Source organism: Lineus longissimus, chromosome 15, assembly GCF_910592395.1.
Source record: "Lineus longissimus chromosome 15, tnLinLong1.2, whole genome shotgun sequence".
In the NCBI taxonomy this organism is placed as follows: domain Eukaryota; kingdom Metazoa; phylum Nemertea; class Pilidiophora; order Heteronemertea; family Lineidae; genus Lineus; species Lineus longissimus.
In genome coordinates, this window is record NC_088322.1 from 4,302,817 (window position 1) to 4,374,905 (window position 72,089).

Sequence of the window (72,089 nt, forward strand, 5' to 3'; positions counted from 1 at the left end):
AGCGAAGGATATCAACAATTCGGTACAGGTGTGGAGGGGGAGACTCGAAAAATGCTCGGTGAGGTATTGGACATTATGGAATCGAACAAGACCGAAGAAAAGGCTAGAGGAAACGGAAAACTCGTCTCGGTATCGGGTGGTCCACAATCCTATGGGATGATACTCATGTTCAAGCTACTTTCTCTCTTAAACGGTATAACTTTGCTTTGGTGGATTCTCGTGACCGTAGACATTTATTTCCTAAGTACTGGTAGATGTATCATACCACCGTGTGAAAAACAACTGTAAAATTAACGTAACGTACGAAGAAATGAAATAAATAATTTATATAATATAAAAGCATTTTTTATTCCATTCGTTCGGTTTTCGAAAAAATAATACATACATACATACATGCATTTACAACTTCCTTTTCAGAACACATTTTCAAATCAGGAAGTTAACACAAGGAATATAAAAATCAGGAAGTTGGGAGTGCAATACGTTTGGACTTAGAAAATTTTCGCAGATTTTTTTGTGATTTTTTAGAAAAGTTTTTTTCGAGGCATTGTGTGTGCGTATTCGTATTGTCCTTCACTCTGATCACCATTCATAACGTCAACAGTCACATATTTCGCGTATTTTCGCACTTTCTTTACCCTTTTAGGTCCTAGTAAATTTTGCATAGTGTTTGGCGAAAGAGTTGTTTTATCCGGTGTAAACACACTATCGAAGTCGTCCATAGGCACTAGATTTCTTTTGGTGACCCTATTGAAAATGTTGTCTGCTCCTTTCGACACGAAATCTAAGTCTTCCCCTCTTGGGCTTTGACACATCGCTGTTGTCGCCGTTACAACTGCTGCTGGATTTGTTACCGAAACATTCGACAAAACTGCTGTCGGTGACCGCTGTAGAAGGAAGTTCGGTACTGTTCTCTTTCCCGGTGATAACACTGTCATTTCGGTCAGTCTTTTGCTCAGAGGTGACCTTGATTGAATTAACGCCAGTTCGTTCATCGACATCTTTCAAACCGGGGAATCCATTTTCGATTGTAGGCTGATATTGTTGCTGCTGCTGCTGCTGTACTAACACGTGTGTAGAATTCGTAGAGTTATTGGTATCATAAGGTGTTGAAATGTGTTGGTGCTGTGGAAAGCTGTTGTTGTACACGAGTGCTGTCCCGTTGGAGAATGTGTCCACTTTCGGCTGAGTTACCAGATTATATAGGGCTTGTTGTTGTTGGATTTGTTGTAACTGTTGATTGTACAACTGCAGATACAAATCTTGTTGATATTGCCCTAAATCGTATTTTTGTTGCTCGTGCTGTGGATAATACACGTACTGCTGTGGGTGTTGTGGTTGTTGTAAAAATTGTTGATGTTGTTGTTGAAAAACGACATCTTGGATCTTCGTTACAACAAATGTAGAAAAATTGACATCTTCCGTCTGTAGGAAAAGTGTCATTCCCAATTTTTGCAAAATATCCTTCGTATTTGCGTGGAACCAAATTTTCTCCTTACGTGAAATGGTTAGACACAGTGGAAATGCACTGTAAATGTCTCGCAGAAATGTCAAAAGCTTGTTGAGCACTTTCACTGTGGTCTGACTAGTAGCGATGACACAGAAGTTGGTAGCTTTCCGCTGGTTGAAATAAGACATTTCCGTTTCGCTGACAACATTTGCATTCCCGTCAAACTGACGAACCTCTTGTATAAGATCGTTAATAATCGTTTCTGTTTCCATTTGCGGGTAAAATACCGAAAATGTTAATGGATTCCGACATTGGAGAAGCACACTCTCTCGCATGAACAAGTTCTGTATAGCTTTTCGAACATTTTCTTCTTCGCCGTAAATTTTAAATTCGTGTGTTTTATCTTGACGTTCGGGATGCCAGATAAAAACGTCAAACATCGCTGCGCAGTACTTTTTTGCTTTTTCCCTTTTCCCAATTAGTTGCGACACGATGACAGCATCCCTTGCATGAAACGATGCAAATTTTCGTCCGCTAGTAGTTTCCTGCATATGAACTTTATACTCCATGATAGTGGTGCTGCTGATACGGGTACGGATATCCTCCTGGAAATGGTGCAGAAGCGATCACTTGTGGTGCATGTCCTGTAGGTGGTGCTTCTCCGCTGAAACCCCAAACAGTAGTGTTCGGGTCCGCCCAACGTGGTGGGATATTCGAGTGGAGATTTTTTGTTGGTCTTGTTGAGTTAGAAGAACCATGAACCATATGTTGATCGGCAGATGATTTTTGTTGTGATTGTCCACATGCGGTCTTCGAGTTGTTGGCAGATGTGCTTTTTCTCGCAGACGAACCACTTGTTCCAAATCCGGATTTTTTCTCCCTGTCAAATTCGCGATATGCCTCGTCAAGTGCCTTGGCCACAACCATGTCTTGTTCCCTTTCAGTGTTTACCAATTTTTTCTTGTACTCGGCTGTTTCGTCCGTAAGCAGTTGGTTGTTCCAGTGCAGCCTCTCCAGTTCATGAGACATCTTTGACAAATCCGCTTGCAACTCCTTTCGCTTCTGCTCACTTTCTACCAAAGCTCGTTTACCGCGTTTATCTTTTTCATTTTTCAATTGAATGCATTCGGTGTTGAGTTTTGCCAATTCTTGAGAGTATTGACTCAGTAGGTCTTTGACAACGCTGTACTTGGTCAATACTTCGTTTGAATTTTCGATCAAGTCTTTGATGTGACCGCTGTTTTCAGTGATATCATCAGACACGAGTCTCACGCATTTGTAGTACACATCATTTTCACCGTCCTTCTTGGCCAAATAATTGAGCGCTGTTTCCACGTCGGTGATATCTGCGACATTCAATCCGTCACGCATTTCTCGTGTTTTCCTTTCCTTGTCCAGGCGCTCGAGAAATTTAGCAGGTGGCACGTAGTCTTTCAAACTGTCGTATGAAGCGATGATGTCAATATCAGAATCGGCCATCGTGTATGTGGTGTATCTGTACTCGAGCAACACTGTGTAACAAATGTGGAATTATCGTCACACCTCCACGCCTTATATAGTTACCACACGAAACCTCAACAAATATAACGACACGAAACCGATAGCGGGTTTTCCGAGTTATTTTCGTATCCAAAAGCGGAAGTTGGAAATGTTGCGTTTTGTGCTCTGTGAACAGGAAGTTGGGACTTACTGTAAAACGGGAAATTTTCGCGGATGGTTTTTTTTGCGGATTGGCTAAAATTCCTTGAAAAAATTAAATTTTACGCTACTTATTTTTGCGGATCAGAGAACATCTTTCAATAAACTCTATTTAAAATTCCTATTTTGCGGTTATTATTTTTGCGGATTTTAGACACCTGCAAATATAGCAAAATTAAAAACACAGCGAAAATTTCCAGTTTTACAGTATAGAATTTTCCGAAAATTTTCACGAAAATTATTTTTACAGGAAATTGTGCGGTTTCGAACCAGATATGATATGTAGGAATATCAAAACGACATTATTGAGTAGAACGAGTATAATAATGATCCAATTGACACCATAAGACCATCTGCACGTTTCACTGTTGTTTACCAATCCAACCAAGTCAGTTGATGAATTTTTATGCTGTAAATGAGCTAATTTACTGTCTATACCAGCACCACCGATTGCTGCACCAGCTTGGCTTGCTACCACAATCCAAATCAGTACGGTAAACAGTGAAATGCTTCTACACCACATCACAGCCCTGGTTTTCAAGATATCCAAACACCATGAGGGACCGTGTTTTTTGTTTTTCCTATGTTGGTCAGTATTTCTCAATGCGGGAAACGTGCGAAAATTATATTTCCTATCCTGTTGATTGACCTTGTCGATATTCGCCGATAATTCTTGTAAATGGATGATAGAATTGGGTATGTCTGTTTTATCAGCCATATAACATTTTATAGGCTTATTCGCTTCTCCTGGGCATACCATAATGGAATTCGACACGATATTGTTCATTTTTTCTATCTCATAGATTTTTGCACCCATTCTAACTAATTGTTTTACAAGATTGATATCATTCGCATGTTTAATGATCTCACCGGCATCTTCGCAAATAAATTGTATATGTTCGTGGCACGTTAGCCATTCGGAGGCCATTCTTTTCACCAACGACTTGGCATTATTGTTAATATCGTCTATAAGGCGTTTGTGAAACGATTTGGCCATAATGCTCTCATCAACCTTTGGTGTAGACACGACTGTCTTTGTCATTTTTTTCGATTTTGACTCTTTCCCTGCTGTTTTCTTTTTCGTCTTTTGCTTTTTCCTCCTTTTTTTCTGTTTTGATGTCTGTTTGACCAGTTCAGATTCACTATCACTATCGCTGTTGGAAGAAGTTGTTGAACTAGAATTAGAACTGGAACTAGATGAACTCGATGAAGAACTGGAACCGGAACTGGAACTTGAATTAAAAAATTCGTTGAATTCATCACTTGTTTCGAAATAGCCTGTACAAAACTGGTCATGGGCATATGTTTTGTCATCCTTTCGCATAGTCCATTTTTTGTACTCTTTATGTAGCGCCTTCTTACATTTTATAAACATCCGTGTCTCGACGACCCAGTAAAACATGTACCACGCGTTCAATATCACGAGACTAATAATAGTGAAATTCGTGAGAGTCTGCAACTCTGGCTTCCCTGGGCATACCAACAGCGATTCTGCTTCCACTCTCGCATGAAAAACAGAAATTGTTATCAGAAATACGAATAAAATCACTATTATGACTGTAAAAAACCGTAGTGCAATAATTTTGTCCTTTACAGATTTCTGAACATAGTACAGAAGACACTTGTAGAACGAAGATTGTCGGAGAGCTTTAACCTCATCTTCCCCCACAACAGTCAATTGTTGCTGGTCATTTTCACCCAACAGAGGTTTTTTCACATCAGAGACTAAACTGATGTTGTCAAACTCATCATGTACATTTCCACGGCTGTCAGTGTTTATACTTCCACCTTCCATCATCATCCCATTCGAATAACCGAAGAAATAAAAATGGATGTTTATATAAACAGTATCATCGTAAGGGCGATCGGTGATGTCATTGCCACTGAAACGGGAAAACAACAGCGCGAATTAGTTTCCGAATGTGAAAATTTAGCTGACAAAGTAAAGTTACTCCAAAACCAACTTCATTCCGAAAGGGTTGCTGTACGAAAATTTGACGCATTAAAAGTCGATTATAAAATAATGAGTAACATGAAAGATGTGGATGATGACTTAGATCCAGACGATTCGGGCGACGACGGTGCGGGCGGAGATGGTGGAGATAGCGGTAGTGATTCTGACACTGCTGATGAAAGCGGAGGAAGGGTACCAAAGAGAAAACCGAAAAAGCGACGAAAAATAGACTCGTCAGACTTATCGTGGGAAGAATTGAAAGAAATTGCCCTTAAAAAGGCCACAACAGAGGAGGAGGGTAGATATGCTGATTATCAGAAAATGGTGCTCACAGCAACACACCCGTCCCTACAAACTGATAAAAATAGGACAGAGTTGGACGACGATTTCGTGACACTGCTCTTCGAAATGACCTACAACGTTAGTAATGCCTATGCGAAACAGCTTGCATTAACATTTAATAAAATCTACGGCAATCTGTACATAGAACAAGTTAAAAAAGTGAAAAAACAGAAACGTAGCAAAAAAGCTGGTGTAGGCAGCACCCCATTCGATTTATTCGAAGATGAAGACAGTGTAACGAGGGAAATGGCGATGAGTACGTGTAGCGTGTGGTTTTTGGAAATGATAGATGTCTACGAAAGTCAATTCGAGGAAGGTGCTAGTGTGAAGGCGATCGGTCCGCGCATACCACAAGATGCCAAATACATGCCAAAACCTGCAAATTTCGAAAATATATACTACGTACAGGATAAGGGCTACAAATTAAACCCTATAACGAAGAAAAGAAACCCATGGGGTGGTATAGAGAAATTTAGATCATTCACTTTCGATATAAGTAACCATTTGACAGTATTTGCGCACGAAATGTTTGGAATGACCGACTTCAATCCACAGAGTGTCGATAAAATGAAAGCTATGTTGAAGGAAGACAAGTTTGCCGACTTGGAGTTGTTTGTAGACTTTGCAATGTTGTCTCTCGAAGACAAACGTCTCTACTACACGTGGTTAGCCGAGCCCGCGTCGTTTGTTGTAGACCCACACCGGCGGAAAATCCTAACAGATGCCATGATCAAGGCTGCCACGTTGCTGTTACACACTTTTCCTAAAAAAGCCTTGTTCAAGACAAACGACAACGGTCAAATACAGTTATGCGTTCTAAAACCGGGTGAAACAATTGTGGAGGACGAATTAACTGGTGCAAGATATGCCGTTCATGCGGAGGAAAAGGTACCCATACCCCAAAAGGTTAACAGCATATTCACATCGCTTCAAATAAGCAATTTGAAGACATTCAAAAAGGAATACAATAAGAAACCCGTATACGTTGGCATGGACAGCAGCGAATTGGCGGGTATACTACTAGGCAGCGACACATCTTCCGAAGAGGAAAAAGCCTACGTGGTTCAATTCAACTCTGTTCTATCACTCATGCTGAATTTCGATATAAAATCGATAGAAGACGCGAAAAAAATATACAACCGAATCAAAGATGTCGATATGAAATACTACGAAGATGCAGGCAACCTGCAAAGTAGGCACGATTTGTATTTCGAACTCTATGCAGCAGCTTCTATGATGAAAATGGTAAAGCCGAGTCACATAGTTGACATTATACACCCAGACCCCTTCATCGAATACGGTATGAGACCTATAGCCGATCAGCACGAAGGTGAGGGATTCGAAATTGACGCCATGCGATGGGTGCCCGGATTTCGAAACGGTATTGTGTATAATAGCATCCCAGCCATTGTACCAGGGCTTCTTTTCTACGTTGGATTGCTACTGGGAACGCCTATAGATAAAAGTGCAAATGTAGGTGCTGCAAATATGAACGAGGAGGAGTTCTTTAGATCAAAAACGGTACCGCGAACAAATGCTCAACAAAAAGTGGACAAGGCAAGGGGCATGGGCACAGGATTTGTAAGTCTCGGCGACGACGATGATGAAGAGGGTGAGGGCGGGGACGGTGGTGATGGCTTAGGCCCCGTGAAAGTCGACCTGCTAGGGTTCTTCGACATATACGGCGCTTTTACAAACACTTTTGTACCGAAAATAAACGACAATTACTTACTCAAAACTATGGGCGGTGAATACGGAACGAAAGCTGGTGATGTGTTGACAGATTTAAACAAATTGGATCCCCATACACAAATAGAAGGTGCTAGGAAGATATTTTACGAACAGAACATGAAATCCATCAAGTCAACCATGTCCACCACACGAAACAGGGTTAAAACAGCGCTAATTAATAAAATTGGTGTGTACAGGTGGAAAATCACTAGAGATTCAATGGACTACTTCAAAAACATGCCACCACATTATTCACCGCCAAACGGGGAAGTGCTGGACACACATGACTTTCCAATGAGTAAATTATATTTGGCCAAAGGTGGTGCAGTTGGAACAACAGACAAGGGAAAGGGAAAGGGCAAAGGAAAAGGGGGTAGCGGTGGTGAAAAAACGCCATCAGATCAGATCACATTTGGTGATTTCGAAGCTATGCGAATACCTATCCGATACATGCACAGTAAAGTCGAATACGTTCAAGAGGAAGCAGACGAGGCCTACACAAATAGACAATTGAGGGCAGCCGAAAGACAATTCTATAGGGTACAGTTGGTAAAGGAAATTTCAAAAGCTACAACAGAAGCTCAAAAAGGCAAAGGTAGGAAAACGAGAGCAACTGCATCTAATGCTAGTGCTGGATCTGGATCTGGAACGGCAGGGTCACCTTACGAATTTACAAGTCCATTGGCACCGATATATTTGTAATTTCCTGAAAATCGGTTAAAATCTGATTCAGGAAGTTAGAAAATAGTTGATTTTTGTCAAATTTGTTGGGTGTTTACACATCTTTGATTTTGGCGCGTTTTCGATTGTTGCTCTTGTTGGGCGTTATAATAATGTACACTTAGGACATTTTAACAAATGTAACAAAATTGGACTGTTTATAAGTCGGAAATTTGCCGAAAGTGGACACTTCGGCGAACATCACCACGAGGATACTATACTTCAAACTTGAACCCACACAGCGATACTTAAAAAGTTCTTCCATAATGCCTACCGACTCAGATATCGAAAGGCAAACCAAATTGACTGAAAGTGAAATCGAAGCGGAGAAGAATGGCGAACGATGTGATGTGACCGACTCTGAGGACGATGCCTCAGTTGACGATGAATATGATTCGGATTTTGTTGTTGCTGACGGCGATTACCACGACGACGATAAAAAGCAAATGGCGAGGAAACGAAATCAAGAGAAGAAAAAACGTGTACAAAAACTGGCAGCTGAAAACAAGAAGGGGAAAAACAAAAAGCTGGCAAAGGACCGTATAGCACGTAGGGATCGGCGAAATAAACTGAAAGGTGAAGACAAGAAGAAGAAAAAGTCTAATAAATCGTCAAGCCAGAAATCCTCGAAAAGTAAAAAGTCCAAAAAGGGCAAACGCCGTCACGTCAGCACCTCACCTGAAAGCGACTACAGCGGGAGTGACAGCGGGAGTGAAAGCGAGAGCGAATATAGCAGCGAGAGCGATAGCGAGGACGAAGAAATCACAGCTGAGGAATCTATAAGTGGAAGCGACTTTCACGAATCAGATTTGGAAAGCCAAGACGATGATTTGTTCAACGATTCAGACAAGGAAAATAAAGTCAAAGTCAAAAAATCATTCAGCCCAAAGAAGGGTCAATCGACAGTAAAGGGAAAACCGTCAAAAACCAATCCAAAAAGTAACAAACCATCTGCGAAACAAGATTCGAAAAAGAAGGTCAAAAAATCATTCAGCCCAAAGAAGGGTCAATCGACAGTAAAGGGAAAACCGTCAAAAACCAATCCAAAAAGTAACAAACCATCTGCGAAACAAGATTCGAAAAAGAAGGTTAGTTCTGTAGCTAAGACTGCAAAAAAAGGAAAAAGAAAATCCACTCCCATTTACAGCGATTCAGAGGATGATGTTGAAGCTGGAATGGACAAGGAGAGTGAGAAAGACATAACAGTTCTATCGGATACTGACGGTGCCGCCGATGATAACGTGTATAAAACAGATAAGAAAAAATACAACATTAATGAAAGCGGACAAAGCAGTGATTCGACAGATGGTTCAGCCAGTGAGGACAGCGAAGGTGAACCGCCAGCAAAGAAAATGAAAATGAACAAATCATCACCCTCATTGCCTACACCCAAAGTCAAGAAAGATGGTGAAATTGCCGCAGCTTCCAAGAAGGTCAACAACACATCAAAAACACCAACTGCGAAATCTGCTGCTGCAAAACCAAAACCCACACCGGCTAACAAAAAGGCACCAGCAACGAAGACTGCACCAACGAAAGCCAAATCTACCGCCGCTACAGTTTCTGCGCCTAAGAAACCTATAGCGAAGACCAGTACCGCAAATAAAACAAATGCCACATCAACCGGCTCCTCAACACTGATAAAAGGATATATACAAAACCAAATTCTGCGTGCCCTTAAACACAACAGCCATGAAAAGACAGGACATTTTTTCGAGCTCAATGAGGGAGAAGACAGCGATGAAAATACAATCCTCGACAACTTCATTCCATACATGCACTCTAAGAACTATTTTATCATTAATAGTAAAATTGTTACTATTTAATGGATTAATATTGCACCCACATAGAAGTAGTAATTTTTACTACTTCAAAGTAGTTAAGATGTTTAACCAAATAAATGGTAACTTTTTCTACAATTAAATAGTAATTATTTTACTGTTTTTGATAGTTATTTTTGATAGTTAACTATTCCTGGTGGTTTTGGTTGAACACTCCTCTACTGCTGTAGAACCACATAAATAGTTAAATTTTTACTATTTCTGAGAGTTGTTGTTGCCATTACTATTCCTTGGTGGTAATATCCGTGGGCCGTATTTTGGGGCAGGAAAACATGATTCTGCTGCATTTTTGTATCCAACAGTCAAAACAAGCATGCCATTGGACGCCAGTCTAGTTACTTTAGTCACTTCCATCCTGCCCTCACCTAGATGGAGACGCCACAAGACATCCAGCTGAATCTATAGTCTGTCCACAACAGGAAGAAAAGAGTATTTTAATTTTAACAACAATTTAAAATTTATTCAATAAGAAACATCAACTGCAGTGTACTACCACATATCACATAGTTTGAATCATAGTGTATTACAACAGTAAGTACCAATGCTTCCACCCCCCCCCCCCCCCATATCACTGTAATAAAAGCAATGGAATGTATACATAAGTATAAATACACAAATTGCGCTCCCTCTCTGAATAGAAATTCATTGGCCCATGTCAGTTTCAAGTATTTGCTTGACAGCATAACAATTCAAATAACAAAAAAAGATTTATATCACAAAACACCTTGTACTAAACAACATACAATTTAATGTCCACCTATGGATATAAATTATAACAAGGTAATGTACATGTATATGAATGAATATCAATAACAGTGATAATATGTGCAATATTAATCTCTTCATTACACGGGTAATTTTGTCCTTTCCTCGCCTAGACCCCCCCCCCCCCCAGAATATAGTTTTTTTTTCTCCATATATCTTAAAAAAAGAATGTGTCCTATATCATATAAATCAGTGTATCAAGACTTCTTGATAAAATACATGCTTACCATTTTTTATACATGTACATTTTGAATTTATGTATACACCCACAAGAGATATTATTTTTTCTATATTGGACAAAATGGATGAAAAGTACCATTGCAATATGATCACAAAGTTGGGCAATATCACTTGATTAAAGATATTACACTGAAACCAGTACTAACATTCTCTCCAAACACAATATGACTAGAGTCGAATAAAACTTCACAATTTTAGCCCCCCTGTGATTTGGCAACAAATATTAAAAGTGGATATGAACACAGTGGAGATCGAGATTGGCATTTCAAATTTTCATGGTGATTAAGATTATTTTGACAGATTTTGGCACAAATTAGATACTAGTATTAGGAATACACTGCCATCAGTTTTCATATGATATTGACAAAATACGGTTATTAAAGATGGTTGCCCGTATCCCAGAAGGTAAGTCAAAGTGCGATAATTTTTGGTATGTCAAATTAAGTGGTCATAAGACATCCACACACAAAGTTTCAACTTTCTAGATTCAAGAGTAAGTAAATAGCCACCATTGTTGACAGACCGATAGACAATATTATGAGCCAAAAAACAACATCATTGACAATGGGAATAAAGTACTACCCGATTGTACCAACATTAAGACATCACTGCCATAAATCAAACAATGAACATTTTACATGTTTTTACAGGTCCTCTACCTTTTTGAAATCAACTCAATCTGCATGAAATCTCACAGTCAAAGGGAGTTAACTGTTCTTTCCGTAGAGCCAAAGTCAGAGCCATACTATAGATCTATACACTTGATTGGGAACATCGATCATTTACAAAAAAGTTAACATGCCAATTCATCTCATTGGAAAATACATTTTCGGAAGATTCTTCTGCTAACTTTTGGAAGACTTTTTCTTTCCAATGGTATGCTTTACTTTTCGATGAGACCATGAGAAAAGCAATAAAATAGAGTGGCAAAATTTATGTAAATCTTGTTCCCAATTAAAAGTATGGATCTATATTTACTGGTATACACTCCAAGGCAGTGCACATTGCACATAAGAAACATCTGATTTGAGATACTGCATATCTTAAGGAACCACTAACATTTTCTCAAAGAACTTACTTGTTGTGTTAGAAAACTGCCAAAGTACCAAAAAGTAGCATCCTGGGCCCAAAGCCAACAAATTTTTATAGCATGTTTCTTACCAGTAATAGGACCTTGCAAAATTCCAAATGTGCTTAAATAATGAGATTCCAATGATCACCTGTGATAGGGTTGTTGTAAATCTAAGATTTTTTCTCACAGTTCTTTATCTAGCAAAACTGCCACTGGCAGGATGAAATGGTCCATGAATCATGTGCTCACGTGTGTGTTCAAATAGATTCAGCTGACTTTGACCTCTGTGACCTTGAAAATAAGGTCAAATAAGAAACCCATTAGTTCTGAGATGCACCCTTGCTAATGTACCTACCATCAAAATTTCGTGAAAATCTGACCAATTAAACATTTTAACTTTGGACCTTTGCCCCCCCCCTGGTGGCAAAACAGTGAACTATAAAAGACCCCAGTTTGGTCCATGAGTAGGGGTCACCAACATTTGTACCAAGTTAGGAATCTGTAGCTAAAGCAGTTACAAAACATGCTGTCTTGCAAAATGGCAGTGCCATAGAAAAACGTTTATCCCATGCCCGATGTCAGTGAAATCCAGTGCACAAAGTCACGTTTTGTCGTATCAAAACATAATTATTCCACAAAACCAGCCGAAATTGGCGCAAATGTAGCCCACAACTGTTTTCGAAGCACGACTGATGGTTTATGATAGCCCCAACGCCAGTGATTGCATATTCAAAGACAATAAACGACCGGGGAAATCCGACTGAAACAGCGGTCAGTCCGGCCATGAGATAAAAATACCAGATACCACACGTGCGAATCCAGACTTGCATTGTTGAAACAGTGTTGCAGCCGAAATCAAACTTCTTGCCCAAATTTTCACTAAAAATGATCGAAAGAAATTTACATACACAAAACCACTCGAGTGGGATTTCTGAGGTATCAGACTACACCCCGAGTGATGGTCTTTGGCTGGAAACCCCCGAGAACGCATATTGACCTCTGTGACCTTGAAAAGTAGGTCAAATCAAAAACCAGTTGCTTATTTGATGCAACATCACATTTACTTGTCAACATTGAAATAATTCCTTAAACTCGTCACATCCTGCAGTCTCGGGGGTTTCCAGCCAAAGACCATCACTCGGGGTGTAGTCCGATACCTCGGAAATCCCACTCGAGTGGTTTTGTGTATTTACCTCTGTGACCTTGAAAAGTAGGTCAGATCAAAAACCAGTTGCTTATTTGATGCAACATCATATTTACTTGGCAACATTGAAATAATTCCTTAAACTCGTCACATTCTTACTGATGGCTGTTTGCCCCTTTCTGACAGGCACTTGGTAAACCAAATCCTGCAGAAACTCCCAAACAATGTGACAGCTTGCTGGATAAGCGATGTCCAGAACAAAGAAAAGCTTGAAGCAGCAGTCAACTGCTTTCAACAGAGATGTCTGCTCCACTGCATTGCGCTCAACAATAACAAATGATTGAGTTGGTTTATGGCGATCCCCAAGAGCTAGAATGAATGGTTGGACCTCTCCCTCTACAGTGTCGAGGAAGGCTGCTATGTTTGTTGTTGCCTGCAAGTACAATTCAAGATAAAAAATCAAGCATCATGTCTTGTTTTCCATTGCATTAATTCCGTATCATATTACAAACAAACAATAATGTAAAACATCAGATGAAACATTAAAAATCAGAATCAGAAATAAGAAATAATCACAAATAATCCTGTGAACTGATCAGAAGTTACAACCCCATTAAAGTGTAAGGAGATAATGATCAGTAGCAAATATAACTCCTGAGTGAATTACACACAACACCAGGTTCATTAATACTTCCGAGTCCAATTTTCTTTATATAGCATACATGTAGCAGGCACAAGGCATGTATGCCTACAACAGATATTTACCTGTTTGAACCTGATGAAAGCATTGGCTGCTTCCAAGTTTGATGGTCTATGTACCACATTTGATGACTTTATTGGCTTTGGTGGTAGTATGTGTGGCAACAGTTGGAGGGCCACCACACTTTCTTCATCTAAAAATAAAAGATGAGATAAATAATAAAATATGTTGTCCTTCATAATGGACCAGGGCTTGTCTGTTCAAAGCTTTGCTGGCTGCTAATGGTGGTAAGGTGGCCGCTAAGCATCAGTTTTCTTAGCGTGCTGCCATGCCAAGTTTGTGCCATTAAGCTGAGCGGTCGCTATGTCACTGCTATGTAAGTTGAATCACAAGGCCTCCGCCATGGGGTGCCACTAAGTCTTAGCAGCACCTCAAGGGTGACCCTAATATAGTGATAGCGGTCACTAAAACTAAGCGGTTACGAAACTAAACCAAGCATGGAACAACCGTGTCGTGGAGTGTGGTCGTTTTGTGTAAGGCATTATGTTTGTAATCCCAATGTCGTGGGTTCAATTCCCGTCACTGCCAGCATATGGCAGCAAGTGTCAAGAGAGGTTATATGCATAACCTGTTGTGGACTCCCTCCTATGGCCAGTAAATATTACAGTAATACAGCAATCACTCACTTCATTAGAATGAATGCCAAGAGAGAGAGAGATGAACATTCTGTTGGTACTATGATAGCATTTACTTTGAAATTATAAAAATTGTTTTGTAGTGATGTGAATGAACAACAATTACCTTCATTCAGGACGTCTTTGACACCTAACTTCTCACGCCAATTGCCACGCTTACCAGCTGAGGCATATGTAATGATCCGTTTGCCAAAAAAGCCATCCCAGAGTTTGGTGAGTTGGCTACCATTTTCGAATAAACAATCATAATCCTGTTCAATCTGAAAAAGATGAAATAAATCAACAACTGACATGAAAATGATTTTCGAATGAGTTTTACAAGTCTAATGAATACCTAATAATGCCTTTCATGTTGACAAGGGCAGGATCACACCAGGAATGAAGCTATTCTGAAAAGTGACATCATACTTTTATAGGGCTGTTTGTGCCATTCATTTGCCTCTGATGCCGATTCAGCACTAAATATTATCTTTGCAGAAGTGTCGATCATTTCGATGTACTGCGAGATGCGAGAGGCCCATTTTGGCAACTTTGAGTTACTCAATCTTGCCTGCTAAGTTGGTTATCAAAAACACCCTGTGGAATCAACTGCAACCTCTCCGAGCACCTCCTGCCTCACCGAGAAAATGGCCAACAAAGCAAATCTAGTCTCGGACTGTGGGGTGAGAAAGGCCTTATTATGTTCACCAGATTTCAGTGTTTCCACTCAATAGACTATAGATAGACCGCAACTTTTCAGTAATGTGAGATTGTAGAACTAGAATATCATTGACATTGAAGGACGTATGTTCAATGTATAATTATGGATTTATTTGACCGATTGATATGGGAATGCACTTGACACTTCTCTCGCCATGTTCTCTCGACCAAGATACAGCGTGTGAGGTCATGATGTATATCCCTCCTTATGTTTGAAATGAAAGTCCTCAAGTATAATGTTCAGTCCTATGCAACACCAGTCTTTTAGAATCAAAATATCACTCAGTATGCAAATTACTATTGAGAATTCACAAAATAACTTGAATGAAATTACAATTGTCCAGAATATAACCAGGAATAAAGAACAGGCAACAATTGTCCTCAAATACAGACCTCAAAACCTGGAGGTTGCTTTTAAAACGCAATTAACCATAAACGAGTCTCAAAACACAGCTACATGTAGACCATCTGAACCATGAGAACACACAAACTATAACAGAGTCAGGGTAGACAACCTGAACTCTGAGCTCAGTACAGGGTATTATTCTGACCCTAGATCTATAGTACTGGCTTACACGTGTATATATATCGCAAGTATTAAAATAAACGTTTATCTAGCATTGAGTATCGATACGTTTCGTTTGAACGAGTGTCAGTTGATTACACAAAATCGTTGAGATACGCCGGCGTTTTCCTGTCTCAATTTGAGCGTCAGGGCGGTTCATCCCTTGCGGCTGCCGGTATGATTGGATTTCCTAGACGTTGTTCCACGATTTTTCGTCTCTATCTCCGGTTGTTGACTAAGCCCAGTGGCTGTTGTATCTCTGTCAATAACATGTCAGGGTGTCACTGGCATGACCATGATGACTGGTCATGACACGTACAGCAATGTAGCCAGCTTGAGATTGTTAACTCCTGGAAAACTTGTCAATCTATCTTTGTCGGTTCCCAATGTCATGAATGTCAATGATGATGATAGGCTGAGCTACTACGAGGCCTAAAAAAGGCCGAAGCGAAACACTCTCGTCAAGTCTCGAAGTCAAAACACCACCACAGCCACAGTGTCAGTGCTGACAGGGCGACAATACGGTAGTGTCAGAATACGCCAAGTATTTGACGAATATATATCGCCCTTATTCGGTTGTATGTCTATCAAATCATGCAGTTATTAGCCACTGATTAGCTACGCCACAAAACAATTGCACAAAATGTAAAATCTACGCCGGAAATGCCGGATGTTGTCAGTTCTGAGTGGATGCTGCGCCACCATGACTTGAAAAATTGAACTGAATTGTTCTTGATGACGACATTCTTTGGCGGGATATTTGAATTTGTATACTATTTTTCTAAGTCCCCATTCCTAACTTTGTCTCTCCGATTTGCCTTGTTAGTGGCGAAAAATAATCCCAAATATCATCTAAAACATTTTCCGATATGTTTTGCCGCTATAATTCCATAACCAGACCAGATGATTTCGGATTATTGAAGGCCGAAAAAATTTCCTATAGCGCGTCCGTCGCAATGGCGGCGGCGGGTGCGCAACTTGAACACGGCTGACAGAAATCATGATTTTTTTCAGTATTGATCGATAAATATATATTTATATTTCTTTCTTCAGGTGCTACAGATATTCTTACCTTCAAATATTGGAATGAGCTCCTCCATCCCCCATGCTCTTAAATGATTTTCCATCTAAATGCTGTTGCGCGTCTTGGAAAAAATCGAAGCGGGAAAAAATGGCGGCGATTCTAAATTACCGTCTGCGCACGGGAAGCTCTTTGATTGGTCGAGACGTTTACTACCAAAGTAGTAAATGTAGGAATAGACACTTTTGATTGGTCAATTCAATTAACTGCACGGAAATAGTAAACAGCACATACTAAAACAACTGCGAAAGTAGTAATCAGAACCTCTAATAATCATTTAAGTAGTAATATGACGTTAACTTCTCAAAATAGTAAATGAATTAACTACTTTTAGCCCGAATTTTTTAGAGTGTGGAAGCGTGTGAAAAATTTATGGTTAAAAAATTTCAAGTTGCCGAGGGAAAATTAAAAGCTATCCCTGCAAAGCGGTATGCCCCAGGAACAGGTCCCGTTGCCGGAGCTCCTATAATGGCAGTTTTTTTCATTGAACAGAACATATACGAAATGAGAGATGCGATTCTCGCCAAAGTGAAATCTCTCGGCGCAAGGTGTACAATACTGTACAAGAGACATTTAACCCCGCAACAAATATACACCATCGCTTACGATATCGGCGCAGGCAATTCACAGACTATGACTCGCGATGAATCTCGTGAAATTACAAACTACAATGATTTCCGCAATTTCGTGTTCTCTGACTCTCGGGTCATCGAATATGAAAATGAGGAGAAAGCACTTGCAGCGAAAGACACGCAGAAGGCTACAGTTCGCAAATCTGTGAGCGCAGACGCCGATAGCGATGTTGAAATGGTGACCGATAACCCTAAGACTGTTGAAATCGGAAATAGTAAAGTAATTGAACATGCAGAGGGAAAAACACAAATGGATACCGACGAGAAAAAAGATGGGGAAAATGAAGAAAATACCGAAGACAGTGATGGCGATGAGAAAGCGACTGAAAAGGATCTCAAAAAAGAAGCTGAAGAAGATTTGACAATAAGTTCATCTTCGGATGCCAGTCAGAGTGACAGTACTAAAACCTCAAAGAAAACTAAACCTGCAGCTACAACTGCTTTGAAGAAACGCAATGAAAGTAGTAGCAGTAGTAGCAGTAGCGAGAGCGAAGAAGTCGTGTAAAATTGTAACTTCCTGAATATTGTAGCTTCCTCATTTGTAATAAAATATGAAAAATTGTTAATTTTGCTGTTTGGCTTTTTTGACAACAGATGTTTGCATATTAGGAGGATGTGGTACCTCAGTAATCCCATTTTGAATCTGTTCCTGAAACCATACATGATGGAGTACGCCGAATGTGAGCAAAGGCTATGTGAATGTTTCCAAATGATGGAACCGGGTGGAACGTAGAGGTCAACTACGATAATCTCACAGCAAAAGATTATGACACACAGTCGCTAGCTGTCGGACAAGACATGGCAAACATTTTGCAACCATGTATGAAATATCCATCGTTGATGAAAGATTTTATTAAAACACTTTCATCAAAAATGGAACGCCCGCGAGATGAAATGAATCTCATGTTTCTCAAACATATTCTTGACTTTTTGCCAATGAACCATCAGGAATAAATTTACGTTTGGGTATATTTCATTGTAACGCTTTGCATCAATCTCACATACTCTCTCACGATGGCTACAGGCGGAAAATCTGTTACACCGTTGACCGGGGCTGAAATTATTGTGATCATTGATGGCATTGATAACCCAAGGAAATGGGCAACGGACTGGGTAATGAAACGTGATAAAGTTGAAGATTTTCTAGATTTCATCGGTGTGTACGAGTCGTGCAATATCTATGACAGCGGTTTGATTCACATCTCATTCATGAAACCGGTCTCTACCACATTGAAAAAGGTCAGAGATAAACTGCGTTCGTACGGTTTCCGTTTCCAAGGACTGCGAAAAAGAACTACCACTAGAAATGCGGGGAAGCTGCTTGCTGAGTATACAAGTGACGGTACGGGTGAGATATACCCCAAAAACGTTCCCGATTCTGACAGCGAAAGTGAATGTGGTGATGAATGGAATGCCATCAGCAAGAAAATGAACCGTTTGATTGCGAATCAGAAGGAAAAGTTCAAATCAATTCTCGCAAATCACTATGAACAGGTGGAAAAACTTCTCAATGCCCATAAGAACGAAGTGAGCCAACTGATGGACAGAAAAAACAAAGAAATGCAAGATTTTGTCAAGAAGAGTAAAAAATGATTATGAAAAAATATAAGTTCCAAAATGTGTAAGTAATAAACATGTCCAACAAAAACTGTATTTGTGTTAATTTTGTCACAAATTCGTATCAAAATTGATTTACTTGCCTTGGCCCGTCTTTTGTCCCAATATTGAGTCTTGTACTCAAATTGTTTTTGACATATCTCCCCAGCCAAGAATTGAAAGTTTTACACGACATGGAAGCTGGGTATTATTCTAACTTCCTGATTGTTAGGATACGATAAATATTTCTAACTTCCTTGTTCTGATAGTATGAATGGATAGCATAATTAACTTCTTGTTTTTTTATTTTTTACTGGGCCCCTCTGATAACAACTGATATTGACTTTGAATGTAAAACATACTTGGTATTAAACGATACTACTATGAGTAGCAGTAGCAATTTGTTGTAGTTCAGTTAATTTTGGCGAAAATTAACTCAACAAATTTTTGGTATTTGCTGTCCGGTTTCAGAATCGGTTTCGAAGGCAGGGTATATAAGCCGTGTTTGAATTTGTACATTCACACATTCACAAAATGGCACAGTCAAAGCAACAACAGCGATTTCCATTCCCAGTTCTGCGAAATGACAGTGAGGAACGTGATAAAATCTTTTCCTCAGTGGATTACAGCGAAATTGATCCATATATCAAACCTGCGATCATCCATCAGTACAGGGACGATTATAATTTGGAGAAAAAGTATGCTGATGTGAAGTATATACAAATCGTTGGTACTGACATTGCTGAAACGTACCGTGACCTATGGCACGCTCAGAAAACAGTCAATATCTCTGGTACTTTGGAGCAGATCGAAGAAATGAAATTCTTGGATTCGAAAAATGGCCTGTTGTATGTAATGAACAATAGCATTCACCCGGGATCAAAGTCAGACGTGTTCGTGTACGTGAAGAAGGGCGAAGTTGTTACTGTGAAGGTGGGAGGAGAGGAATTGCCTGTCTGCGTTACTCGCGATGAATTCAAGGAAAGATACTTTTGTGAAGTGAAAAATGTGACAATCAATGACATTGCTGAAATTGTGGACACGGCGAGAAAGGAATCGAAAATTGTGACACGAGATGTCTACGTTGAATCGTTTCTGGATGGAGAGTATTGCGGTATGGAAAACTTTCTGAAATAAGGAATTTTGAATTTCGTGTTCAAATCGCGTAACATGATTTTGCCGCATGTTGAAGGGATTCTTGTGATGGCAGGAAACAACCAAAGGACTGTATTTCCCATTCCTGAACTGTTCCGTAAAGTTGTTGTGTTTGATACAGGAAATCCTGATTCACCTGCGTTTTGTTACAATTTTGAGGACGATTACACCCAAAATCCACAGTGGTACCTTGTTTGTACGAATTTGTTCATGTCTAACGCTGGAATGGACCATATCATAAAAGTTGACTTTCAGTAACACATGATAGTGGTAAAAGTAATGATAATAATAATACTATGGTGTATGGCAAAACAATAAAAAATGTGTATTTATAACCATACGTAGGCGTTTATTATTTTCCATCGATTTGGCTATTTTTATGCATAAACATGGGTTGTTTGCTAAATATAACGACTATAAGGAGGCAAATGAGGCCATCGTATGTTATCACGATGCAAGAGGTCAGTTGGCAACTTGGAAACCACCACGCTATAAATCATTTCAAACAATTTGGTATTGAACCTGATGGAAAGTACTTGAAAATTGCACGAAAGTTATATCGGTACAATGCTAATGAGTTCAATGTCCTAATGCATGCAGAACAGTCACAAGAATTGGAAGTTTTCCTGTCATTGATTGATATGATAGGACGTGCGGTCACCAAATTAAACTGGGACATGCCAAACAACATGAAAAGTAAGTTAGCATCCACCTACATTTTAGAAGCACTGTTCCAGAATTTGGGTTATACCGAAGACGATAACCTAATTCCATATGTTTTGGATAAAACTGGTTTCGAAGATCTAAAACCGATACGAAATGCGATATTGATAATTCTTTGTGATTTCTGGTACATGCGTAATGACATTGAGGTTGATCAGGTGGATTTGGAAGACGCGGTTGAAGTGTTGAATAATTATGTCAAAGCAAGATCCGATTACATGTTGGAAATCCCACTTTTCGAAATCACATTCGAGGAAGACATGGACGATGGGGAGGAAACGGAACAAATCTAACAAATTTTGTATATAACACCCATCATGAATTTTGAAAAATCATTTCTGCGTCTGAATTGCAATTCAGACGCAATCATGAAGTTGATTCTGTGTTTGTTATTTGTGGCTGTTGCTGGGCGGCGAGACATTCGGCAAAAGTTTGTGAAAATTGACTGGGACGGCGAATACAGCGCTGATTATGTCGAAATTTCTTGCCCAAAGGACGATCGAATGTCAAATCAACTTGCATGTTGACAGATCATTTAGATGTTACTGTACCACAGACAACTCCAATTTCTTTTGAGAAAATAGAGGTAGTGAGAAAACACAAAGGTAGGAAAAGAAAAAATAGACACGGACGGCGGCGTGGAAAAGGCAAGAAGGATGGTGATGTAGAAGAAACGAGCATTTCTTTTCCTTATTGTATTGGAAATTGTACTCATTCTGGTGGCCTTAATGATATGAACATCAACCGAGAATTGTACCCACCTGATGGCTGAACCCACTTTCACTGATAGAGAACGGTGCCGTAGCACAGCGAAAACAAGCGACCGCACAAGTGCAATGGAAGTTTATGGGTATGACATCGGACTAGGCGATTATACGTTGTTACCAACGTATACAGAACTTAGTATCAGTGATTTCTCTGTTTTTTGGATTCCACCTGAGAAAATATTCAAACAACTCTATGGTATGCCTGAAAACTATGCGATTCCTGATTACGTTAGAAAGATGCATATCTTGGCGATGTTGTTCAACAGTTATGACAAAGTCAGTATATTGCATATTGCGAATGCATACGACTTCTGCATAGGAAAGATAGATTTCAAATATTTTATTGTTGGTGCTCTTTCATTTTGTTTCTATGAATATGTGGAACAAGCAGATAAGAAGTTGACTATAGTAGTTCCTGGTACAATAACTCCAAAGTCTCCCAACTTGCTGAAATATTTTGCCTATAATGGTTGCATCGTGATTCCTGTTGTGTTTGACAATGTTTTGGTTGTTGATATCGAAAGATACATTTTCCCAATTGTAGACAATGACATGTATATGGCCACATGCAGTTATAGCCGCGGAAAAGTTAGCGAAAGACTGAAGTTAAATAAATTACCAGAAAGTATGATCGAAGATATCGCTACCAGCGCATACTAAAATTCTTATTCTCTGTAAATTGTACGGGATTATAGTATAGGTAGGACGTCTGCAAAATTATATTGTTCTTTGGAAAATAATGACCAACAATCGCTGCTGCACGAATTAGATTATGACCTCGAAAGTGTTTTATTACTACTTTCTCAATATGTTCCTCCACCTATGGTCGAGGCACAAACCAGCGGACCAGTAGTTTTATCTGCGACACCCATACTGCATTCTTATGGATTCAAATAATTATACGAATATTATAGAAGCCAAGTGCGAGTTTCCAGTTTTGGATATTAGTTCTGTGTACATGAAAATGAATAAAGGTGAAATTCAAAAAAAATTCAATGCTATTTTGAGCGATACGTGTTCTCAACAATATAATAAGATATGAAATTTGGTGCCGGAGATCCGTACTACTACAAAAGGGGTGCTGATATTCACATGCCTTATGCTCTTGGATGTAGTGTTGCTTCTGGTACGAATTGCGGTAAACAGCACTGTAAATTCAACATTCAAGTGGACACGCATCAGTACAAAATGAAAAATTACGACCCGAATGAAATTATTCAACCGGCCGTGAACGGGAACGAGAACATGACTAATACAACTGCATCCCTCTTTAGCGAATTTGAATGGGTTTGTACCAGCTGGGGCTGTTAAGGTGTCTCACAATCCACTGAAATGCGTATATGATGATAAGAGTTTGCTGACAACGAATGGATTATAGATTCACATTTCGTCCAGTTAACTGGTCATTGTAAGGTTAGATGTTGGTTTGGTGAAAAAAGGATAACGCATCGACAATTGTTGCGAGAATTTGTCTTCCAAAATCCGGACCCAGTTGATAAACCGAAACCTCGAAACCCTGAAAAGAAATGACGTAAACAAAGACATTTTATATTGTAATCACATTTATTAGCATTTTGTATATTCATACTAAAATAAAATAACAGATGTACTCAAAATTCCCAACTTTGATTTTTTTCGAAAAATTTTCTTTCCTGATTTGAAATCAGATTCTGAACAGGAAGTTAAAATTGGATTTTGAAAAATATTCCAAGTCCTAACTTCCTGTTCAAAATCCAATTTTTTATTTCTTCGATTTCAATGAAAATTTCGGAAAGTTTGTAATTTGTTCGCAGTCTGAAGAATCAGAATCGCTATCCGAGTCGTCTCTGGGTAGTATAATGGTGTTCGCAGCCTCCTTGGTCACATGTTTGGCATCCGAGACGTATCTTCTATAGTCTTCGAACCTTTCGGCAATTTCTTCTGTGTCATTTTCGAAATCGCAGATACTTTTAACCTTTTCACCGAAGTAAGCTGCTCTTTTGAGATTTTGTACGGTATGTATTCCTTGGATCACACGTAGGTTGTCGGCTGTTAGTTGTTTGTTGATTTTATAATACTTTTTCTTGTGCTTGAGACATTTCTTTTGCTCATCGGCTATATTGTCAAGTGATTTCAACGTATGCCTCGTTCCCACGTCGTCCACGAGGGATGTTTGACACGCTGCAGCTGTGGTTTGTATATTCTGTGATGCGCTGAGACATATTACCCTGGTCATTTCGTGTTCTCCAATTTCATCTTCCAATTGAGCGGTGTTTGATGCGGATGAGGTAAACGCCGTTGTAGCCGCAGATGATGCTGCCATGATATAGACTCTGGTTACTCGTCGGTTGCTGTTGGCTGTTTAGGTCTAATACCTCTTCTCTGGCGCCAACTACCAAACGTCGACTTCTTTTTTGCTGTTAGGTAGGATTTATTTTGTCCAGGATGGTCTTTTGAAAAGGAATAGTTGATAAATCTCGGACTTTTATTATCAAGGTTAAAGTAGATTGAATCGGGTATAGATAAGAGTGAATCGGTAATAAAGACTGTGTTAAGCTCTGTATTGTTTTTGGTCACTGATCGCAGAATCCACTGTCTAACTGGTGGTATGTATTCGAATTGTTGGGTGATTATTGAATTTGACTCGATATCATGGAATTTTTCAATCCATGTATACCGCAGAGGTGCTTGTCTGCAACTTAGTATCTTTTTAGTAGAAATATCGTATTCCAACTCCCAACTGTTGCCCGAATCTGGATTATAGAAATTAATCACGAGCGAATTTTTGTTTGCATTCGAATACACCGCAGATGTAACCGTACTCCCTGTGTCTACGTATTTTCCACCTAATGTTAGTTTTCTGACAGTGAAACCGTTTGGCTTGATATTGTCCTGTGAATCGTACGACCATATTGTTAAAGTGTATGTGTCGTACCTTTGTCCTGTAGGATCCAACGTGAGCGATAGGAAGGTGTGATCGTTGATTAGGAGAAGAACGTCATTATTTTCGTCGTGTTCGTATAAATGAATTCCATGATCACCAATTCGAAAATCGCCCTCAACAATTGAACCCTGTAGACATTGATCTACAGTTTTCAACTCCAAATTCTTACACAAGAAAAGGGGCGTGGTCTGTTCGGCAGATTTTTTTTGTTGTTGTTGCATTTGTTGGCTTATGTAGGGTCTGACAATTTTAATATTATTCAATTGTAGACAATTGACAATATTGTATAAAGGTTGCTGTTGTTGGTCCACACGGTCCATTTTGTTGTTGGAATTGTTGTATAATGTCAATAGAGGCGTGTCCGGAAACGGAACGTGTTTAAATACTGGTTTTCGATCCAAACAGAGTAAGATCATCGAATTGCAAACACTTGGTACCGTTATGAGATCTTTGGTTATGTCGCTGACTTGAAATCCGTATGTTATAGCCAATGTCTGTGCACTCATGATTACCGAAAGTCCGAATTTATCCGCAAGTTCTAAATCCAAAGACCAAGAATTGCTGTTCAGCGTAGCGTTGTTGTGTACTGTAAATAAACGTCCGTTATTCACTGTAATTATTTTGTGCTTGAATTGACTATCTATGCGAAGTGAATCCATATTCAAATTGCGAAGTTGATATGGCTTGTAATAACGTCAATACCAATCAGAAGGCTGTGGAGGAAATGCTGACCGAAGACTATATAAAGAAGATAAGCAGGGATAAAATCGTGAAGAACGTTGATCGTGTTTCGAAATGTGTAGAATCTATTCGAAGAGAAGTAATCCGCGACAATGTCACTGGTAAAGATTGTGGAATACGAATAGCTACGAATAAGGCAACTGATAAAATGTTTGGAAACGTATATTCAAATGATGTCGAATTGACAGCTCAGAAACGGTTGTTGGCTCAGTTGGACTCGATGGGGGAGATAAAAATGGATAATCTGCCTAATGTGGTTTTATCTATGGACGAAGCTCACAAGGAATTGGAAGAAATGGTCTACTGTATCGAAGATTTGTATTTTAACATGAATCCCGACAGGAGTAGTCGATATTTCGTTGACAACATACTACAACCGATCAAGTTAATGGGCTCTACGAGCAGTGGTGAGAATAATGCTCTGAATGACAGTATTAAAGACATTGTCGACGGATTGGATTTAAGGTGTTGCAGAGGCGAAGAATGTTATTTCTATAGAAAGTATTATCCAGAACTTGAAATGTATGGACCTGTGGCACTACCAAACAGTATCGTGAGTATGGTAACTGATTTTGTGCATGTTGTCAGTTGTTCAAGTATGTTGGACGATTATCTCGAAATACTGTGCAACGCTTTGAAACCATACACGAATAAGCAAAGGTGGATAATGGCAAAGGCGAAGAAAAATCGTGAAAAGTGCAAAAGTGATAATAATACATCTAAAAAGGGAGTTGCCGTTGAGGAGGCGGAGGAAATGTGCAGTTACAAGTGTGGGAATAACCTTTCACGAGAAGACAACACAGTAAAGGACGACGAAGGCATATTTAGGTGTATATTCTGTTTATTAATCGAACAACAACACAATGCTGCGATAAGAGACGTGAGAGACATTCGCGGTGACACAATTTTACTCGAAGAACAATTACATCGTAATGGTGGCATTAGTACAAACAACGATCAAGGACATGACAAAGGGCACGAAGCAGAACAAAGGCGAAAAAGGCTGAGAATACGTTTGGTTGGTTTTCGTGATTCGGATATTTTTAATTTTGGCCCTTTCGAAAACAGAACCAATTATGCCACAAAACATCTGGATGTGGGTGGTAATACGTTCACTGAACTTGAATCATTTGACTTTAGTAAAGTAACTATAGTTCGTGACCCCATAGATGGTCTTTTGAATGTCTGTGTGAAAACATAATGTGAAATATCGAAAAACAATTTTCGCAAAAATTTCGAAAAATATTCTAAGTCCCAACTTCCTGAAAATGAAGCAAAAATGTAAATAAATGTACAAAGTCCTCACTTCCTGTTTCTAACATCCTGTTTACATTCGTTTTTTCTCATATATGATGTATTTCTTCTGGTTTTTATGGCCGTCTTTCACGATACCTGCAGCATGATAATTTGAAGCAACGCTGGAGATGGCTGCACCAGATATATACGATAAACCACTACTGTCCATTCCCTGGTAGGTGTGTTTTGCCATCAATTCTTGTCTTTCGGAATGATCTCGACCTGTCATACATAATACTATAGGCCATAGAATGATAGACGCGATTAATAAGATGAGTAAAAGTGTGTCCCGGTATTCGTTTATGAACGAGTGATATCTAATGTATGCTGATGACTTGCCGATAACCAAATAACCCGATGGAGCGAGATCTTCGGTTTTTTGACGAACGCTGTCCACCATATTCAGTTTTTCATCCCCGAAATAAAGCGACACGACTTTCGGATCCCACACACTAGGGTTTTGTGGTAGGGCGCTTCTCCTTTGACGTGTACGGTGTCGCTTTTCACGCAGTCTCTTCATGATTGTAACGTTGGTATGTGTAGGGTCATACCTCCAGAGACTGCTTTTTTCACGAACTGGGAGTTCGGGTTGTTTGAAAGAACCGTCCAGTGTCTTTAAGTCGGGGAAATTGGTGTCGTAAGGATAGAAAGATTGTGGTATATTGGATCTTTCTTGTCTCTTGTAACGCTGTAGGTTAATTCTATCGATTGTGTTGCCATCCATTTCTGTTAGGAAATTACTAATTGAAATTGGGTCCATGGACTCTCTGAATGACACTTCTGTCACGTGATCTCTTATTCCCGCAGACCTATGACGATGAAATCGTGTTCTTTCGACATCTTCCGGTGTGGGCACGTAGTCTTGATCGGTAGCAAGCAATACGTGAGCCGCAGTTCTTGAAAAACGTCTTCCAGAGAAATGATGATTGATACGCGTGCCACCGTGCTCCGAACTTGTCGATATTGGGTCGTGTTTCTTCCTATGATACGAGTTATAGTAATCAGATTGCTTGTTGTCGCTTATTCGGTGACTATTGCTCACAAATTTACCGTTGGCGTCGGAAAAAGTATATTTTTCATTGCCCACGTTAAATGTTTGAACTCCGTCGCCTTTTTGACACGGCTCGATCAAATCCAATCGGCGGCTTATCTTCCTTCCGTTATCAACCACTTGAGCGTAAAAAACACCTAAGTGTTTGTTTCGCACTTTAACAATGGGCGAAGTGAAGCACATGTCTGATAAGTAAACAGCGGCAGGTTGTAATTTGGTTTTCAAGTACATATTAGGCACAGGCATATCGGGATAATTTAATCGCAGTGACGGAATGACGATCAGGTTTCGCCAATTTATCGTACCACATCGATGTAGGGCAACTTCGTCGCCGGATCGTTCAATTTCCACTTCGTCGTTGCCGAAAATCACTTGAGTTAGAATGCTTGGTTCGAGACGCCCCATTTTGTCGAATATCCTAGTCATATCGGTTCGATGTTGTTCTAAAGTGTTGTAAAGTCTGCCGATTAGTGTCATGAGTGATTTAGTTACGTCTTTCACGCGATCATCGCCAATACTGTTGATTTGATTGCTTTGCATGGGTACAAATGAGCCGGTGTTGATTCCAGTGTATGAACTCAAATGACCCTGTGCTGGTTGGTTTCCCGGCGTGAATCCTGTTACTACAGACGCAGGAGTTGTGCCAATTGTGGTTAATGTGGGAACACCACCCACACAAGCCCAAGTGTGACCGTAGATGTCTTGGTATGTAACTAGTGTTCCGCCGCATATCACAGTGTCCAAGTCCGTTGCTTGTGATGTGAGTTCCTGGTTAAGCACAACGCCGTCAAATTGTGTTTCACGAAATTCTTGATGGAAACCCGTCTTTTCGAAATGGTGTTTGTTTTTAATTCTATTCCAGTCGGTTTTCCGCCTACTATTTACGGGTAGTTGAGTCGCATCAACAAATTGAATGAGAATTGTGTCATCTATCATGTATGTTTGATGAACGGTACCAGGAGAGTCGATACATTTATTGTTATCGCCAACTATTCCTAAATCGATAGCTTCGTTCGAGTTTATTTTCTGAGTGTTGTACACTTTAAAGGAGATGGGCTCTGCAAACGAGTCGGGTGTGTCCTCTATGAAAACGTTGAGATTTTTTATGCCCTTGTTCTTAATTCCGATGTCCGTAATATGAAGGTTGTCTGTGAAGAAGTTGAAAACGGGCATTTTCGTGTACAGAGTGTACGGACAGATATCCGCTTCCATAATGGACACTATAGTATCAACTCGGTCATTTTTGAGCCACATAACCGTTGCAGGATTGTCGTCTTGGTGATAATGACGCTGCTCGTGTTGATTTAAATTCACCCATCCGTACTTGGTAACATCGTTTGCGTTGTAGTATCCACTGGGCATTATCTTTTCGTCCGCGTCAGGTTCTTTCAGCACTTTTAGTGGAAGTGGGCCATATTTAGAAATAAGCCGTGGTCCATAGTTGTTTGATTTGAAGGGGAAGGAATACGTAAAAGGCACGTTAGTGTCAACGATGCAATTTCTGACAAATATTCGCCCGGCAACACGATTCGGACAATGTTTCAAGACATCTGATCGAGCGTATTTGTCAAAAATTGAATAAATCGTTGAATCGGTGACGTTTGTTCTGTACATAGATTCGCTGATTTGACCTAGACGCATTATCTCGTGCTGAAAATTTACTTTTTTAGCCGAATCGTCGTTATTGGGCGTCTGCATGCTAAAAACGGTACATTGTCTATCGTTTTTCCACTTGTAACATTCTTCCGGGTCCACTACTGTGATAATTTTCGGTAACCACGTAAATTGGATATCCCAAGCATTATCGTTGCATTTGAAAGCGACTTGGTACGTTTCAGCTTTACAGGCAAAGGCCGTGTTGAGAATGGCCTTTTTCTGATTGGGTGTGTAAACTTTGAGTTGTCCCGTTGTTTGACGTGTATTAACTAGCAAACCTTGACCATGGGGCCAATCAACGTGTTCGGTCAGCTGTTGATATGTGTCTAGACTGACATAACGATGCGGTTTTTCTTCGCAGAGTTTCACATTCCTCGAATCGTGTATGTCGGCCAATATTTCAGTATTCTTGAAAAGTATGGTCATAATCGGTAAGGGACGTGTGGCAATTTTATCGTTCCTGTCCAAGTAGGCGAGGAAGTTTTGATTGAATTTCGCAGCTACCGTCATTTGTTTGTAGGCCTGTCTCGTGTTCCTTATTCGTGGAAATAAGTGATCTAAAACCTGTTGTCGTGTGATTGTAAACGTGAATGTTAATTTCGTATCTGTGGAAACCCCTTCAGCCGACGTAATTGGACATGCGTCAAAATTTACAGCAGTGGATGGAAGTGACGGACACAATTTCAGCTTGGCTGCCTTATCGTAGAAAGCTTGTGCCGCCGTGTATGCTTTATCGGTTATTTTTATGTGTAACAAAATGACATTCTCCCTGGGATGGACAACATATTCATCTCCTGTTTCGGCTATGAAATTATTAGCACCCACGAGGTTATGTGCTTTTTCACCATCCGCCTTGAGTTTGCTAATTAAAACATCCGATAATTGTCGAAGATTGTATTGTAGCAACGGCGTGCCGTCACCAATAGCATTCGCAGATTGAAAGGCATAGGCGAGAAAAACAGCAAAATTACAATACAAATAATAATAAAAAGACATGGTTATTACAGTATGTCGACACCAACATTGGGTGGAGGATTTATTTTATTTCATAGAAAAAACACAATTGGTAAATATGAAAAATTAGTCCCGGTTGAGAATTAGGTTACTCGTCTTTTTCACGCATCATGGTCTTTATACCGGTTGGATTTCTCCTTTGGAAGAGTGTGTCATAGACAAGTCTGTTTACCAAGTGGATCGTAGCCGACTTTTGTTGTACGACCCCACAGAGCACCACCACAAAGAATAATACAGCACACGCAATGTGAACGTATATCGAGTTCATGTGTTGCGGATGAAATTCTACCAGAGTTCCAATACAAATTGAAATGAAAACTACGTACGGGTAGATGAGAAGACGACTACCCAGAAATATTGCGTCGAAAACAGTGTAGCATAGACATAGAATGGTTATGACACATATAAATATGCACAAGACAGTTTCGGTAAAGAGAACGTTGGGTGGCGTGATGCCTTGTACGAGAGACGGTACGTTATTGGCTACGCTGTGTAGATGGGCAAACACCAATGTTGCATCTATAGCGTTAATTAGTGCAACGAGCCCAAACGAGTAGAATCCGGTTTCATAGAAGAAAAACATTACGGTAGAATAAGTGTTGTTGAGCCTGAAATAGTGATCGCCCGTTTTACCACTGACAATGTCGTACTGAGACTTGGCGTCTACAATTTGTGCATCTTTACTAATATTGATAGTGGTGGAAGAGGACTTTGATCTTTTTTTCGTACCGCTGGAGGACGTTTCTTTCGAAAATACAGTATCTTCTTCGTCCCCAGAGTCCAAGGGGATATTGTGATCAATGCGTTTGTACTTTTTATGTCTGTGACGGCTCATTTTCACCTTAACCCAGTCTATAACGCCGTATAAAGGTAAGCCAACTTTACGAGCCAGCTCCTTTTCAAGTTGGTCGGGCGGCAGGAGACACGCCACCTTCATCATACGAATCACATCTTTTCGGTGGAAATATACAGCTAAGAGAGCGTGGAATAGAAATGCAGCCCAGAAACAGATGAACGACGCTGTAATGACGTTTTCAAAGTTTTTGTTGTTTTCCAAATATGCGTTCATGAGCTTGTAGTAGCCTGTTATGCCAGTATCGTGGTAAACTACGCCTTTCATGGGCTTAACGCTAAGATTATCCGTAGCTAGGGTTAACGTGTCTCTTGGAATGGCGTATTGGCCGACTTGAAAAGATTCCGGCCCAGCATTGCGATAATTGAAGATACGTTTTCGTTGATCACTCAAATACGATCCGCTAGCATAGAACGTACGTATGGACGAGCCTAAGGCAAAAAACGCCATAGACACAATGTCCCACGTGAAACTTAGTGGACTTTGTTCCATCATTGACTTGAAATACCAAGCAACCTGTCCCAACTTTTTCTTTCTACCCTTTTCCGTGTTGTCCATGACATTTTTAACGAAATCCTCGTAGTTTTTTCGATATCCACACGAGAAGTAGACGATTTTCGTGAGGGTAGCCATAAGAAGAAATACCGGGATAAACAGTTGCACGAAACAGTAGCCTTTCGTATTGAGAATCGACAAAACGGGCACGAAACTGTCATTTCTCGCAACCCTCATCTGCTGGAAGAGCTTATAGCCTTTCCGGTAGAAATCCAAGTTTCTAGACGATACGATGTCGTGAGACACGTACTCTCCACCGTAAATCATGATTGCTTCGCTGTGTCACTTTTTGAAAAAAATGATGAAAATTTCGAAAATTTTTCTAAGTCCAACACTTCTTGTTCGTGAATAATTTCTAAACCAGGAAGTTAAAAATACGTTTGTAAAACGTTGAAATTTTTCAATGTCCCGACTTCCTGTTCGGAAACCATTCTGTAATATCACTTTCAACAGGAAGTTGGACTTGGTTCATTTTATAGTGATCGATTTTGCTTCCAACGCAAGTGAGACGTCTGTGAAAGACTGTATGGATTGTTCATCAAATATGGAAATAATCGTATCGTCCGTTGAGAGAGTTAAATTGCGAATTTCACGTTTCGATTCCTTTACAGCAGTTTTGAACACTGCGGGTACTTGAGATGTCGGAGATGATAAGAGTCTCTCTAGACGTAGGATTTCGGCATCGAGTATTACACCCATTAACCTTTGGTCACTTTCCTTAAAGTTATTGTTGTCTCCAGTGTCTGATAATGCTAATATTAAAATTTCCGATAGCGTTGCTGCGGCCGCGGGTGTGGTGTGATTGGGTCTTGACTTACACGTTGTTTCGACATGCGACACTACGGCTGGTAAATGAGTGGCTGTTATCCACCCAAATTCACGTAGTACAGTCCATATGAAGAAGGAGCCAATCAGGTGCATTTTCGTGTCTTCTGATTGAAGAGAATGTAAAGTCTGTTTTAACGTTCCGAATGCTTCGCCAGGACTGTCTGAAAATATCGTTTTGAATCCAAGAGCAGACAGGTCTTCGCCGATAACGTATCGTATGCCAATAATAACTTTCGGTTTTACACTCAGAACCACGCAAAGTCTGAATAGAGCATTTTCCAACGTGTTGATCGTGAACGAATTTGCGTTGTAGGCTGACATCAACAGTAAGGGTGCATGTTGTCCAACTTCCGCATTGTGCACGATAAAATTGGTCAAGAAGGTGTCTGTGTCGTTGTTCATGAATTGCGAGGCGATAAACACTTGTATGTCCTTCGTATCTGGATACAAGGCGATATATCGTTTCAAATTCGTGAATATCAACTCGGTTCCTTCGAATGAGGGTAATCTTTGATGAGTGGTGGCGATAGTTGATGATGTCTTTGTTGACGTGGATGATGTGGATGACGGAGATGACGACCAATGTTTATCGTGAGCTTCTTTTGAACGCTCCACCAACAGACACACTGCTGATATCAGGAGACATTTCAGAGCCAATTCATTGTATAGGAGAAAACTCAAGTGTACACCGTGTTTTCCCATATTTTTATCATTGACATGCGAGGGTCGAGTAATGTGGTAGAAGGCTTTCATCAATTCTACAGTAGCGTGTAAATTTGCCGAGTAGCAGGGATGTAACTGGGCAAACAGGTTTGAAATTGTATTATCTTTCATACATGGTGAATTTTCGGTCAGTGTCACTTCTTCAGGTAGGTCCCTATTCAGGTAGCGTAGTAGAAGCTTCCTTTTTGGCTCGTCTTCAGAGTATTCGTTTGTTTGCATGTAACTTCTATACAGATCCAATGCCAATTCGACAACGTATGCAAATGTGTACTGGAGACGCTGTAAATGTGTGTGAAGTCTAGCCTGAGGTTTGCACAATTCAAAGAATAATTTCGGACCGATATCAGCTTCTTTGTGGACAATCAGATAATCCAGTTGATCTGAGGTGAGAAAAATGTTCTTGTGAATACACTTGATCCACTTTGATTTTCCACTCGTGAGCACGTAACCGACACCGGGCATAACGAAATGGCCCATAGGGTTGTTTGTGGATTCTGTTGACGCTGTCGTGGAGAGCACTTTCCAGAGTATGTCGGCTACGGTGAGATTTTCATTGTCGAAATGTAACTGTGCTATCGTGTCTGGAACAAGGTCTATGATAACGTCGAGATTTTTGAACGTTTCCTCGAGCATAGGTTGATCGGATATCGAAGAGACGAATTGTCCGCAAAGATCTAGCATTCTCACTAAATAACGTCCGGTATAGAATATAGTATTGTCTCTGAATGCTTTTGACTTGTCCATGATGCAGATGTTCATCGTGTTGACGAGTGACATGATTTTTGGTGCTGCAAAGTTTTTCACAGCGTCCCAAAGTCCACGGCCCCATTTCAGGACGGTTTTCAGTTTGGGTACCGGTACGGAGTGTGTGGTATCACTAAGCCACCGAAGGAAATCGTCGATGATCGGGATATTGTATTTGTTGTTGAAAATACTGTGAATGAGCGATGTGATATTTTCGCTCTCGCTCGACCACAGTCTTGTATATAGGAGAGTGTAGCTTATTTGATGCCCATATTTCTTCGCGCTGTCCAGTGTGCGAACAAGCCACCATACGGGATATCGCTCGGGATAGAGCGCATTTATGTTTTGCCGATCGGCCAACGAATGTAGACCAGCTAGTGAATAATCATTGTCTTTCACGATGGGAAGTAACCATTTTTCGTCGCTTGAATCGTAGACAAGTCTTGTGAACAGAGTCAACACGTCACAAGCGAGTTCAGACATGTCTATGTTCATAGCTGGGACGTCTGGTGTGAGCTGAGCGAAATATTGATAAAAAAGCATGTGTACGTCTGCGGTGGTGAGCGCCGTATTGACATTTTTCATGACTAGTGTCTGGTCCAGTACCCGTTCCACGAGGACTTTGTACTTAGGTGCTGTGTTGCTGATGACGGCTTGCCATTTCCGCAGAAGCGACGTTATATATTTTAACCATGTGTATCCGTGTTGAATGATGGCGTTTGCTGCGAGGAGAACGAATGCAGTAGAGTCAATTTTATTCGGTTCTACGATTTTACTGATAAGCGGTGTATTTTCTATCCACGCCATGGGGCCGGTGTTGGCGGCGGTATCGCTGTTGAATTTGTAGAAGTCTTCTGGTGTCAGCCACTGTGTGCACAAGGGTAGCTTGTTGGGGTGATGCGTCGAAGAAAACTCCATGAGCTGTGCGTAGATTTCACCGGGAAGTATGTGTGAGGGGTCAAACCACGTGAGTCCTATCCAGGAGTAGGTATGCTGTGTGGCCGGTATGGTATAGAGGATTTTCGGTAGGTAGGAGATGACTGAGGCATCGATGTTCACATAAAGAGCATCTGTTATGTTGGTGATCGTGGAAGTGTGCCTGTTGAGTATTTCGAGCGAATGTGTGGTGGATGTTGATTCTGACACGTTTGTGGGCCCTTTACTACCACACATACCCTGGAGGATAGGTAGGTACTTTTTCAGGTAGAAATCGTACGAATTGGCGTGTGCAAAATGAACACATGCGTCAGAGATAAAATTCTGGTTGAGAAAAACTTGCATTATGTGCGTGCGATTGTCGAGATTTTTTACCGCTGCTAGTGTAGGTATATTGTTTTTTTGCCAATACTCGAAGTCGATCACATGTCGAAATGCTTTGGAGAGTTGGTTTAGAAATATCATGTAGAAAGCGACCACATCCCATTCGGCATCTTCTCGGGGTAGGAGCGAAATCCAAGGTCTAATTTCCTGCATGATTGGAAATGCGTAGAAATATAGGCGAAGGTCATTTTCGTTGTAAGCGGGATCGGCGGAGACGGCACATTTTTCTTGTAGGAGTAGATTGATTTGTGCTTGATCGTTGAACACTTGTAAAATAGCAGGTACGTTTTGCTGTCCGGAGAAAATGCGTTGCATATTAGCGTTACACACTTGCCATTTCGTGTACGGAAAATCGTCCGGTGTCACAATGTCTACGAGATTTCGAGTTTCTGGAAACACTAAGGCTATTTCTTTCGGTTTATCAGAATTTATTTTACAACAATGCGTTTTTACAAGGCCGTTTATCACTACAAGCAATGCGAAGCTAATGTCTTGAACGCCGGTGGTGTCTTTGCTTATTGAACGAGCAGCTTTTATAGCCGAGTAGGTGTAATCGAGAACATGTTCGTCGTTGAGTAGTTCCATCATTCGATTTATCACAGCTCCTTCGTTCTGAGTAGCGAGTAGATTTTTGAGCATGTTTAGAGTTTGTTCGATAATTTGTTTGAGTGCTTCCGTGCGTTTAGTGAACATACGGTCGGTGACCATTTCGGTGAGCGAACGAGTTTCGTTGGGGAAATTTGCTTCGTGTATCACAGTATGAAGGTCCTTGAATGTAAAATTGCCGCTGTTGTTTTTATCGTTCCCTAGGCAAAATACTTGTGTAATGACGTATAGACAACTTCGTAGGATGTTTGCATCGTTATTTGCCGCGTCCCGCTGTATAATGTGAATGAAATTAACTGCATCTTCGGTGTCTTGGTCGTCCATTCGAAATCCGAGGTATTGGTCGAATAGAACATTACCGCTGCCATCCGCTTGGTTAGTCAACACCCAATGCCTAAGACTAGATTTCTCATCCGCATTGACCAATTCTGCAAAGATATTTTGCGATATCCGGTCCATACTTTTCGATTTTTGTTTTCGTTATATAAACAGGAAGTTAGATGGGAGACATATTTATAATTGAATGAATGAATGAATGCAATCATATCGTATGTACACCGAAATTGAAATCCAAATGGCATTTTTTTATTTTCGTCTTTTGCCACTGCCCGTGTTACTGCTGTTAGAACATACACACATACCACGACATTCTTTACACTCTCCCTTATCGCTACTGTAGTTGTATACACGACTATTTCTAACTACCGATGCCTTGCTGCCACTTCGTTTCATAGAGCCCAATTCAATGTCTTCGTCATCGTCGTCGTCCTGATCGATAATAGAACTGTAATCTTTGCGAGAGAAGTTCTTTTTCTTTGCTCTTGTTGTGTCCAGTACCATATTTTTACGGATCGATGCTGCAATAACGAGGATTATCAAGAGTAGGATAAGATAGAGAACGTATATTGCTCCTTGTACGCCGAGAACTGTTTGTATAACAAGTGGCAATTTCATAAAATCAATTTTCGTTGCTAAAAGCTGCTCCACAATCTTCTCCGCAATATCATCTGGCATAATTGGTACCGGTGTAGTTTGATCAGACATCGCGGATTTTCAAGAGAAAAAATATCTATCAGACAAAATGATCGTAGCAAGTCCAAAGACAAACAAACGGCAGTCGGTCAGTTGGTCACGTCGATCTTGGAAATCTACAACGCGGTGAAGTTGTTTGATTGTCGATGAATATTATGTGAAACTGATATGTTGACTAATATGAAGAAACTGATTCTACACGGTTTTCAAAAATGGCTGATGTGCAGCAAAAGAACGCCTTTGGATGCTCTCTTCAGTTATTGCACAAATCTACGAAAAATCGCTGCGAAAATAAATTTCGAGTCCAACCCGGAAATTGAAGGGACTGTGGATGTATGCAGCTGCGTTGTAGATTTTATCGAGACCAACTTCCAGATAGCCGATTTTCATCATCCAAGGGGTGACGTCCCAAAAGTTGTGGTTGACCAAGATACGTCATTAGAGTTGGCTAAGAAAGTGCGGAGATTCGTTTTGGAGTTATACGCATCGAATAATGGAGTGTTAATAAACTACGTGTTGGATGAAATTTTCACAAACTCCAGCAGAAATGTCAGAGAGTGTTATAGACCGGATATGGCCACTCCGTGGGATTGTAGGAGAGGTAACAAGGTGTTGTACGTGAGCATTCGAGATTTAACGCGAATATATTTGGACACGGCGCCAATGTCATGTAGAGAGAACGCGGCGTCAGGTGGTGGACAGGGAGGTTTATTCGAATACGCTTTAAATTTACCTTGGTCAAAAGAATGTACGTATACGGTCATGGATAGACGTATAAGTTTGCCTTTTTTTAAACGTAACGATGCGGATGAAAATATGGAAGTGGAAGAGGGAGGTGACGATGAGTGGATTAGACATAAGAAAGAGAAGAAAAGAAGTAACAGATCCACGCCCCTAGCAAGTGATAATTATTTACCATTGCTTTTGGTGTGGTTTCGAAATGAAGCCTACGTACCCGAGAGCGAGCACGTGTACGAGAAGCTGTTGGAAGAAATTCGGGATTACGACAGCGAATTATTGGACACAGGCTTAAACGATGACAAAGGTGGTGAGAAGAAAAAGAAGAAGGCGATGAAAAATAGTTTCGATTTGAGATATGGGATAGCCAGATTCGTGTGTACTCGGATGCTGGGCGTATTAGACGATTTCGATTTCATCGACATTATCAACTGCGATTATAACCAACTTTTCCGCGCATTTCGGTGCTTAGAAGTAGTATGTAACTACGTTTTCCCAGATTATACGCAACGACAAGGATCGATATCTGTGTTGGAGTACCACGAAAAGGGATTCGAAGGTAATGGGCACAACTTGATACATACAGTGTATAAAAGAGAGCCATTTTCGACCAATTTGTACGATAATATTCTATCAGAAGAGGGAAAACAGGCACAAGACGAACGCGAAGCTGTGGAGTCGAGTTTAGGTGTTGGAAAACGGATTGAAGGAGATTTCACGTCAAAATGTACGAAAATTGAAAAAGGACTGCGGGAAGAACTTTTCGGGAGGGAAACATTGGAATGGTTTCAGCATCGAATTTTTGGCATTGTGCCAGTGGAGGATGTGGTTGTTGGACTGAAGAAATCGAAAGACGTGCCCATTTTAGGGGCATTACTGGACATGCTTCAGTACTTTGGATTTTGCAGCCCAACGAAAAAACAATGGTTGTGGTTACACGTGAGCCTGGCGATGCTTCAATACTTTGAAATACGAATGCGATGGTTAAGGAAAGGAGAAGGGCAAGCAAGAGGTAAAAACGGAGATGTAGAAATGGTGACGGCGGTGGTTGATACGGTTGACTTGTACCAGTTGACAATGGATAAGCGATCGAATGACATGGAATATTTTCTACACTGGCAAGGTAATGTGGATGGTGGTGTTGGACTTCGAGATTTTTTCATTGAAGCCATTTCAACGGGTGAAAGAGAAAGCGAAGAGATAAATTCAGCCCTCCGTGACATTTTTGTGCCGATAAATGCCAGAGACATGGAAAATATCTGTTCGCTGCTGGTTAGAGTGAATGGGAGTGGCAATATTGTGTCGGATAGCAAGAAATTGTACAAAAACATGCTGGGCGGTATCATCTTACCGGGTATATTGAATCGGAAATATAATCACGAAATTGTGGAAAGTGCTGTGAGCAGTGCTACAGGTGTAAATACAAAAGATATCTACAGTATCGTGTTGAAGGAGGGTGACGGGATGAGAATGGACGGTGGGGAGTGTGATATAAAAGTGGACAAGAATTTGATTAAATTACCCGGGAGGCGATCGAGGACGGTAATAAGCGGTGCAGAATCGATTGTGTTAAGATGTGGTATTGAAGAAGGGGAAGAAAACGACTTGGTCTATTTGTCTTTGTTTTTGCACTATTCGGTGTGGTGCATGATAAGTGGTGAAATCACACCGCTGAACACACTACTAGAGTTGACAGCGATTTGCAGCTTAAATTTGGAAAATGAGGAGATCAGACATGGAATGGAACAGTATTTATTGGGTGGCGGTGATAAAATGAACAATGAGGAGTATATGGTGAATGGTGTGATAGATCGATTCAAAGAAGCAGCCCTGAGACAAGGAATAAAAAATTCCGATGTGTGGTACTATTATTACTACTGGTACATGTACTACACTAGAAGTGTCCTGTGGACGGGTTTTATGTGCGCTATGCGAAGTGTTTTGACTATTCACAATTCGAATGCACTTGGATGCTTAAATACCGAAACTATGAGAAAAGCCAAGAAGGATGATATTCGGGGTTTAGGCATAATGGACTGTCCGTTTGATAGGGAATATCAAATTTTCATGTCCGAGTGGTTCGTGAAGGATAAGAATGATAAGGCTGGTGTGTCTAATATGGTTCACACGGTTTTTGCGCCTATCAACATACCGTGCTGCACTATTCACAATGGGAGATGTTTGAATAATGGACGGCACATAGGTGATGGTGGTGCTGGAAGTCGTTCAAATCAAATTGGCATACCCGAGATGTCTGTATTTGTCAATAGACAGTGTATGACTTGTGTAAACGATATTGAACACCTCGAGCGATGTTTAGAACGATTCACGAGCAGCAGCAGCGAAACAGCGAAAGCCCAAAATGGCAAAATGGGACGGAAACGGGTGGAAAAGAGAATGGAGGTAGATGTGAGACACGCTAGCTGGTTGGATGACATTTCAGACGAGGTGGCAAATACCGAATCGAAAAAAATCGCATTAGAAGAGAAACTGAAATACATGAGGAACGTCTATCGCTTATTGGACGGTAAACTGTTGCATAAAACGACGACAAACAGTTTTACTCGTCATATTCGGTGTCTGGGTGACTTGAGCTATTTTCCACGAATTCTTTATGGTATACCGTCGAATAAAAGTCTCGTATGAACATTGGAAGGTGCTTTAGTATCGCAAGTGCGATAATAAACGATTTGGAACGAAAATCAGAATTTTGATTTTTTACTTCGAACAATTTTCTAAGTCCAAACGCACAGGAAAATGAACATCGTAACTTCCGGTTCAGAGGCCAGGAAAATGTATAGAAGTGCGTAACTCCCTGTTCGAAATAAGAAAATGGGAAAAATGAAAAATGGACATTTTTCGGCGCGTAAAAAGCCGTCTGTGATATGTATTTTTATATATCTATATCTCTTATGCTGTGGTAATGTTGGATATGGTCAACAGGCAGGGGGTGGAGGTGGCAGTGACAACAGTCAAACGAAAGACGGTAAAAGTCATGATGGCATTATCGCACGGTCGAATTGGGGCGTGTTTTTCACGAAAGAAAGAACAATTCTCAATGGGGAGAGTTACTTCAGGCACACATATGTGTTTGATATGTCCCCATTCGATACACCGTTGCCTGAAATTGCCAAAATCGAACCGTGTGACTTAGAGAACGCAGCTAGTAAACCACGAAAATTCAAGTGCATGGAAATCAATCTGTTGGTGGATAAAGTGAATGTAATGATTAAAAATGAAGTGAATACCATCATTAAAGACGCTACAGATGCTATGAAAATCGTACCACAAGGTGTTAACATCGAGAGTATAGATTTGGTGAATAATGAGAAAGACGATGGAGGAGGAGGTGGTGGTAGGAGGAAACGATCTGTCGATGACGGTGATGTCAGTGATGACGCTGCTGATAGCGAAGAGTCTTCCGGAGAGCAACCAGAGGTACAAATTGACAAAGATCGTGTCACGATCATTAATAGCGGTGATACTGATGGATTCGATGTTGAAGAAGATGAAGATGAGAGTCGGTCGTTGTTTTCAAAAGTGTTCGGTTCTGTTTGGTCTACATTGGTTAATAGGGTGAGTGGAGGTAACGGTCCGAGCAGTGGTACAGACACCGTAGATGACGAGACAATACCCGATAGCAGTAAAATACAGAGGAGCAGGCGCAAGAGGAGTATATTGACGACTGTTGGTAATTTTGCATCTGATTTATTCGGCTGGCCAAGTCAACAGGACGTAGATGCGTTGGAAACACACATGAAGACATTATCCGAAGTGGGAAGTAAATTGAAAGATCAACTGATATCTTCGAGTAATTCGCTGAGTACATTTCAAATCAAATCTCAGTACGCCATGGCTGATGCGATGAAAGGTCTGAAAGAAAATGGCAAAAATATCGACGCGCTGCGAACGAATATCGTGAATATTCAAAAACAACATCAAGCGCTGGATGATCAGGAGATGGAAGCGTTGGCTATTTTGAATAAAAACGTCGATGCATATGGTAAATTCCTGATGGGAGTGAACGCTTATCAAAATTCCATCGAATCACTGCGTCATAATGCCATCATGTTTATCGATTCGATCAAAGACTTAAGTAGAGGTTTTATCAACTCGTTTATTTTGCCACCAAACGACATCAAACAGTTGTCAAAGCATGCCAGCGATGCCCTGAAGACATACGGCGGTACTTTTGAGTTGAGCAATAGCGATGATAATCCGGGTTTTTATTACCAGATGCAAAACCTGTTGTATACAAGAAACAGCAATAATTTGGTTCTCATGATGAAAGTGCCCTTCCATAATACCGGTGGTGTGCTAAATGTGTACAGGACTCACAGCTTCCCGATTTATAGAAGCAGCGAAAGTTTGGAGACAACGCAGATTACGAATTTGCCCAAATATTTTGCAGCGGATAAAAATGGACAGCATTTCTCTGAATTTGACGATACGTACTTTGATTCGTGTAGAGGTACGAATTTGAAATCGTGCAATAGTCAAGTGTCGTTGCAACGTGCGGATGACGACGATAACCCGTCTTGTGCTCTGGCGCTGTTTAGAGGAAATTCTCGAAATATCATGAAAAATTGTCATATAGCCTACAAAAAGCATAAATACCCATCTCTACCAAAACCGTACATGTTACCGAATGGAACGTATTTCATTGTAGGCGGTGATCCTAGATCTAAAGAGGAATGGTATATTCAATGTCCCGAGGCAACGGATGGTCACAATTCAAGAATTATTCCCGCTTGTACTCTGTTCATGATAGACGTGCCGTGCTTCTGCGGGCTGATCGGTAAGGGCTTTAACATACCGATTCGTTTGACTGGTTGTATTGGTAAGGATGCCAATCACCCAGAATTGGTGTATAGGAATCTGATCAACTTACCTTCGGTGAATGCGCATTTTACGGAGAAGATCGCCAGGGAATTCCGATCTGATGTTGCACAAATTGGAAAGAAGTGGAAGGAGGAGACGTATTTTAAACCGGTTAAAATCGACGAAAGTAATATCGACGACGTTTTGGCAGCAGAGGGGAAGGATTTGAAGGACTTTAAGAAAATTAGCGAATTGGAGAAAAAGAAAACTCGCATGTACGGTAGCGAAGCTGCGAAATTGTTTAAAAAATCTGAAGACATGTCCGATTTGATGAACGCACATACTAAAGAATGGGAAAAACAGGACGATTTTGCGAACAATACATTTTTGGGTGTTTCGGTTACGGCGCTACTATCAATCGCAGCACTGGTATTTTCGTGTTTTGTGTTTATCAAGAAAAAAGTCTAACAATCCTGACAAATTTTATGGATTTACCAAAAAAATTGAATGCAGTGTTCGAAGTGGTGGCAGTGGTGGCAAATCATTTGTATTTTTGTCCGTTGGTGAATGAACAAGTATCACCGTATTATTCGTAAAGGATGTGAGTTGTGAAATGATGAAGTACAATTTCAACTACGACCACGAAGATATCGAAAAGACACGTTACCACATAACGGCGGCGTGTAATATGGACAAAGTGGCGGAATATTTTTGTAAAAAATTAAACAAGTTTTACAACAACATTGACGTGTGGCGCATCGTATACGTGCAACGGAACGGATGAAACACGAATATGGAACAAGAAACATACGTACATAAATCCACAACATGTGACGTTACCTATTGGACTGTTGTATATATTATTGTGACTAATAATTTCCGCTAATATGATTTTGTGGTGTAAAAATGTGTAATAAGTGTGCCAAAATAACTTGAAAGATTAAGGGACGCAATGTTTTGTATCAAAAAAATCGTTTGAGAAAAATTCCCGAAGATTTCGAACGAAAATTGTTAAGCCTTTTTTCAAAGGCCTAACTTCCTGAAAATGAGGCTAAATTTGATATAGATTTTATAACTTCCTGTTTTATATCAATAATTAACCGTATACATGAGTCATAAATAATTAGTAATAATATTTGTTTGTATAAAATTAACATTTCATTAATTAAAAATAAATATATATACAACAAAACGTAACTTCCTGTATTGATGCCTCTATCCTAACTTCCTAGTAGGTGTGCGTGTTTTGCTAGGCATAAAGGCACGGACCATATTTGAAAAATTGGTCTTAAAAGTGGTATTTGAAACGGAAGTTAGGCCGATTTTTAGCGAAAAATGTATGGAAAATCACTAACTTCCGCTTCAAATTTATTTTTCAAGAGAGGATCCATTTGGTCGATTTGGATCCTCTCTTGAAAACAAGTGTGTACAGGAGGAAAACGCGAAATATTATTTTTGTGATAGTAAGAATGGTTGTAAAGGGGATTGATGGACGATTAAAGTTGTGATATTATTTTGGGGAAGATTAAAAAAAACCGAAACAAAAAAATCATAAATTAAAAAGGAAGTAGCAAAAACATATGATGAAAAAGAAGTTAGCTAACACATATTGCAAATAGGAAGTTGAAATGTGCTGCGAATCTAACTTCCTATATTATATGTATTTTTCAAGAGAGGATCCATATAGCCACATTGGGTCCCCCCTTGAAAAATTTTAAAAATAAGGAAGTTACAAAAATCCAATACATTTCTCACAAAAAATTGCATTAACTTCCGGTTCGGTTACAAAATGTAGACGTGAAAATCACAATATGTACCTTGCCTTTATGCCGAGCCCAACAGATCACACATAATAAGGAAGTTAGAATAGAGGGAATAAAGAGGAAGTTAGAATATTCATATATATGTAGAATTGAAAAAATAAGATAATATGGAATATAAAATATAGGTATGAATATTTATTCTAAATATGACATAATACAAAATTCAGTTCAAATATAAGTAGTATCAACACGTATGGTAAGTATGACATAATTAGAAAATCAGTTCAAATTGTTCTTCCTCATGTTCATTGGGATCGTAGAGAAGTTGTTTAGGGCAAATCATATAACCACGCGTTGTTCTCATTGTGGTGAATTTTAAGGCGTACTGGTGTTCGAGAATGCCTAAGTCTTTGTCATCAAAATAAAGATTTGTACGCTTCGTATAAACGTAATTTTGTGGTGTCTTGCCGACGTCAATTTTATATATCTTAGAAGCGTGTTCAGTAATGTGTGGATACATAAGAGATATCCTTTCCATGTTGTCATAGAACATTTCAATGTCTTTTTTGGCTTCCTGCAGGCGGCCTTTCTTCAGAGGTACAGATTTAGGAGTCGTTGATGTTGCAGTGTGTTTACATGAATATGCGCCGGTGCAGTGTGTACGTATGACATATCTGGCATATTCGATAGATCCACACACAGTATAATGTTCCAGGCTAACTGCACGATTTTGTGCGGAACATATTTCAAACAGTTTACTCGCATTATAAACGGTATTGTTGTTTTCGTCGTTGCAAGGTCCGCAATACACGTCGGGGTCCGTGTCGTCACGTGCGGGTAGGTTATTAACGTGTTGAACAACACCTTTGCCATTTTCATTTTTTTCCAGAAAATACATGGAGTTTTGTTTGAAATTCCTAGATCGTGGATTCGTATATGCAAGAAGATGTGTCATAACAGTCGTGTCAATCGGATTGTCGTAGCTCTCCCATGCATACGGGTAAGTGCTAACAGTGTAGTATAGGATTTTATCGCGTGTGTGACGAACACGTCCAAGCAGTTGAACAACATCGTATACTGAAGGACCTTGTTTAACCATTTTTGCGAAGAGAAAGGCGCAATGAAAGTGTCCCTTTATATCGATAGAAACACCAACCGACATCGAAGTGTTACAAATGAGAACGTCGACTTGACACATGTCGTAATCATCACAGCCCTCGTAAACTTCTCACACGTCCTTGGCCAAATAAGGGCTTCAACCATGAAACAGGAACAACAAACAAATGTGCATGACATGTTATCGCCTGCAGCGCGTAAAAGTCGTCAGCGACGAGACCGTAAATCACTTACGCCAACACTCATCAATGTTACACGTTCAGACAAGGAACCGATATTTACCGAAATCGTTGACGACGACAAGGTCATGCGACGTATATATCAATCACTATTTAATGAAAAGAAGAAAATTGTTATTTATTGTTCCACCAAAACAAAGGTCCTCCAAGTAAAGCGAGACGACAGCAATACCTCGTTTGTCAACGCAGAAATCGCAGTAGCTTGTTCCAACAAGTGAAATGCACGTTCAACAGCTTCGGCACCGAGCAAAGTGGCAAACTGTGTACCGTTGATTAGAGATAATCCCTCCTTTGCTTCCAATTGAATCGGTTTCAGATCATACGCTGTGGAGTTGGTGAAATTTGTCAAAGGTCTGCGTGAATTCGTTGGAGATGAAATCAGTGATAAATACTTCTCGCGGTATATTTTCCCGCGACAACTTTGTGTTGGAAACAAATACAGCGGAAGACGACGTAGCAAACGAAAATGACGTTTCTGACACAGCAACAGATTCTATCGATGACAGCGAATACGAGTCTAATACAGACATTGAAATGGAAACTATAGTGACACTCGCAAACTGTCCAAATCCAGTGTTTATTCCGTAGACAACTCTCTGAGGCGACGATCTAACACCTTGTCTATTTCTCTCCTCGCAGCATTAACACGATCCAAAGCTTCTTGTGATACATCGATTTGGGCATCCAGATCAAAGTACAACCTGGTAACGTTATTTACCTCTAGAACTTCGTATATGTGGGGGTCTTTCTTATGGAAAACATTATACCTATCGCTGCTTAGTACTTTAGAGTTTGGTTTTCTTTTCAGAGTGAAAAAAAACTTTGGCACCTGTTTTTCTACTGAGATCTTCAGAAATAACTTTGCCGCTACATGAACTTATAGCATTCGATTGGGATTTGAACCGTCTCACTTCGAAGTTTTCGCAGTACTTGTCGGTATACACCTCAGTGTCGCCGTCACTCCTACACTCAGATGATGCCATCCTTGTATATCGCTGTGTCAGGAAAGGTTGCAAAAGTTGGTGTGTCCGACTTCTACCTCATATGAAATATTTGTACAGATTTGCCCGCGTGTTTTTCAAATCAATCAATCACATCCGTGTACGAAAATCTGGACTTTGAAATTTTTCACACATTTACACAACAAATTCAACAAAAATTTGGACTTTCGCACATACTAAAATGACGTTTTCATCTTTTTGATGTGTTTCTTCGACCGTATCGGGTGTGCATACCTGGGCTTTTGGAAAACCACGTTCTTGTATTTCTCGTTCAAATATCGATTTTTCGAATCACCGCTATTACCACCGCCGCTACCACTTACATTGCATTTTTCATGCTTCTTTGGTTGCGATGGCTTTGGTTTCTTGCTACCACCACCACCTTTTGCGGTTGATTTATTCTGAGACTCCATTTCAATTTTTTATATTTTCAAAAATATAATCGACCTTCTACTTGGACAAAAATATGACAAAATTTCATTTTTAGCTAATATAATAATTTTGTTTTATTACATCAATTTACAATACACCATTGTAATACAAATCTTTAAAATTTACACCACTATTCTCAATGTCTCTGCAGAAGTTGCATATCATGTCTCTGTACATCGGACACACTACACTGAACGCATTGTCTGTGTATTCGTTGACTTTTCGTATGAATGCTGCTACAAAATCGTAAGGATAAGACGATCCGTATGGACCACCTTTGTCCGACGGTATTTTTCCGCAAACACGATGACAGAGAATTTCCACTGCTTTGTAGATTCCTTCTTTTAACATTTCGGTGCCGGTTGGAAGAGCCTCTTCGCTTAGATGAACGTTGAAATATTTCGAGAAAAATAAACGCAGATATTTGTCCGACCGCATTCTATCGCCACATTCTCCTCCACAGCCATCGTGACCATCATCAAACACCTGTACATTCGTCAGCCATTGTGCACATTCGCTTAGAAACATCACGCAATAAGCCAACATATATTTGCTGACTTTATCGTCCACACTCATCAATTTTTCGAATCGTTCGTGTCTTAGGAAACCGTTAATATTTGCTTCTTTTTTACACATTTTGCTCATTACAAGACGTTTTCGAATCTCATCAGACATCGCCTGTTTGTATTTCCTACAGTAATTTAACAATTCCATTCGTTTCGCAGCTAGAAAATGTCCTTGAACAACTTGCACTTTAGTAATGTTTGTTTCGCAGTCATTTTCCAAGTCCCAAGCCATAATACTTAAATCTTGGAACAAATTTATATCACTCGAACTAATCGTGGGAAATCTCTGTGAAACGCAGTCTTTTTCATCCTTCATTTTCCCCGCCTCATCTTCAACGCCGTATAAACACCGCAGACAACTTTCGATAATATCTTCGGTGATGAGGCTCATATTTGATATTTTCGAAATCGTCGAAAATTTTACAAGTCCAAAATTCCTGTTCGTGAGTCAAAAATAAAATTTACAACTTCCTTGTTCTTAACTTCCTGATCAAAGAGACAACACTTTTGCAGTTTAAGTCAAGTGTTTTGACTTAGTGAATGTCCGTAACAGAACACCGAATCGATATATATACGAAAATACTTTTGCTGAGTATTCATATCTCCAACAAATACAAAAATATTTGTCCGATTTTCACTCATCACCATTTTTAACAATTTGCACGACATTCTTACACGGACATTTACTATTTGGAATTTTAGCCTTGATTCGTACCTCTTTCAAATGGTCATATCCACTAGCCATGCATTCTTTCATACTCCATTCCATAGTCGGCCTCCAACACCACGTTCACATTCATCGGAATAGGCACACTATCGCAGATTCCAAACTTGACACTTTTCAATGGAAACATATCTATTGAGTCTTTAATAGCCATAGCATATCTGGCGTTATAAAAATACACTCTAACACTCTTGTCGACTTTTTTCTTCAAGAAAAACACGTCCAGCATCGGAAATTTGTATTTCAAGTACCTCTGCATGACTTCACCGTCTCTCTTGAATATTTTCCACTGAAAGGTGCCATGGAACCATAAAACGTCAAATGTCTTACTCTTCTTCAAGGCGTCTCTCACTTTCCAACGTTCATCCCACATAATGCTGTTGATATCGTCGTCCCATGGAATGACTTGTCCCTCGTGTCTAACGTAATTCATTGCAATAAAAAATCCCTTCTCCTTGAAAAACTCGACAACTTCGCAAAGGAAACTGGTCAATGAATCATGCACCTTCTTATGTACAGGCTCAAAACCAGGGGCACCTGGATAACACATATTCATCTCTTCCCTTCGCCGTTCAATGTCTTTAACTTTATGTTTTATATCCACAGCACTACCATCATTTTTTACTTGTGTAATCCATTTTTCAATTCGCAATGAGAAATCAAAAGCGAATATTATCAATAAACTCAGAGAAACGAGGAACAAGAAAAATTTTACATTAGCGTGCATAGGTACGGGCAAGACAACCAAAACGCTTCAGTTTATATGTAAGAAAATTGTCGAAAAGAAATATATTAAACGTGCTCTTGTTATAACCCCACGTATTTCCTTAAATGAAGAAATTGGAGAAAACGTTAAGGAGTACATTTCAGCAGAAAAAAACACGTACCAGGAAGAACTGTCCTAACCTTAAGATTTGCGTTCTCGACGGAAAACGTGCGCTTGAAAGAAGCCACGACAAATGCGATAGAGTACAAGATGCTTACAGTATTCGGTGTGTGCCTCAAGTTCATGGTGTTTTGTACGAGAAGGTGATGCAGGTTAGGAAAACACTCGATACCGAGTTGAACAGCGCTACAGATAATCCCTGATCATGGGGAACGGTAAATTCATATCTGCGGGTAATTTCCACGGTCAGTACGTGGCCAATGCTGTAGATGAGTTGACTTTGGCAGTTCACGAATTGGGATCGATTAGCGAGAAAAGGTGTGAACGGTTGAATGACAGCGCCTATAGCAATGGGTTACCGGCTTTCCTGACAAATAAAGGTGGATTGAACTCTGGCACAATGATCGTTCACGTCACTGCCACGGCGTTGGTTGCTGAAAATAGAACCCTGTGTACGCCGGCTTGTGCCCATACGATTCCTAGCAGCGGTGGTACTGAAGGTCACGTTTCAATGGGTGCGTGGGGTTCTCGCAAGTGTTTGTTGGTGTTGGATAACGTCAAAAATATCTTGGCAGCTGAGTTGTTGTGTGCATGCAAAGCGCTATATATTAGGAGACCTTGAAGACAACTCCAACAAGTCCACATTTGTTGAGTTGTTTTTCGTGAAAATTAACTGAACTACCAAACAAATATTATTCGAAAATTTGTAAGTCCTCATATTTGTTGAGTTAATTATAGGCGAAAAATAACTCAACTACGGAACAAATTTTGCACACTGATAAAAGATGTGATCTATGAATAAAAGATGTGAGAACATATTAAAAAATTATTGATTTTGATTTATTTTATTTTCCTGACGGTTTATTACACAAATATTTTGCTCACATTTTAACTTTGCAGTACGGGCAAGTGTCTTTGCCAGAGTTTTTTACCCAAGATTCGAAACATTCTACATGAAACACGTGTTTGTTTTCACAAAATACTTTATCAATGTCATTATTGTCTTTTGCTGTTGCTGTTGTATCAGCATCAACTGCAGGCTCGTCTGTGAAATCAGCTAGACATATGGAACACGTTTCCGGATTAACAAACTCTATGGCATCACCACCTTCATTCAACTGTTTTTTACACCTTGTTTTAACATTTTCGATGATTTTAATTTTGTGTTCGTTGCTTTTCTGCACAGACACTAATATAGACATACTGTCAATTACAGTAAAGGGTACAAAAACAAATACATCGCTTGTAAATGCTGCATATGGACCACGTGTTTGTAATAAATGAAGGGTGATTCTAAAAAAGTCGTTCATCGCCTGTATGGGAATGTTCCCACAGAATTTGCGAAGTTCACCGTCGCTGTCGTCTTTGAGAGTTGGTTTGTGGCTTGAAATCACTGTGAAATTGACTGTATCGTCTACACCCTCGAATCCCATGAAATGATTGTGAAATATTCTGTTGTCTCTTGAAGGGCACACTTTCATCACTTCGACGGTATACTTGTTATCTATTTCTGGATGGGGTAGAATATACATTGCAATGCAACCACTGTCATTCGTAGTTGTAAACGTTTCGCACAATTTTCGACACATATCGTTGGCACAGAAAGATTGTCCTTTTTGTAGAATGACGATTTTCAATAGTGTACGCCGGAGAGCTATTACATCTATAATATCGTGGCTTGTGCTGATCAACAGTTGCACGTGGCTTTCGTTCTTTATATACGGTGAGAAATCATCGTTGGTGTCGTTCATCAGGTACTGTATCATGTGTACGAGTTGTTCTGTCACAACATGATTGATTTTTACTTGTAGTTCTGCCATACTAACGATGGTGAATCGATGACTGATTTCATACGTTATGTGTTGTTGTACCCGTCGCCATACACTATAAATACTTTATTTTTGTTACATTTGTTGGGCCAATGCGAAAGTTAACTGAACAAATCTGACTTAGTCTTTTTTCCACACAACAAATTTGTTGCCAAGTCACGAAGTTCAACTACAAACGCATTTCCAAGCGCCTTATCACAAGATTTACATTTGTACACGTCGCCGTCTTTCCATTCCAAAGTAGCTTTGTAGACACACTGCGCGCAGATAGTGTTTTCGCAGCAATGAATGAAAAATCCTGCTGTGTGTGGGAAAATGAATTGGCCGCTATATATACACTACGCGGGGGTTAATGTGTTTTTTGTTCAAGTATTTGGTGAAAATTAACTCAACAAATTTTTTAGAAACACACCTGTTATTCACATAACTGAACTGAAGGAGGTAGAATCACTTTCACTGTCAGAAACACACGATGATAAATGCCTCCTCCGTTTGGTGTTTGTAGCATTTGGCAGTTTTCCTAATTTGCATTTGCAGGAATGTTCCTGTTGATTGACATATCCGTTTCTGCTCTGAATTTGAAAATGAATTCGTGCAGCCATCCAACGGTAGATGTGATTTTTCCTGGATCGTGAAAATATATTCCTTTCGCTGTCAATTGTATACTCCATATCAAACAAGGGGTGGGTGACGGTTCCTGTAGCTGGATCGCACACATTTACGTTTGTTAACGGGACAATACATTTCATGCACGATAGGTAGTACAAATTACGTTTTATTTTCATGTCGACGTCGTACTGGAACCAACGACAGAGGAATTTGGTGCTTTCCGGTGCCAAGTGGTCCACGAAAAGAATATTGGCCTCTGAAATGATCCATCTAACGTCAATGTCAGTTTCATAGTTTGATTCGGTGATATCGGCACGTGAAACGGTTACCGCTGATTTCTTAGCTTCATTCAATTGTAGAGGAATTGTTTCGTATTGTTGGTAGCAGTCTTCTGGAACATTTTCATCGTCATTTTCGCCGTCAGAATATTCCAGATAGACTATAGACGAGGCCTCTTCGGTATCTTCGGTATCATTGATCTTGTAATTGTGGTTCACCACGGTTTGTAGTGAATCGGTATAAATTGCATCACCTTCACTGTTCATGTCAACTTTGACTTCAATTTCGCCACATGAAGTCTGGAGATAAAGCATGTGGATAGGAATGTTCATTCGATTATCTCGAAGCATTTTCACAAAAGTTTTTCCAGTTTCGGATGTCATATTTTCTCTATTTGCAAAAACAACGGTAGCGAAGAGTTTCTCATCGCCATTCACTTCTTCGAAGCAAGAGAGTGGTATTTGACTTGTAGCCGCCATGTTATCCCAGATCAAAAAATCTGTCAATTTGGAATTATGATGTGAGTGAAATTGGGAAGAATTTTTGTATCTGGTGAAATATATAAATGTAAAATGTATAATAAAATGCGTTTATCGTACGAATGCAAACATGTCTCTTCTTATAATGTTATATTGTTGTTGCAGTTTGATATTTTCTACATGTTTTGCTGCATTACCTAGTCCCGTGGTGGAAATCGATTTTAAAATTCCACAGAATAAGGCACCGGTACTCAACTTTTCGATAAATGTTCTTTCGATAGGAAAGACGATGAATATCGAACCACGAGTATCAGTTTATTTCCACTTGATACGAATCACAGAGAAAACTACGTGGGGTCTGCAGTATACCTAAATTCAAAGTGTGCATATAGTGGTGTGAGAAAGGCACATTCGGCTATAAAAGCAGATATAGACGCACTCTCGGATAGTACAGATATTGAGAAGAGATGGTCACCCCAACACAGATACATGACATCGTGCTCTGTTAGCGATTCGAAATTCGAACTTACTATTCAAGTTCATAATCCACAGGAGTATGACTTGACCGTTTGGCAATGTAGGGCACAGGCAGTATATAAAAGATCTCCTGAGAGAGTAGATGTAGTTTCAACCTCTTCGGAAGGCTTGACCGGCTATAGGATTATACCTTTTAGCGAGGGTACTGCGGGAATACCTCAGAAAGGTCAATCGTTCGATCCACCAGAGCCAATATTGATAGATAACCCCGAAAATGATTTATTTTTCGTAGGCTGTAAGGTAAATAACTTTCGATGGGTCTCAGTGGACTCGGCGTCACAAACACCCATTTGGTCTGGGTATAAATTGATGCTAAGTCACAAGTATTACAACTCGCCAACGCAATTGGAGGACTTTGACGACCAGATTTTGATGCAGGGAGATTTGTACGGCAGAATTACTGTGAAGGGAAATGACGGTAAAGGAGCGGCGGCGACGGCGTTTTCTGTGAACGATTTAAAACCAACACTTCAACTGGTGCCACCTACAGGGGCTGAACACCGTTTCTGCGGCGATTATGATAATTTGAAATTGGCACGATATAGAAATCAGAAGGATATAAGCGGTATTGCAAAGACCATGTGCCTATTACCCCCACCTGTCAAATTCCAAACGAATAAGGGGAAATATTCGTACGCTCTGGGAACGAGCGGCATTCCCTTTCACGTCCATGCAAGCCAAATGAACATACTTAAAGCATGTTGGGATAAAATGTACCTTGTCGGCGGTCAATTGGATAGAATCGTTGGAAATCCCGTCAAATTGGCAAAAATCAAACAAGAAGGACGGGTTACCGACACAGGAGATGCAGTGTTTCCTATTTTGACAAACAACGACGCTCATAATTTCACAAACTTTGGAACTATTGATCTGACGGGTGTTGAGACGGTGGTTGTGAGTCTGCCAGATATACCAGATTCGGCTGTGAGGATGTTGAAAAAAAAATCGGAAGATAATGTTGGCCCCGCTACGAGCAATGTGTTATATAGACACATTAACAGCGCCCGGGGCGATCCGCCAGCGAATGATTTGTCTGTGAGATTGGAATATGGGCGAAAGAGAATTGTGGATATCGTTTACCAGTTTAAAAATGTCGAATCCGATTATAGGTATCATAAGATGAATCAATTATGTATGAGGGATGTAAAAAGGACGGTGAAAGACGGTTGGAAGGTTTTGTTGACTGAACAACTGACCGAAACGTTTTACATGAACTATTTTAGGGTGGTGAGGCAATATCAGTACGTGAAATACGAAATGGCCAAAATAATCCGCCTTTCAGATGGCAGAGACGTGTACAAGTACGAATGTGGAAATCCATTTGATCCCAATGAGAATGCCGAGGTGTTATTTTTCTCCAGCGGTTCGTGTGAAAAACTGGAAATATGCAGCGGTACCGATCAGAGGGGCAACGGTGTATATAAACTGTGCAAGAACGAGCCGTCAATGTTGATACCGAATACAAACAAGGACAGTTGGTGTGGTAGCGATAGTGCTGTTAATAAATATTCGTGGCGTGTTTATATTAAAAACGCACGTGCCAGAGGTTCACTGTTTCTCACGAAAAAGATGAGACCCGATGATGGTAAGTATTATGATGCTAGCGTCAGCTGTGCATCGTCAAGGTATGTTTGCTTTTATGGAAGGAAAAGACAAAATCTCCGCGAAATCATATTGTTGGACTACTTGAAAGATAAAAAGGGCGCAAACACACACATACCGTCGCCATTGGAGAGTGAAGACAAAAAGTTGTTGAAAGAGCGAATTTACACTCACGACGGCTTTATAAAACCTGACGAGTGCCCGCAGTACGAGAATAAAGCATGCAGGGCTACGGAAAAAACCCTGAACATTTATCGCTACGAGTATGGAAAAAACAAAAAACAAGACAAAAATTGTGTTGACAGGAGCCGTGACATGTGCTGGCACGATTTCACGTTAAATAGATGGCTCAAGGACTTTTCCCCTTATTCGTATTATGCAGGTGAAGTGAGCAAACACTTCAACTATTACAAAGAGGTTACTATGTACCTGGAAAGCGGAGAGTTGACATTAAACACGCGCAGTTTTGAAATAGAGCACCTGGTAAAGAGATCCACGAAAAATCTGATGAACAAATGCAACCAAAATGTGTTTGGGAGCAATTGTAAGGTAATCAACGGACATCGCATGGGTATCTATGAAGATTTATCGCTTGTGCAGTGTCCGTGTCGTTCAGTGGGATCCGTGTGTAAACGAAATAACTTACCGAATTTATCGAGCAACATTGTGTTTACAGCGGTTATGAATTGGGAGAGTATCATGTCCACGAACCCGAAAATCAACAGCCAACTGAGATGTGGTACTTTTGGTAAATATGGTATGCGAAAAAGTGTGTACAACATGATGAGTTACAGAATGTGTACGAGACAAACGTTGAAAGATATGATGTTTTAGCGAACGTCGAAAATTACAAATGTATCGTAGTAGCACCATACGCGAGCAGTTTCACACCGAAAAGACCCGATCCCAATCATCACATACCCGAGATGGCAGTGTTTACAGATGCTGATATAGTGGGTTCGAAATATCTGTTCTGCGCTTATCCGGAGACGAATCAGATCACCCCTATAGCCAAGACATCGGATGTTTTCGATAAGGAGGGTGATAACGACATGGGTTGTTCTGCGAGAAATTATTTCTCCAACATCGCCAAGGATGTCAATGGGAAATGGTTCATTTTCACCGTTCGATACAGTTCGTATTTCGGTACATGTCCAACACCAGGCATGTTAGCGAAATTCGTGTACGGCGCTAATCAAATCGTTGATCGAAAACTTCTAAGATGTAGCATGTCGACTAGGGAAAGGAAATACACACTGAAAGAGGCTATGGCACCAGATTTCCACACGAAGATAAATTACACCGGAACAGAGAGAATTTGTATACATGATAAGAACACGACGTCATTTACAATGTTTGTAAATAAGGAGAAAATAGATGCCTTAAAACAGGCTATCACAATGGCAGATTTTCAGTATTATTTCGACGGAAAATCGTATTTGGGTCCAAGAGGTAGACACCAATATTGGGGTAGACCGGCCGTGAATAGGTGGTTTCCCAATATCGTAAATATAAAGGTAGTGCCACCGTGCTACGACATACCAGATACGCAACAGAATAATGAGCCTATTTCGGCGTTAAGAATTGTGCCTACGTCGAATGGCGTGCGCGTAAAGTGTGGTTTACCTAGATTTATCAACATGGAAATATTCAAGGGTTGCGAAGATTCCATTAAGAAACTGTATCCGTTTAGCGTGTATGCTATAGTGTACGAAAAAGGCACTCCGACACGGGTCAGGAAACGAATTTTACTCACAAAATCTGCCAGCACGTTTGAAAAGACTGAATGTACCATTTCCAACGAACTGTTGCCAATTTCAAGTAACCGTGACGCTGTAAATTGTACAATTTCTGCGTACAACAAAATTCCAATGGACAATGTGATGATAAGTGCTATTGTACCCGATAATGCTGCGTTGAATTTATTCAAAATGACAGAAGCCGATTCGCCTAAAGGTCTATTGCTCGGTTTCGAATGCAGTTTGGGCAACATAGGCAGTGGCCAAGTGAATGGTGGTCTGTTGTACGATTACAATTCACGTTTAGAGGCATTGGATTCTTATTTCAGTATCAGGGCCAATAATCTTGCCGAAAGTATGAAAATAGACGCAGCGGGCCAACAGAAACAAGAAAGGCGAAAAAGACAGGAATTCGAAAATAAAAAAGAGTCTGTGGAGATCGATGTGGACGTAAAGGACACACTAAACCCAATATACATTTTAATAAGCGTTGTGTCTATCAGCGTATTTGTAATCGCGTTAAGTGTGTTGTTGTACAGAAACAGAAACATTTTTGCGAAGATTTCACGAAGAAAATAAATTATTTTTTCTCGCTCACGAAAATTTTCTAAGTCCAACGCTTCCTGTTCAGAGACAAGAATTCCAACTTCCTCATTCTAACTTCCTGGTTCTAACTTCCTGGTTGATGTAACATGGATAATTTTGCAAGTGTTTCGGCAAATGAATGGGACGACGGCGATGGCGATAGTAGTAGTGGTGGTGGTGTTGGTGTGAATTGTAAGGCAAACGGGGGCGATGGCGAAAAGGATAAAATGGTTGTAAATTTCATTACGTGTGTCTCCCTAGCAGCGAATTTTGCCAAAAAACACGGTCATCATGTAAATAAATTTAGAAACAGTATACACAGGTCTTCAACAGTAGGTAAGGGAACGAATAAACGAGATTGGTCTAGGGCATTCGAAGAAGGAGAGGGTAAAGAAGGGGCAGATACGGCAACGAAAGGTGCAACAGAAGTGATGGAGGATCTGATAAGTAACGAAATCTCAGACTGCGGTATGGCTGGGCATGTTAGCGACGGTTCGGTTATACACAGCTACTTGGCGTTAGAAGAAGACAGACACGACGAATAATATAGCCACGAAACATGCGAAGCTGAAGAGAACGAATATGACTGGAGGAAAATTTGTAAAATTATGGACGATAGTAAAATTGATGCAATTTCGAAAAAGATCAAAAAGGGACCGTGTCGATTTCAAATGTCTGCGAGTCACGAAGAGAGAAAAAAGGCACGTGAAAAAGCTTACGGTATGATTGAAACATGTAATTGGTTGAAATTGTATTTTTTCCGTGGCTACGTTACAGAAGCTGATTTCGTGTGTCCGCTGCCTAGGTCAAATCTTTCGGATAGAGTTAATAAAAAAAGACAGAAACAGATAGCTGAGAAGAGACGTCAGAAAGAGGATTATATTAAAGGGCAGCAAGCACAACATAATACTGATAATACTGATACAGAAATTTTAGTAAGTGGATTGTCGAGGAATACAGATGCGAATGACAGGGAGGTGGATGACACACCTCCTCCGTGTGGTGAAATAATTGCTCTGCGAGGATCTATAGATGCCATATATAAAGTCAGCAACTGTCCATGGTGGAAAAAGCAAACGAAAAAGGACGTACGTGAAATTAATAAGCCGTGGTTGATGAACTTGGGCGATAAAAGTAGTGGAGAAGAGGACGACGATGCAGAAAAATACGATTCCAGGATTTTTAATATTAAAATTGTCGATGTCAAGTCACACAGTAGGCCATATTCTGTATACGATCATCAAGAGCCGATAAATCGTGTTTGCTGCAGTCAGTTTCAAGTGGGCATATACCAATACGCTTTAAAACGTCTGTCATATTTGGGCAGTAAAGCATTTTCTCAAATACACGAGACCGATGTTGATGGTGATGCAACAGACGGGGAGGGAGAAATAGATCCTTATACGAAATATTCAGAGTTGAAAGAGTTGGCGTGTACATGGATGGAAGAATTTGCTATCAGCGAGAAATACAACAAACCTGATGAACAAGCAACCGTGCCAGTGGACTTGGTGTTACGACAGTTGTATTTGTTGTTCAGGTCTAGTAGCCAACAAGCGGATAGCAAAGATATATTTGGGACAGACATCTGTGTTCTCATTCGTAAGCAGAGCGAGCTTGTGAATAAAACGATATTAGGAGGAAACGGATATATCACGTTGAAAGCACTCTTCGAATTGGTACTTCTCCCGAGTTTGAAAGCCTTCTTGCCACATCACGAAAATTTCGCAAACCACTGCCACGCGGAATTAAGACATTTGAGCAGGACCCATTTTACTTCGTATTTGGAAAACACTGACGCAGCTGCTGCTAACATCGGCGAGTGGGGTAACTACGTACCTGTGGAACATTTACCATTAGAGCATATCAGGCGACTACTGGAAGGTTGTTGGTAGATAGACGACACAAGATAAGCACAAAACAAAAAATGATGGCTGCTGCGATGAACTACGAACAAGAGATAGAAGTGAATGTGGTAGACGTGGAAGTTTCAGCTGACGACGGTGGAATCGAAATGTCTCAGACAACAGTGGAGGAAGAAAAGCCAGGAAATGTAGATGAAGAAGCTAAGGGCGATGTCGATGCTGAGGAAAAGGAATTCGAAAGTGACAGCGATATTTTTGCGGATCCCAAACCCTCAGCACCCAAGAAACGGCGTTGCGGACGAACAGCGGCTGTGGCGGAAAACAAAGCTAAGAAACCAAAGCTGAGTTCACCAACAAACCCACCAAAGCTCGCAAGAAGACAGTGTGTTAAGAAAAATGCCCTTTTGAAAATTGGTTTTAACAGTCTAAAGCAATGGTGCGAGGACAAGGAAAATAACATCTATGCAGGACGTCAATTCTTTCACGTACCCAAAGACTACCCGTGCACTCTTGGAAATCCATATCTGGTGAGCAAAGTTTGTACAGCGAAAAAGGCGTGTGAATTGTACACGATAAAGTTATTAGAATATACCAAAGAAGAACGAGACGACATCAGAGAGAAAACAGCCGGTAAAAATGTCGGTTGTTGGTGTTGGATGGACAACATGAACGGCGGTGAACGATGTGATGAAAATCCTTGTCACGTAGACACCATTCTATGCATCTCCAATTCTGCTAATGACGAAGAAGCAATCGCCAACCTACGCGCGATTCTCGATAAACTCAAGGAATGAACATTTTGGTATTTTTTTGAACTGTTGTATTTGAACAGGAAGTTGGAAAAATATCGAAAAATTTGCAAAGTCCCAACTTCCTGAATTAAATTTTGTTGTCCAAACAGGAAGTTGGGACTTTGTGTGAAAAATAAATATAAAATGAAAAATTTTGTGTACGAAATTTGTTGTGTTTGTTATTTTGTAGTATTGTGTAGCAAATTGCGATATAATGTGTGGTATTTTACCCCAACGCAAATTGGGGAGTCACGTCTTTCAAAAATATAGAACACGAATATGGAACAAGAAACATACGTACATAAATCCACAACATGTGACGTACTAGGTGGTTAGTGCAGACGGTGGGACGGTGGTTGCAAACTTTGAAAAATAACTCATTCATCGCAGAAATGCTCCTGTGATGATTCCAACACCCAATTTCGTCATTCTGGTACACCCACTCGTAGAATGTTACCAGGGTCATTTTCTTATCACTGTCTTTCAATTCTTTTTCAAGCACATTTATACTGGATGGCAAACGAGGTTCTTCTCTTCGCATTCGTGGCCAATATGTGGAAAATATACTTTTCAATAAATCTGAACCATCCACCATATTGACAGTGGCCTCTTCGAGTTTTTCCAGAAACACGGGGAATTGAAATGGTTGGAAATAAGTGTTTTGTGTTTTTTTCTTATCGGTTATTCTCTTTACCCGTTTGTTATTTGCACTATTCGTGTAGAAATTCTTCGAAGAACGACTATTTAAATCATTAACCCCCTGTAAATATGTCAACGCACAATTAATCAAATGTTCCTGCATGTATTCGATCACGGGGCCGATTGGAACGGTGCTGGAAAAGACTGTATAAAAATGAACAAAAACACTGTATATATGATGGATAATAAATTTATTGCATGCAATGGTAACAAGAAGGTATTTATGTCGAAAAGTTACAAAGTACTTGTTACAAAGCTATCGATAAACTAATAAAATTGAATTATATACAAAATCACGAATTTCCATTTTTCATTATTTTCAAAAAATTTTTTAAGTCCATTTGTACATTTCAAGTGACACGCCATCCAGAATGAGTGTCGTTCGGAGTATGAGAGTTGGTCAGACTGACTCGAATTACGTCTCCTATGACAGCTTACAATGATAGGCTGCCACTTGAAAAAAGGTATGTCATGCCTTCAGAGTGACATGTAATGATGGGCTGCCAATAGAGACATCATGTCATTACAAATGTCAAACATGTGATTTGAGATGTCAAGTCTTTTTCGCTGCGCGCTACTTGTAAGTTGAAAATGACATGCCATCAGGGATTGAAATTTGACGTTTTCACGAAACTAAAATTTTTCATATTTTCAGGTCTGATCGTTTTGCTAACTAGTGAACTGCCTATTGTCGCCAAGTACTTGAGCGAAAAAATGTCAAGTGAAATTCATGAACGCACAGGTAAGAGTGTCTTACTTACCATGATTGCAATTAGAGAACATGCTTCGCAGTATTACACAGGATTTACGAATTTTGTTATTCCAAAAGAACTCCACAGCTCAACCAAGTATAAAACAGTCAATGTTCCAAAAAGAAATAACTATTCAAATTGTTTGGATAAACCTGTCAACAACAAACTTTCTGTGATTAGTGTGCGCGATTCTGACTCTGAGCACTCTGAACATTCTTATACCACGGACTACAACGCTACATCTTCCAATGACACTGTGCAGCATGAACCTGTGCATGTTGAGCGTGTTGTGCCTGTTACTCTATCTACTCCGTCTAAACCAGTCATGGTTTCAATGGCTACTCAAACAGACTCTGAAAATGACAAAGACACTGAAAATGAACCACGAGGAGTAAAAAGAACAAATTCAAAAAATGACTCTGGTTGTGAATGTAATTGTAACTGTTCGAAATCTTCTCCCAAGAAAAAGAAGAAATATATGATGTATGTTTTCGAAGTATCTGAATCCGAATAAAATGTATTTTCTATATTATATTACATTTATTTTGCATTTCTTCTAACTTCCTGTATTGATGCCTCTATCCTAACTTCCTCGTAGGTGTGTGTTTTTGCTAGGCATAAAGGCACGGACCATATTTGAAAAATTGGTCTTAAAAGTGGTATTTGAAACGGAAGTTAGGCCGATTTTTAGCGAAAAATGTATGGAAAATCACTAACTTCCGCTTCAAATTTATTTTTCAAGAGAGGATCCATTTGGTCGATTTGGATCCTCTCTTGAAAACAAGTGTGTACAGGAGGAAAACGCGAAATATTATTTTTGTGATAGTAAGAATGGTTGTAAAGGGGATTGATGGACGATTAAAGTTGTGATATTATTTTGGGGAAGATTAAAAAAAACCGAAACAAAAAAATCATCAATTAAAAAGGAAGTAGCAAAAAAACACATGATGAAAAGGAAGTTAGCTAACACATATTGCAAATAGGAAGTTGAAATGTGCTGCGAATCTAACTTCCTATATTATATGTATTTTTTCAAGAGAGGATCCATATAGCCACATTGGGTCCCCCCTTGAAAAATTTTAAAAATAAGGAAGTTACAAAAACCCAATACATTTCTCACAAAAAATTGCATTAACTTCCGGTTCGGTTACAAAATGTAGACGTGAAAATCACAATATGTACCTTGCCTTTATGCCGAGCCCAACAGATCACACATAATAAGGAAGTTAGAATAGAGGGAATAAAGAGGAAGTTAGAATATTCATATATATGTAGAATTGAAAAAATAAGATAATATGGAATATAAAATATAGGTATGAATATTTATTCTAAATATGACATAATACAAAATTCAGTTCAAATATAAGTAGTATCAACACGTATGGTAAGTAAGACATAATTAGAAAATCAGTTCAAATTGTTCTTCCTCATGTTCATTGGGATCGTAGAGAAGTTGTTTAGGGCAAATCATATAACCACGCGTTGTTCTCATTGTGGTGAATTTTAAGGCGTACTGGTGTTCGAGAATGCCTAAGTCTTTGTCATCAAAATAAAGATTTGTACGCTTCGTATAAACGTAATTTTGTGGTGTCTTGCCGACGTCAATTTTATATATCTTAGAAGCGTGTTCAGTAATGTGTGGATACATAAGAGATATCCTTTCCATGTTGTCATAGAACATTTCAATGTCTTTTTTGGCTTCCTGCAGGCGGCCTTTCTTCAGAGGTACAGATTTAGGAGTCGTTGATGTTGCAGTGTGTTTACATGAATATGCGCCGGTGCAGTGTGTACGTATGACATATCTGGCATATTCGATAGATCCACACACAGTATAATGTTCCAGGCTAACTGCACGATTTTGTGCGGAACATATTTCAAACAGTTTACTCGCATTATAAACGGTATTGTTGTTTTCGTCGTTGCAAGGTCCGCAATACACGTCGGGGTCCGTGTCGTCACGTGCGGGTAGGTTATTAACGTGTTGAACAACACCTTTGCCATTTTCATTTTTTTCCAGAAAATACATGGAGTTTTGTTTGAAATTCCTAGATCGTGGATTCGTATATGCAAGAAGATGTGTCATAACAGTCGTGTCAATCGGATTGTCGTAGCTCTCCCATGCATACGGGTAAGTGCTAACAGTGTAGTATAGGATTTTATCGCGTGTGTGACGAACACGTCCAAGCAGTTGAACAACATCGTATACTGAAGGACCTTGTTTAACCATTTTTGCGAAGAGAAAGGCGCAATGAAAGTGTCCCTTTATATCGATAGAAACACCAACCGACATCGAAGTGTTACAAATGAGAACGTCGACTTGACACATGTCATAATCGTCACGGTACTCGTTTAGAAGTTCCTTCGTTTCGTGCATAATACAAACAATATTCAGTTTTTGTTGAGTTCGCAGAGCTGTTTCATACACTTCGATGTCTCGCTTTACTTGGAGGACCTTTGTTTTGGTGGAACAATAAATAACAATTTTCTTCTTTTCAGGAAATAGTGATTGATATATACGTCGCATGACCTTGTCGTCGTCAACGATTTCGGTAAATATCGGTTCCTTGTCTGAACGTGTAACATTGATGAGTGTTGGCGTAAGTGATTTACGGTCTCGTCGCTGACGACTTTTACGCGCTGCAGGCGATAACATGTCATGCACATTTGTTTGTTGTTCCTGTTTCATGGTTGAAGCCCTTATTTGGCCAAGGACGTGTGAGAAGTTTACGAGGGCTTGATTAGGCCTGGCATCTATAAACACTGTAAGCAGGGAATGCTCCGCTTGGCGCAATAATTCTGTGCAGATATCTGTAGACAAGGTGTTGGATAGATTTCCTATTGTTTGCATGCAACTCATGGCTTCGTCAACGAGAACGGCGTCAAATTCAGTGATTTTGTGATATTTAGGGAGTGAATTTACGCAGCAAATACATATGGCATGGTCACCGCTGTCAGGTTGCGCACGTTTTCCGTCGAGAACGCAAATCTTAAGGTTAGGACAGTTCTTCCTGGTACGTGTTTTTTCTGCTGAAATGTACTCCTTAACGTTTTCTCCAATTTCTTCATTTAAGGAAATACGTGGGGTTATAACAAGAGCACGTTTAATATCTTTCTTTTCGACAATTTTCTTACATATAAACTGAAGCGTCTTGGTTGTCTTGCCCGTACCTATGTCACCTGTAATAACTGCACAGTTATTTCTACCAGCTTTACCCCTGCTGACAACATTTGCCAAGTGGACAGGTAACTTGTGATGTGAAATTGAATTCCAGTCGTTCAGGCGATCTTGTGTTGGGTCGTCAATAACGTTCGGAAAGGAGTGGTTGAAAACACATAACTTAGTTTGAGTGGTTCGCAAATCGGTGAATGGTGGTGGTGCATGGGAAAGTGATTTGGACAACTGACGTAATTGCTGAAGGGCATTTTCAAAGTAAAACACCTCTGGATGGCCGTCGTCGTATTGTTTATTCCAGTATTGGATTGCACGGTCTAACTTGTTCATCTTATGTGGTATGTCCCAATATTGTAGAACGTATTTTAATATATCCTCTCTGGCAGATAGATCCACTGTTGTGTTCGTATGACCGTGTGGGTCATCTTGTCCATGTTTCCGTTTACCACTATTATTCGACGTTAACGTGCCGCGCTGTTCTTCTGCCTTGTTCAACTTGTCCGCAGATCTTATGATAGAAATGAGTAGGTTTATATAACCAGGGTAACAGATACGTTTAGCATTTCTCAGAAAAACAGCATCGAAATGCAGGTAGCGGATAAGGTAGTTATACAAGTCAGTGTTTGTGGAGATGACGGGCGTGTCGTCAGCGTCCGTCAACACTGGAAACATAGTGTCGCTGTGTATGTGATAAATACGCTCCTTTACCTTGCCGTCGTACCGGGTTGTCACGGGTTTCCGCAGAGCTGACGACGAGGACGTGTGCAAGCGGGGCACGTGGAAGGGAAAGTTATCATGTACGGAGACGTCGTTTACGTTTAGCCCAAGTTGTAGAAATACGCCAACAGCATTTTTTGAAGATAGTTGTTGAACCCTTTTAAGAACGTGTTTAGGTGTACTCGCCGACGGGTTATATTTGGACTGGGCCAACATTCGAAATAGACGGTTGTTAGTGTAAACACTAGCATCAATAACGTGGAACAGGAAATCTTCATCCTCTTGTGGCTCAGAGGCATTGGTCGCAAGCAGGACATGTCGAACAAATGATTTCATATGGACGGGTACGTTGTCAAAGACAACACGTGGAAAAACGACATGGTAGGATGCTTTTCCTGGACGGGAGGATGTCTCAACGGTAACTTGGTTCAGATCCATATGCATTTGTAACGAGTTCGCAGAATTTTTCATATATGGTGCCAACTTCTCACGGACAATGCCTATGAACTTCTTAACAGTTTCGTGCTCCGTAGATGCTGGAAATGTTGCAGGATTCCACTCAAGATCAAAATAAAGTCTGGTGGGTAAGTTGTTTCGCAGTAATTCGTATCCGTGGTGGTCCGTACACGTATAGTCCTGGTAAAGAGCGGACAACGACACAGAGGGTTCATCAATGTTGTAATGAACAAGGTATATTTTCCAACTTCCCACATTGGTGCTTCTGATGTCCTCAGCGCTAACTAGCACACGAGATATATTGGGTTGTTTCAGTAACTTTTCGGCTTCATCAAACGCTGCTTGCTGCTTAGATTTTACAACAGCTACACCAAGACGGAAGGAGTCCGAGGTGAAGGTTGCCATGTTGGCGGATGGACACGGAGTAGAAGTGTGGGGAGCATCCGTGTCCGTGGTTTCCATTAATATACAATTTTTGTTCGGAATGTTCGTGGTAAAAAAACTTAACAATTTTTTGTTGAATATATTGTAAGTACAAAGTCCTAACTTACTGTTCAGAAACAAAAATTGTATTCATACACAATAGACCATATCCATCATTTCGGTATCAACAAAATTACGAACATCTAGATCTACAAAGTCCGGATCATGCGACCTAGCACGAGTATTGTCTTTGTTGATGACAGAACACAAGTCGCGCATGGAAACTTCATATCGAACTCTGAGACTCTGTGGAGAGTTTGTGGAATTTGAACTGGTAGCATTTTTTTGTCCAGCTTTCATTCGATGTTGTCCCCCACGGAATGCATATCCCAAATTAGGTTGTTGTTTCATAACGTGTTCATTTTTTACAACAAACGGTGCAATGTTGATGTTTAGTCTTATTTTATTGCACAGGGCCTTATCCAATACTTGATTCACATCCAGGGTTTTCATATCTGTGTACACCGACTGTAATTCGCTTGTCATGTCCCTGGATCCGTGTTCTATAGGGTAAATATTATCAACCATCAAAACCCAGTCATCCTTGTCGTTATCAGACTTGATCACATATACGCGAACAACCGGCTCAAAATATCGACCAACACCACTGTTGTTGCCGCTGCCTGAACCGGAAATATTTAACCCATTCCACAGTCCACCCAATGTGCCGAGCATTTTGTTCTCCATAGCCGATTTTTTCGAGTTGTACGATGCGTCGTTGATATTTTGCAAGTTTGCACTAACCATTTTGGTGAACACACATTTGAACTTGAAATTAGACAACAATTCCATAAACTTGGTCAGTACGGCTGTATCGTGCGTGAAAAAGGCATCTATATGGGGTAAGGTGTATTCGCAGAGAAACTGAGCGGTTTCGTATTGAAAGTAGGTGCAAGGGTTAATCGAACACGAGACATTGCCCGCATGCTGTTGGTGGTGTTGGTCGATATAGTTGCTATTCGCTGCTTTTGATTCAGAACCTATATTCGAGCCCTCCTCTGTTTGTAAACCATCTTCACCGTATGCACTTGTCATTTCAGAATCACAATCATTTTCGCTGCCATCATCGTCGCCGACCCCGCAGTCCATGTTTTTTTTTGGACTCTGCAAACGATTGATCCTTGTAAACATATTCCATCTCCTGTTTGGCAACTCCTTGTGGTAGAATCATAACAGTTCTCGTATTGTGTTTGAACGAGTTGGGCAATTTAGTTCCGTTAACGTTTGTTGCGAGTGAAGACACATCCGTATTTTTTTCACCTTCATTCACGTACATGATTAAGTCGTAGTAGTTGAATTTTGCAGGGAAAAATTCCACCTCATTTTTCATCTTCGGCTCCAAATCGTTGGTCAATGAGCACACCTCTTCATCCAATGCGTCGGAATTATACGTCCCACCGGTTGTAGAGAGAGATTGAAGGAAACGTAACATTTGCGGCTTCATGAGTGCGTTGATTTTATGCTGACTTGTCTGTATCTTTTTTTGCGCATCTTTCAGCTTGTCTAATTCGTACGTTTTTAGTATGGCTTTATTTCTTTTTTTAACCGCAGTAACAGCCTTCTTCTTCGCAATTCCTGTGGACATCGCTGCTTTCTTAACACTGGTGTTGTCCTTAACTTCCTCATCTGGCACATCCTTTCCAAATTCCTGTTTCTGAGTGTTTTTCAATATTCCACCCCCTGAACGCGTTTTACCCATATTTTTTTCAAAAAGGTGGCTAACTAAAATTCGTCGTCAGAGTTGTCCAACGATTTTGTGATATTTTCCTTGTAGTTGTCGCAGATATGTTGGCGTTGTTTGATTTTCTTAACTATTGTGGGGTGCACTAAAGCCTTAATGACAATTTTGTGTACAAGCTCTCTCGCGCGTTCAACGTTTAACTGTGGAGAATTACTGCCAAACAGGGCAGCATCCTTGTAGATTGTTCGCAGTAGGAAATATTTTACGGTGTTTGGAAATTTAATCACATTTAAAGACAATAGAGCCAATCCAACTTCGCTGTATTTGTTTACTGCACTTAGGAAAATTATGTCTGCATTGGTCACAGAACGCTTGAACAAGGTATCGGTTTTAAATGTGATCACACGAGTCTCGTCGTATCCTTGGACAATGTTAAAATCTTCGACCAGGTTAAAATCGATAGTTTCGCCGTTTTTATTCGTTTCGTCGGGTATGCAGAGTCCGTAGTAGTCCTTGGACTGTAGTTGTTGCTTAGTGGGTTTCTTAGCGTGTCCTGATATCCTTTTTTGCGGCAGCGGATTCCCGTCGTCGTCGAGAACTTCGATCAGCGTTAGAGCCTTTGCCACAGATGCGTTTTTCGCAGGTAAGGGATGAATAAACAACAATGTATCCAAAGGCAGTGCCAAAAATCGCACGTCATCATTCATTCTTCGGCGCTTGCCAATTCTTGACATAAAAACAGCAGCATCTTCGGAACTCATGAACATGTTGTGTTCAGCGAGCGTGATTCCGAATTCATTCATGGTTCTGGCTGTTGTTGGTTCGATTTGGCACCTCTTGTCCACGTAGGGTAATAAATTTGATGCGCAAACGCTGTACCAACCGAATTCCACTTCTTTCTTGAACTTATGACTGTCATCCACCAACACTGAACCACAAACATCGTTTAATATGAACACATCGCCTTCGAAGCACTCGACACTTATATTATCTGTGAAATTGTACGTTTTATCAGGTTCGGAGCCTACGAGGGGGGTGAGAACTCGTGGGAAATACAAAGACACACATTTAACGCCCCGTAATGCAGCTAAAAGGGCCGTGACCTGTGGATCTAGGTACTCGATGAGAAATTCGTCCACCACCGGATTGGCAGTGTATGTAGCCCACAATTCTGCAGTATTTGTATTGGCGCATGCTGTCTTAACGTAATTCGTTGACAGGGGATACCAGTAGTTATCCAACGTAAGAAACGGATTATTTGTGTAGATTTGACCTATCACAGGCGATTTGATACCTTTCGTGAACAACTCATCCTCTATAGAAAAAACTGAAAATAACGAATGAAGCACTGTCAACTTAGCTATGTCTTTTTCGTTTGTACCCTGGTACATCTTAGCGAACGATTCCTTGTCTATAGGTATAATCATAGCAGCCATTTGTGTGAAAGCGGTGGTAATAAGTTCTGTAAGTACCGGATCGTCCCTCTTATGTCTCATGTCAGAAATGTGACTAGGTGTACACTCTAATGCTACAAGTGCCGTGTTTCCAGGTACTGTGTACCAGAAAAATAAAAGTTGTACCCTCGGTGCGAGCGTAATCATGCATGATTTTGAATCAAGCCCAACAGACAACAGTTTCACGAGAGTCAAGGTTATTTCGAGTAGAATTTCTGCGGTGGTCTTGGCTGATGTTACTTCAATAGCACCGAATGCCGCAGCAACATCAATGTCGGAAGGTAGCGGACCGCTATATTCGGACATAAGCAATATAGAAATAGCTGAGAGTAACTCGCGCAAAACTCTCATCACGGCAAGTGTGGAAAACCACTTGAACAGTGTAATAGCCTTTTCAAGTGATATGGCAAACTCATTCATGAAGGTGGACAACTGCTGTACGCTTTTGAGATTTTGCAGCGATGTATTTAAACCCGTTCGAAAACTACCGTGATCACGTTCGTCGTTTTGCAACTGTTCTTTCTCATCATCAGGGAGATTTCTTTCTATATCGTATAAAAATGGTCGGTTGTTGATTGCTTTCACGAAGCGAACAGTTTCTAGACACCATTCGTGCCACGGACTTGCACATTTTAGCAAATTTTCATCGGCGAAAAAATTAGCCAGCGCTGTAAGGGAAGCTATGCGATCGCCGTATAGTCCATCCGTAGTAAGCAAATTACCCTTACCGGCATTGACAATTTTCTCTTGCAAACCACCTGTAATATAAGAATAAATGTTCTTCGGTTTCTCCACGTCTTTTATGTTCACTTTTGTTACACCACTGTGTGCGGTGAAGGCGTCCTTAGCATTTTGCATTCTCGCAGACACTGTTTTACAACATTCCACCACCCCGTAATGAGACAACAACGGCGGATAAAATGACTGTTGTTGTGGTGGTGGTGCAACCTGGGGCTGTTGAGGCTGAGGTTGTGGCGCAGGTTGCACGTCCATTGAACTAAACAGGAAGTTAAATCGTAATAAAAAATTAGATGTTGTCGAAATAGAAATTCACCGCTGGGGCCTTTTTCCACTGAATACCTATCGCTACACAAGCCAGCTTGTCTTCCAACACGTTAAACTCATCGTCGCTGTCCAATGATTCTTCGACATACCGCAGCCATCTCGGTTGGCTATCTTTTGCACCTAATAGTGTAAAATCTTTCGAATACTTGTCACCTGTTTTTGTCATGATATTATTTTTCATGTTAATCTCCTTATATTGGTTTTCGAAACACAACTCCATTCTTTCTTTCAAACTTATACCCGATCCAAGTTTCATATTTCCATTTAAATAATACCGGGCGTGATACTCGTTCAAGGCGTCGATATTTACATTTCTAAATTTCACTTCCAAGCATTCGGGGTAGAGTATGTCGTCTAAAGCGTTTGTTTTATCTCTCGCCGTACGATACCGGTAGACAACTCTAAGCTGGTCGCCATCAGCACGACCAACAACACCACCCCTATGCCTATTCCGACAAGTGGGTGCGGATGACATGAAAGTGCTCGTACAGCCTTCTTCTGAACGTATTACCAACTTCAAGAACCAATCCGAAAATTCACCAACTGCCTTAGCATCGATTGGGGTGATAGTGTTTTTCCTACTCCCTATTTCACCAATATCCGTCTCAACACCTGCTCTTACAACCACAAGCACTATTTTCTTCGGTTCGTCAATCACAATAGCATAGTCCCTGTTGTACATGTTTCCAACCGTCTCTTGCAGGTATTCTTCGATATTGCTCCCGAAACACACATTTTTACTAGGCAATAAAACCAACTCTAACATACGATTCTGATTTTCACCCATTTGGAAAAATTTTATTTTCACAAATTTTCGAAAAATTTACAAAGTCCAACACTTCCTGTTCAGAAACAATTTTCAAACAAGGAAGTTAGAGCAACAAGCGGAATGATCTCGAAAAATTGGCAAAGTCCCAACTTCCTGATTGGTTACAAAAATTCGATAATTTTCAAGTACATATAACAGAGGCATGCATTCTTCTTATAGATATCAGATTCTCCCATTTGAAGCATATTTAAGCGAAAATCACGCCGCAGCATGTTTTTCACGTCGGCGGAGAGTAGTTTGTATTCACAGCCTTCGCAGAGCTTAGTCCTGAAATCTGCAGCCAAAATTGAAAAATCCATTTTCTCCAAACACACAACGGGGCCACCCAATTTCCACATTAGACCATTAAGAATGGCCAATATCACAGCAATGCACGTGTCGGTCTCCTCGGGCCTTGTACCAAGCAACATACACATGTCAATCATGGCTAATTCGTATTTGATGTATTTGATGAACGTTTCAGGACTAAACACGTGAACTGAAGGATTTGAACCACTTACAGCTCCACCGTGGTGTTTTGACGATTCGAAAACGGGTGGTGCGTGGGAGGCAACGGAAAATCCTGCAGCCACGTCCATTTCTAATTCTTCCATAATGTCTTGCATTTCTTCATCTATCCTTCATCAACAATAATTGTTCCGTTTTCATATGCCCTTCGCAGATTTTGTACACTTCCCCCTTCACCATTTCTATATGGATTTTTTGAATCGTGTGCCGTTTTACACGATTTGCACATAAAAACAGAATTCAGTGCAAACACGTAAATCTCATCAATATCGCGTTTAACACCACGAGTTAGGCACTTGTACATTTCGTCCATGGTCAACACTGCTATACACCTCACACGTTTGTTCATGGTATAGGCCGTCGCATCTGCAAACCTTGTTATTGCATCTTTTTTGCTTTTCGAAGGTGGTAGGTGTTTTCGAATTTCTTTGGCGTCCGTAGTTGTGATTATGGTCAAAACACGAGGGTCTGGGTGTTTTTCCTTTGTATTCACTTTCGTATACGGCACTTTGTCCTTACCACTTGGTGGGGGTAGACCCTTTGCGAGTCTGTGCTCTTTGTGCTCCTTCGCAGCATCGTTACATATCACCTGTTTCATTTTTTCACTCGATTGAATACTGACTTCGCTTTTCAAGTGACATTTTCGCCAACCGCCGTAGCACATCCCGTATAGCTTAATCCCCCTACCCGTCAGTTTTTTATCCTCTTGTTGGTTGATGAAGTTAACCACATTCGTGGTGTGAAACATGTGATAATACACA

At 40.2% G+C, this 72,089-nt stretch overlaps 3 protein-coding genes across 3 annotated transcripts; 2 read left to right on the forward strand and 1 right to left on the reverse strand.

Moving 5' to 3' along the window:
• The first annotated feature begins 8,161 nt into the window (after positions 1 to 8,161).
• On the forward strand, positions 8,162 to 9,721 carry LOC135499358 (uncharacterized). The gene has a single exon (XM_064790104.1). It carries the CDS (start codon positions 8,162 to 8,164, stop codon positions 9,719 to 9,721), a length of 1,560 nt encoding a protein of 519 aa, XP_064646174.1.
• A 2,576-nt stretch (positions 9,722 to 12,297) lies between these two features.
• LOC135499820 (uncharacterized) lies at positions 12,298 to 14,819 on the reverse strand. Its single transcript, XM_064790781.1, has 3 exons — positions 14,459 to 14,819; positions 13,723 to 13,850; positions 12,298 to 13,390 (listed from the first exon to the last, which is right to left on the reverse strand). The coding sequence occupies exons 1-3, from the start codon at positions 14,643 to 14,645 to the stop codon at positions 13,070 to 13,072; spliced, it is 636 nt and encodes a 211-aa protein (XP_064646851.1). The 5' UTR covers positions 14,646 to 14,819; the 3' UTR covers positions 12,298 to 13,069.
• A 2,382-nt stretch (positions 14,820 to 17,201) lies between these two features.
• On the forward strand, positions 17,202 to 17,834 carry LOC135499359 (uncharacterized G-patch domain protein DDB_G0278987-like). The gene has a single exon (XM_064790105.1). The coding sequence runs from the start codon at positions 17,202 to 17,204 to the stop codon at positions 17,832 to 17,834; it is 633 nt and encodes a 210-aa protein (XP_064646175.1).
• The last annotated feature ends 54,255 nt before the right edge of the window (positions 17,835 to 72,089 follow it).

Bases quoted from the DNA above. Each gene is read 5' to 3' on its own strand.
- LOC135499358 (XM_064790104.1), top strand. From the start codon at position 8,162: ATGCCTACCGACTCAGATATCGAAAGGCAAACCAAATTGACTGAAAGT.
- LOC135499820 (XM_064790781.1), bottom strand. From the start codon at position 14,645: ATGTCAGTTGTTGATTTATTTCATCTTTTTCAGATTGAACAGGATTAT. The intron at 13,851-14,458 runs GTAATTGTTGTT...TTTTATTTTTAG, and splicing joins CAAAGACGTCCTGAATGAAG to ATGAAGAAAGTGTGGTGGCC. The intron at 13,391-13,722 runs GTAAATATCTGT...TTGTACTTGCAG, and splicing joins CTTTCATCAGGTTCAAACAG to GCAACAACAAACATAGCAGC.
- LOC135499359 (XM_064790105.1), top strand. From the start codon at position 17,202: ATGAGAGATGCGATTCTCGCCAAAGTGAAATCTCTCGGCGCAAGGTGT.